Below are 71,868 nucleotides of genomic sequence, written 5' to 3'. Positions count from 1 at the left end.
GGAACAGACGTGAACTTTTCTCTGCATGTATGTGTCATCCTGCTCTACAGAAAGCGGAGGCGTGTCAGAACCAACGTGTGTGTTACTGCGTCAGTAAATCCACCTGGAACAGAAACATCTTCATCTCCTGAAAGGAAACCTTGTTATGTTCAGAGAAAAGCAGAAGACAGCAGCCCAGCTCCTCTGGGAACGAGCCAAGTCCTGCCTGATGAGGAAAGTTAGACGTTGTCCGGGTGTTACACAGGTAACGTCCCAGGAAGACGTCAGCTGATGATGATGAGGAACGACGCCTCTATTAACAGCCGGGATCAGGAGAATCCAGGGAAAGACTCCATATCCACCTTAGAAACACCACGAGGGTCCAGTAAGATGTGAAGTCCAGATAGTTTCTTGTTTCTGTCCCACAGAGACGAGACGGATGTCTTCCAGAGTTTCTGTCCCACAGAGACGAGACAGACGTCTTCCAGAGTTTCTGTCCCACAGAGACGAGACAGACGTCTTCCAGAGTTTCTGTCCCACAGAGACGAGACAGACGTCTTCCAGAGTTTCTGTCCCACAGAGACGAGACATTAAACTCATATTTTACATGTAAAAAAGTTTAACTTTTTTCTTGCAAACTGCGACGGACGTGATCGTTCCTGATCAGACTGATCATTTTTCTCCAACTGATGAAGACGAGTCGGACACAGACACACAAACCAAGCTGACTGCGATCAGTTTTATTATTGATAATCAAACATGTTTTCACTTCTGAGCCGACAGCTTCACTCCTCCTCTTCATCACTCTTCCTGCTCCGGGTCAGACCAGGCCGAGGGCAGAACCGAGCTCCTCCAGCAGGTCCACACTCAGGTAAACCCTGCAGAACGTCAGGAGAATGCCGACCGAGGAGAACCCGATCAGAACCCAGAGAAACTGGGCACTGAAGTAGAGCGGAGCCAGCCTGAAAGAGACGATGACCCGACATGTTAGACCAGAACTCAGAACCTCCGCAGTCATCAGAAAGTAGGTGTGATCCGGCACAATGACGATAAGCTGGATTAGACCCAAAATCTCCAAGAACAAACCCTGGTCCTTCTTCACAGACAAAGTTCTGATCTGACTGGAGTGAAAGCCGCCTCAGTTTTACACGTCATCACATTACAGAGGAGGAGGCTTAACACCTTCTATATTTACGCGTTGTCTATATGTGTGTATTAATATATTATATGTAATAAAACAAGTCTCATCTAACAACATGCTTTGGCATCACACCGACTGCAGGACTGGAAACGGACCAACCTTCAGACCACAAACCTAAACATTATTATATATAATTCTGTTTAAAAAGAGAAAATGATTAAACAATAAACTACAATTAAATATTAAATTAATATTAAATAAATCAATAAAAATATACACCAAAAAAATCACATGGAAATACATGAATAATAGTAAAAAAAAAAAACACAAAAAGAAAAATCGCCAATTAAAAATAAATGACCAGAAATAGTTTGTTGCAGCTTGTCGTCAGGATGTTAAAGCTGTTTCTGCTTCTGTTTGTTGGACCTGATTCAGTTTTAATCATATCTGACATTAATATTCCAATCAATCAAATGTAAAACCTAACAAACGTGAGACGCTGAAAGTCCAGACGTCTGCCAGTGTGTGGAGGGAACGTCAGCCGGGAATCTGATTATTTTAGAATAAATTTGGAAAAATGGAGACAGTCCAGCAGGAAGTAGTCTGGTTCCTGCAGAGGAAACGGGCCGGGTGGGTTCTGGTTCTGGTTCCTTACCGGCCGTGTGCACACGCTGCATATCCCCAGAAGTAACGCAGGCGTCCGTACAGGTACAGCAGTCCACAGATGGAGGACAAACCTGAAGCACACACACATTTTACTGAAACCTGAAGAGAACATGGTTTTGTGTGTGTGTGTGTGTGTGTGTGTGTGTGTTGACCTTGACTGAAGAAGACTCCGGATGTCCACAAAACAATGATGAAGATGGGGAAGTACTCTGAACAGTTTGCTCTGCACACACACAGGTACAGGTGTGTTAGAGTAGTGATGTCACACAGCGGCCACCAGGTGGCGCCAGAAACACTTAAACCCGTTCATACATCCGGGTTACTCAGAGGTCCTGAAACCACTGACCAGTGTTACCAGCTGGGGAACCAGCAGAAAACCACTGACCAGTGTTACCAGCTGGGGAACCAGCAGAAAACCACTGACCTGGGAGGAGAACCAGAGAAAAAGGCTGGGAGCATAAAGACCGGATTCTGGAGTAGGAAGAAGGTCATGTGGTCTGATGAGTCCAGACTGACCCTGTTCCAGAGTGATGGGGTGTCAGGGTAAGAAGAGAGGGATGCAGACACCATACCCCCTTTCTGCTGTATGAGCCAGGTCTGGGTTCAGGTCTAGGTTCAGGTCCAGGTTCAGGTCCAGGTCCAGGTCTAGGTTCACATGAATCGGCACTATAGAGTCCAGACCTGAACCCAGGGGAGGACATTTGGGGTCTTCGGTCTGAAGCCGACTGGCTGCATTATCATCGTATATATTTTATATATTCTTTCATTTTTAATCACAGTATATTCTTTTATTCATTATTATTAATCAGTGTATAATCAATATATTCTTTTATTCATTATTATTAATCAGTATAATCAATATATTCTTTTATTCATTATTATTAATCAGTGTATAATAAATATATTCTTTTATTCATTATTATTAATCAGTGTATAATCAATATATTCTTTTATTTATTATTATAAGTGTATAATCACTATATTCTTTTATCTATTATTATTAATCAATGTATAATCAATATATTCTTTCATTACGACCTGATGTGACTGTATAGCAGAAGTAAAACTGGAACACTGAGAAGAAGCAGAAACAGTTCCTGATGAGAAAAGTCAAGGACAGTGGCTGGACTGTCTTATCAACTGAAACCACACACACACACACACACGGCTCTAAGTTATCAGTAATTTTCACACAGACGAGCAGAAACTCCTTAAAAAGTGGACAATAGCAGATCTGTGGAGCCAAGAGAAAAGAACGGGGAGGAGGCAACTTTCACAGGAACTTCCCCTGCTGTAAACGCCAGAACCGACGAGGAGGAGGCCTCAGTCCTGCAGAAGGAGTGGCGCTCTCAACAGAAATACACACTCAAATGTATGTGCATGCACACACACACACAGTCACATGATTTGTCCAGTATAAAGAGGAGGGTTGACGTAGGACAGACGAGATCTTCAGGCTGAATCTGGAACCCTCACATTAGATGTATTAGTTTAGCAGCTAAAGGTATCAGCAAGACCTCCTCGCCATGTACAATCTTCTTTACCTTAACAAAGAATAGTCAATTCTAACTTGAATCCTCTGACTTGGTATTTTTTCTCATTTCAACCAGATCTGAACTCTGCAAACTTCTGATCAATGATTTAATGTGTTTCCATTTTTAGATTTTACAGATTGGAGAGAAAAGGACGACAACATTACACGCATGTAACCTGCAAGTCAAATCACTTTTCCATCACTCCATTATGGGCATCACCATAGCAACGCATTAATCAGCTGGTTCGGGTCAGCTGGTTCGGATCAGCTGGTTCAGGTCAGCTGGTTCGGATCAGCTGGTTCGGGTCGGCTGGTTCTGGTCAGCTGGTACGGATCAGCTGGTTCTGGTAAGCTGGTACGGATCAGCTGGTTCTGGTCAGCTGGTACGGATCAGCTGGTTCGGGTCAGCTGGTTCTGGTCAGCTGGTTCTGGTCCGCTGGTACGGATCAGCTGGTTCTGGTCAGCTGGTATGGATCAGCTGGTTTGGATCAGCTGGTTCTGGTCAGCTGGTACGGATCAGCTGGTTCTGGTCAGCTGGTTCGGGTCAGCTGGTACGGATCAGCTGGTTCTGGTCAGCTGGTTCTGGTCCGCTGGTACGGATCAGCTGGTTCTGGTCAGCTGGTTTGGATCAGCTGGTTCTGGTCCGCTGGTACGGATCAGCTGGTTCTGGTCAGCTGGTATGGATCAGCTGGTTTGGATCAGCTGGTTCTGGTCAGCTGGTACGGATCAGCTGGTTCGGGTCAGCTGGTTCTGGTCAGCTGGTTTGGATCAGCTGGTTCTGGTCAGCTGGTTCTGGTCAGCTGGTACGGATCAGCTGGTTCTGGTCAGCTGGTTCTGGTCAGCTGGTACGGATCAGCTGGTTCTGGTCAGCTGGTTCTGGTCAGCTGGTACGGATCAGCTGAAACGCCTCTCGCCGTAGTTTTTATACTTCAGCATATTTAACAAGTGTTGTAAAAAGAAAGTAATATTTGTAATAAAATGTTTCCTGTGGAATATGAGGACGTACACGGGTTTTATGTCGGACGCGGACTCCAGGACACCACGGCGTGTCAGAAGGTCGTTTTTTAAAATGAATCTAATATTTTATTTATTGATTTGTTAGGCTGCTTTAACTGAAAATAAAACGGAAACATCTCTGTTTATGTCAGAGCTGAAGATTTTTCATCTCTCATTTTAATCAGGGGAAAAAATGACGTCGCCCAGTTTTTCCTTTTCATCAAACATTTTTTAAACACTTTTAAAATTTTTCTTTACTTTATTGATAATTATAATTAAACCTGCAGCTTGTTTTCTTTACAAAACACACACAGACACAGTTACTGACTGAGCTCTGAAGATCCTCTCAAACTCCGGCGGTCCGCTGGTGTTGGGCGGAGAGACTGAATACTTCCTCCTGGCATAAATTACCTGAAGGGAGAAATAAGCTGGACACACACATAGAACACACACCATGATCCATCTTCAGATAAAAAACACACCTTGATATGATGGTGAAAGTTCAGACATGAAGATAAACTGGTGAAATTATCAATGAAGTTCAATCACCTGCAGAAATTGCAGAGAAGATGTAAAAACTACTGTGAAAATATCAAAATGATCTTATTTATGAGACATTTTTTAACAACAAGCTTATTTAAAAAAAAAAAAAAAAACATTAGAAGCAAGTCAGATTTTTGAAACTCCTGAACAACCAGTATCTGAATGAAGTTCTGGAGGATCCACCTGATTTCACAGTTTGTTTCTACCCATCTAGACGAGCTGAAGGCCTTCTGAGCACGTGCACAACCAACACATCCTCACTCCCGATGAGTCAACAGCCTGACGAATGGTCACAGTCCCTTGGCGTCAGATACCGACTCCTTAGGTACCCGTTTGGGAGTGAGGATGTGTTGGTCATGTCTGCGTGGCATGAATCCATACCTTCACATCCATGTTTCAACAGCTGGACCTACTTTTTGTTCTTATTCTTTTGTCTGTTGCACGTCAACGAAGTAATTTATACTGTTAAATGATTGAAACTTTATTTATTTATTGTAAGTTTGTTTGTTTTTATGCCTGTACCTGTTGAGACCGAACCAGTAGACTCATCCAAGCAAATACCAGAACCAAACTAACCTGTGGCGGTATTTCTATGTAAGATGTAGCCTACTTCTGATCAGAATCGGGTCATTTCCTGCTTGATGCTGCTTCTTGCTTCACAATGTGAAATAAATGTGGGAGGACATGTCGTTCTTGGTTGTTCTAACAGCAGCGGAAAACTTCAGCTGAGGAAACATGTTGAATACGAAGAACACAGACCTTTATCTCATGAAGACTGTCTGACACCTCCAGGTTTACATACGTTCAACAGAAATGGGTCGAGCAGATTAACATAAATTATTTTAATCTCAACAACAAAAACCCAGAAACTCTACACTAAACTCTGTGTTTCCATGTTACCACCCAGCTTAGTGGCAAAATAAGTCATGTTAGTCGTTGCTAATGGACAAAAAGACAAAGGCTGCTGAGAGAAAATTACTCATTTGGGAGCTATAAGGCTGCGGGGCCTAAGCTTCAGTTCGGTCCTGTAAATGTTAAATGTCTGAGTGTCGAACCTTGGACGAGCTGGCTTGAATTTCCCCTCGGGGATAAATGAAGAATCTTTGATTTGATATCGTGAAATGTGACAAAGCTGCCATGTAAGAAAAACCTTGTGGACTTTAGTTCTATCCTCAGGGCTGTGACGATATGCTTTTGTCCCAATTAGACTCGATTGAGATTCTCACAATTCTTCGATATTGCTGATTATTGTAGATTAAAAACAAAATAAATTACTAAAACTTTTTCATTTTTTCAAATTTCAAATAGGAAACAACAACAAAGTAGCCAGACCATCATCCTGCTGCTATAATGCCCAGGAAGACAAGTAAGAAGATTAATTAAAACAATAAAAATGACAAAAATTTTATAATGGATTATTTTTATTCATTAAAAAAAATACATTTTTAACAAAAAAAAAAAAAAAAAAAAAAAAAAAACTATTTTAAAATTGTGATGCAAAAAAATCCAATTACATCTTTGGTCAACTGAAGTCAAAATGTGCTTTATAAATGTGTTATATAAATTTATAAATTTGACTTGACTTGAAAAGTGAAAGACTAGCATCATGTGAAAAAGGAAGAGCCTCTTGTTGCCCTTTTCCACAAGATTTCAGCCCAACCCACTACAATCACCACCACACTACCTGGTTTTCATCGTTTCTATTACAATCGAGTGTGGACGGAGTCGCCGTAGCGTGGCCTCTCATATCGTGAAATAACTTTTTTACAACCCTCGCGGCACAACGGGGGACGTCGAGGTGATGCTTTACCTGCTTCTCATCAGCCAACAAGCCTAGGAAGGTCTTCCCTTCCTGGTTGGACGACTGTTGGTCGAAAAGCCATGAAGCCTGCTGATTCTACCCAAAGTTGTTATCCAAGGCAGCAGCTGGGTTTCAAGTCACTCTCATGACTCGTCCTGTGAAGTCAAACTGGCCCATAATGGACTGCAAACTGTACATGTCACATTTTCAGCCATATATCAGAACCAACAGAATCTCAACAGGGAAGTAGGTGCTAAGAATGTATTTACTCAGCCAGGAAAGATCCGGATGGAAACACAGACAAACCAGGGGGAGTGGTGTGCCTCAGGAGCTACTGGAAACGGCCATTAGAAAGCAGGAAGTGTCGTGGTACAGACCAGGTATACAGAGAGAGCTGGAACCTGGATTTAAATTACAAATGCATCTGATCTTTGTTGGGTCCTGGTCACGCTTACATAGTCACTAATCACTATTCATTCCTGATACTTCGCTACACATTTACAAACACGCTGATCCAGGTATTGTGTCGTCCAGTGGGTTCAATCACCGACTACAGTTCGTGTTGATGTTGTTGGGATTAACTGTTTTTCCACGTTCTTCTTCAGTTCATCTGTTCTTTAAGTCCCCCTGATGATTGTTGATTTCTTTTCTTGGAGATGTTACGGCGGCTCGATTATGACAAAAATTATAACCACGATTATTTTTACTGAGATTGAGATCTTGATTATTTAACACAATTATCCAGTATTTATAAACAACGCTGCGCGTCGCGGTGTTCTAGACTCCATGTCGTGCATTATAACCGTCTAATGCACGGCAACTTTTTAAATCCGTTTTTACTGCTTATATAGGAACTATTTTACGTTGGCCTGGATGTAAGTTTTATGCCAAACAACCTGCTGTCAGGCTGCAGCGCGTTTCTCTCATTCACCTGTTAAAAGACAGCTGATCTGAATCAGCTGATTAACGCGTTTCTATGGTAACGCCCCGTAATAGAGGGATATTACAGTGTTTAACTCGCTGAGTGTCTAACTTGTATGTAGCGGAATTTAATGCAGCCAGTTGTCACTGACAACGGTATAAACTATGTTTAGGTGAACTTCCACAACCTACTGCAGTTATTCTACATTGACCTGCAGCCGGAGCCGACTGAGACTGGCCGCCTGGGAGTGCTTTAGGACGGGAGAGACTCCCGCTGCTCCTTCCTTACAGTAACTGCAGAACAATATGTGCCTTCAAGTCAGTCGCCAAAACACCAGAAAAGTCTCTAATAACTCCAGTAAAAGTTGATAGATTTGTCGCTAGTCGCTTTTAACAACAAAAGTCTCCAGATTTAGCGAGAGAGTCGCCAAGTTGGCAACAGTGTCTGAATGAAAGCCCAGCCCTAGGAGATGTCGCAGGCATTGTTCTGTTAGGTTAAAGGTGTAGATTTAACATCTTATTCTGTTTATTTTTACCAGTTTACCTGGTGTCCCCTTGTTGTTCTGATTTTTTCTCTGTTTTCTTTTTACTTTCACGTTTATTTTCTCCTTTCTGTGTCGACCAACCTTCGTGTCCCGCATCATTATGTACACTTAGCAATAGTTAGATTTAAAAATACAGAATAATGCTGAAATTTTCAAGAAGAGCCTTACATCATAATGCTCATGTTGGCAAAGCAAATTTATTTGGTACGACACGGCAGCTAGATCAGCGCTCTGCATGCTATGACGCTGGGCAAGTTATGAAAAATAAAAATAAAAAATTGACCAATTTAAAGTGAAATAAGGTTAAAATATTCTCCTTCGTTTACTTGATTTGCTCAGTGTGTATGCGTGTTAAGTTTATTTAAAGTTTTGCTTAAAGTATTAAACAATTTTCTAATGGAAAAAATGAACAAAGAGACGGTTCTTACTATAAAAAATAAAATTGGTTACCAACAAACAAACCAGTCAGAATTGCTAAATGAGAGTAAAAAGGAATATCTAAACTCGTCTGGAACCGAGTCAAAAGAGACGAATCATTCAAAAGACCCAAACTTACTATCGCTACCCGACACACACACACACACACACACACACACACACACACACACACACACACACACACACACACACACACACACACACACACACACACACACACACACACACCAACAACCTGTAAAAATGACTGGATCAATACGAACAGGCTGGTGGCAGATGCTGATGTTGACTTCTTAAAGCTTGTCACACTCCACAAGAACAGACATTTTATTGTCCATCAGGACGGAGGAGGTGAAGAAAACAGTATTCACGTCTGCAAGCGCGTCCACGGGCAAAAAACGTCGTGCAGACACCACGATAAAGCTCCACCATCGACTCAACTTTACTTTGATTTACTCTTACAGGTAAATAAGTGTTGAGACCTCATAGTTATTTCTATATTTCTGTTAAGTCAGGCTGCAAGTCTGCAGAAACTGTGGAGATGGTGTCGATAGATGGATGGATGGATAGATGGATAGATATCCACACCGAATCAGCTTCCAGTCCGTCTCCTCCCAGACCTCCCAGCATGCCCACCTACCTTGTTCCAGGACCCCCAGCACGGTGACGGCGCCGAGGCCGACCGCGTCCTCCGCCATCCCTGCAGAGGTTCCGCGGCTCTGATCCACAGCTGGAAGGGGAACACGTCTCACCTGCTGGGGGGCGGGGCCAAAAACACACCTGCAGTCAGCGACCCTGCAGTTCCTGGTCAGAAAGCGAAGAGCTGAATGATGACATGGTGTGTGTGTGTGTGTGTGTGTGTGTGTTCAGCAGAAGCTCCTGAGATGCAGTGACAGAAAACACGTGCGTTGGAAAAGAAAAGAAAATTGATCACCTGGTCCTTATCAGGTTATAAAATGATATAAATCCAGAGTAAAGCTGTGTAAAGTTGGGTCCTTCTTCTGCAGCCTGCAGGTGTGTTTGGAAAAGTCACGCGCCCTTTAATCCATCTGACCTGTCAGCTCTCTCCAGCCAGCAGGAGACGATCTGATGATGACTTGTTGTGTTTATTTCTCTCTTCCTGCGTTTCAGCGACTTTAAAACAGCCAGCTCTTTATTTTACCGCCAAGTGAAACGTCGCTCCGGATGTTAAAGTTGCGGTTTTTCAGCTTCAGAAATGCACGAGATACAAATCAGTTCATCAGACAAGATACAGACATGGAGTTTTAAGGTCAGAAAGTTACATCATGCGTCTTTAAACAATAAGTCTATATCTACGCTATACTTGACAAGAGTGGATTTTTTAAATTTTTTTATTTATTTATGGATTTATTAGATGTTAGGAGACAAAGTTGCATCGGTTGCTAGCAGGGCCGGATTAAAAGTGCACAGGCTCCGGGGCCCAGAGTGTTCCAGGGGCCCCCCTTCCCCACTATAACATTGTGAAAATTGTGAATGATACTCTGAGAAATGACATTTGTAACATCTCTCAGCCAATTGTACCAATAGCAATACACTAGACAACGCCTCATAACAGATAAGAACAGAGATACATTAGGATCATAGGGGGGGTCGAGGGAAAAAGGTCATGTAACTCCGGGCCGCGCCACTAGATGATCCAAAGAGACAGAGAAAAAAAAAAACCTCAAACACTGAAGCACAACCTCAAAGAAGACACACAAAGTCCAGGGAGGCGGTGAGTCATGTGTTAAACTGTGTTTCAGTTTATTATTAAATATAACTGACTGTCTGACTTGAAGTTTCCATAGTTTCCACTGCTGAAGGGACAAACCTCTTGATCCTCTTTTTAATCTTCCGAAGGAAATAAACTCACCTGGAAACGGACTAAGAACAACAGATATCCGTCATTCCAATCAGCAGATAAAGTTGTAGAAGAGATGAACGAAGGAAAATGGGTTTTATGGCGTCTGTTTAGAAAAAGCGGTGTTAACATTCAGCTCTTGCTGCAGGAGCAGGATGGAGGAGCGGCTGCTGTTTCATGGTGAGGAAGGTGAAGTAAAAAACCAGGTTTGTTTCCAACGTGATCTAAACTTTATCAGTTTATGAGTCGATCAAGACAAAGACTGAAATCTTTTCACCTGGTCTGAACCAACAACTGGAAGAAGTGGGATGTTTCCATAGTTTAGATGTTTGTTTGCTTTGTTTCCAGTTTAATTGTTCAGGTTTAATTACAGGTTGGAAACTACCGTATTTTCTGGACTAAGTCGCATGTTTTTTTTTCCCCCATAGATTAGCTGTTCCTGCGAATTATACATTAAAAATATTTATAATTTCACAAACAAGAGGGCACTCTAGACTTACGCACAGATATCTCCTACTCCTTAATAAAAACTTAAACAGAAAACATTAGCTTAGAAAGACAACTGAGAACAGCTGAACACAAACACAAAGAAAATCATATTCTGCAGACGACAAGCAGCAAGCAGCGAAATTTGCAGCTGAAAACAGTAATCAAGCAGCAAAGAGAAAGTTTGTAGTAAGTGAGGACTTGTTAGGGACTGGCGTAAAGCGGAGACGACTCTTACTGTGATGAAGAAGACATGAAAAAAGTTGCGGGCTTAAAGCTCGATGGCCACAGCTAGAGCAACGAGTTTGCCAGTGGGAGCTGGAACAACGTGCTGCGAGGAGACGCTTGTCAGCGGTGGAGTTACGTCTCCACGCGGAGTTGGCAGAGTTGTTCAGAGGGGACAAAGAGTTCAGCAGATTTAGTAATGTGGAGTGAGATTGCATGTTTTTAATCCCAGTAAAGGTACATTTGTTTAGTTCTTTAGATTCTAGTTAAGTAAAACTGTTCTGTTACTGGAAACCTTTTCTGTTCATGTTTCTGTGGAGCTGAATAACCTTCGTTGTGTTAGCATATCACTTGCCTTCCAAGATCACGTAATGTCTGGTTCTGGTCAAGTAGTTCGCAAAATAAATCACACGGAAAAAATGCGACTAATTCTACAGTGCGACTGATAGTGCAGAAAAGACGGTATTTATTCTGCTTTCATTTCTAATATCAAAGAACCTGGAATTAATCGGGTGTGAATAGGTTTTATATCCACCGTAGACGACTGATGGGGTTCAGAGCAGGGGGACGAACCCCCCCGCCGCCCCCCTTCAACTTTATTTAACCTGGAGTTTAATAAAGCTGCTGACAAAGCACACAGACAACCATCTTGTTTCTAAAGAACTATATTTACATAATACTCTTGTTTTACAGAGAACCATATCAAAAGTATAAAATACTTACAAAAATCCGCTGCAATATATAAAAATAACTTCTATCTTCTCCAGATCATTTGGAAAGGCTTACATACAAAAAATATATTTATAGACATTTACAAACAGCCCCTTCACAACAGTCAGACCCAGAAAAGCCGCCAGGAAGTCTGCAGCGCCCCGTCTGACATCTGAGACGAAGGTTCGGAACGATCGGAGCATTTTGAGAATGGAGGCGGAGTCCTGACTGGACTGGTAGAACTGGGAACCATCAGGAAACAAGATGAAGTCGACATGAAAGTCGCCGCCTGATGTCAGCTTTATTTTCAGCAGAAGAAGAAGAAAAAGTGTTCAGATAAACCTTCTTCAGAATAACGTTGTTTATCATTTTATTGTGGTTGGACAAATGGAATCAGAACTCTGTCGGCGTTTTGGGTTTTTTCCAGCTGAAAAGGGAATTTAAGAACATAAACATCTGAACCGCTGGAACGTCAACATTTCAGAACAAATATAATTTATCAGCTGTTTTAATCTGCAGCCTGAACCATCAGAAGTAATCTGATTACAACAACCTTGCGCTTGAAGAGAAATTATGAAACGATTCCTGATGAGTAAAAATCTATCTTTCATTTTATTGTTATTTTATGTTCCAGGTTCGTTTTAAAGGTGAAATTAGAGGCAGTCTGCCTGACAGGCAGCGCTCGGGGCTTAACCGTCTCTTCTGCAGCAGGTTCTGTAAACCGGTTCTGGTTCCAGAGAACATCGAAGGAAAGGTCAGTTTAAGTTGTCATGACGACAAACAAACGTTTTCAGCATCAGCGTTTAGAAAACGACGACGTGTTTCGACAAACGACCAGACGTTGATGGGAAGTAAAGATCTTTGCTGTGAACATGAGAGGAAAGCAGCAGAGAGAAACTCTGCAGGGAGTCAGACGGGAAGAAAAAAAACACCGCCGCAGGGAGAAAAACTCATTTCCATAAACAAAACTAACTGTTGTGGATGTTAAAATGTTTGCAGCGTTTCCATAAATTTCCCTACGTAGGAAAATGAAGTGCAGGGAAACAGATAAGAGATCTGCTCCTGAACTCGACAGCGAGCTGGCTCCGCCCCCTTCACGTGTTCTGTGGACCGCTAAGCTGTTCGGGTGAGGCGTTTCGCCGGGCGGAGGCGTGCAGAGGGGCGCTGCCGGCCTCCAGGTGGCGCTGTGGGGCGGGTACAGTGGTTTAGCACTGAGCCATAGGTTCAGCAGTAGTCTTAGTGCGACTTCATCCATAAACACTGCAGTGTGTTAGATTATTTACTTACACACAGACTCTCTCTCTCTCTCTCTCTCACTCACACACACACACACACACACACACACACACACACACACACACACACACACACACACACACACACACACACACACATCATGTCAATCAGATCTACACTCCTGGTGGAAACACAGAAACTGGTTTCATTAATCTGGTATCATATCTGTTTAAACCTGAATCTGTTTCCATGTTTACAAGAAAGGTTCAAATGATCACCTGATCAACTGATCAGGTGACAAGGCCTCAGATCGATGGCGGACTGTGTCAGGCGTAGTTTCCACCGGGAGCGCAGCTCCACGCCGAGCAGGTCGCTGGAACACGGGCAGGTTTTGGTGACTTCACTCATCTGGACTGAACTGGTTTACAACCAGTCACGTGACCCAGTCAGTCCCAGCGAATCAGGAAGCAGCTTGTTTACAGATGTAAACAAACCTTCAGGACGCAGACGGCGCCTTGGCGACGACTTGAGCAGGAGGTGAGGACAGGTGGATCTACTGGTGGCTGGCGAGCAGCTCGTCCAGGTCCGCCATCCACTCCTGCGTGCTCTGCCCCTTCAGCAGCGAGTCCACCAGCTCGCTCTCCGCGGCGAAGCTCCCCGCCGCCACGTTGTAGCCGAACGACACCTGCTGCTGCTGGCTGGCAGTCCTGCTCACCTGGTATCCTTGGTTACACTGCATTCCCTGGCGACTGTTGCCTGGTGGCTGTCCGAACGCCGCCATGTCGGCGAGGACAGCCGGGTTCTGACCGACCTGCTGCTGCGGAGTCTGCTGCTGATTGGCCATTGGCTGGCCCAGGCTCTGAGGATTTGGCGCGACCCTCTGTTGGGTGGCGGCGATGTTAGTCTGCATGATCTGCTGCCCGGGGCTCAGACCCGCCATCGGGCGTCCACTGGGGTTGGCACCGAAGGGGGTGGAGCTAGAGGACATCTTGGGGATGCGCGCCTGCTGCAGGTGGAAGGCGTTGGCGGGGCTGCTGAAGGCATTGCTGGAAGGCGGCTGGTTGGCGAGCTGCTGCTGCCAGGCTGAGTTCTGGGCGCCCTGCATCGGGCCAGACAGGCCGCCGCCCATGCTGCTCTGCATGGCGACCGGCATGCGGGCAGCTGCCGCCAGCTGCTGCTGCTTCAACATGGCGGCGTTGGGCTGCTGCTTCAGGTGCTGCTGCTGCGCCAGCAGGTTCTGCCTGTAGGTGGCGCCCATAGCGCCCAGAGGCTGGCGCTGCAGACCCGCCTGCTGGGGGGCGTGGCCTGGGTGGTTGGGGTGAAGGTTCATGTTGTTGTAAAGGACATCCACGCCGGCTCCGCCCCCTCCACACGATGGCAGACTGATGTCAGCCTGACTCACAGCTGGCGGTGGTGCCACGCCACCTCCCGGTCCACCGCCCTGACCCAGGTTCATTCCCATCATGCCTTGGTTCTGAGGGAACATGCGGGACCCGGGGGCGGGGCCTCCCATGGAGCCGATGCTGCCCATTGGTTGAGAGGAAGCTGAGGAGAGACGAGCAGAGGTCAGACAACAAGAAAAACGCTCTGAAACACGACAACAGTTTTTATGGTCAACAATTAAACTGGAAACCAGTTTCCTGCCAGTTTCTGGTCTGTTTGTACATAAAACCACTTAAAGCAGAGTTAACATGCAGACGGGAGGTTTTCAGCCTCATGTTCTCAGATTCTCAGGTTCTCAGGCTGAAATGCAGCATAAAGAGCAACCAGATAACTTTTCTCATCTCGTTTGAAACACACAGCAGGAAATATTTACAGATTTATAATATTTCATCATTTACACTAATTTATGCTACTTTTTACCTTCTATCCTCACTAAACCAACTCTGCTCCATCAAAACTATCTAACTGACTTTATCCCAGTTAGGACTGGGCGATACGACCAGAATCTCATATCCCGACATCGCTCATCTTATATCCCCATAACAATATAAAACTGTGTGTAATGTTGTGTCAGTCATCAGCTATGAGTCTGTTGTCTTGGCAACGGCAGCAGAGATCTCCTTCCATCTGGGGGAACTATGGCCGTATCACGTTCCACGGGTAAATACCTGCTGCAGTGTCTGGTCTGGAGTTTATCATGAGCTTTCTCCTCCACTTGACACTGCTTTTGTTTGTTGACTCTATTCTTTATTCTGTATTCTTTATCCTGATTCCAGGAGATAAAATGAGTTGGTTGTGTCGGAGTCCGTTGTTGGGACTGTGAGCTAGTCTGTTGTCGGTTCCACGTCGGTCTTTTTATATCCAAACCGCATCCATGCGACAGAAATTTCTCCTCTTTTAGGAACAAGCTCATCAGTTTAGGTTGGCTGCTCATCTTTTAGTGAATTATCCTCTGAAACACGTCTGCTACCGTCTTCCTCCATGTTTGTTTAGATATTACAGCGTGCCGTAAAGCACATCTAGACGTAAAATCCTGCAGTAAAGCAGCTTATCGTGGCGTAAACAATAGAGCCTCATATGAAACGATAAACGTTTTCTATCATCCAAACGATAAATATCATTATATCGTCCAGCTCTAACAAGGGTCATTATTTGTCCTCTTGTCAGTTAAGTTTAAGCTCTCTGATTGGTGGAAAGTTTAACAGGAAGTGGCAACTTTTTCTGATGAACATTAAATAAATAACAGTATCATTAATCCCTCGTTGCTTTTTCCACGTAGTCTGAATAAACTCCACATTCTGTAGGTGGATCGTAACCCTCCTGGACAGGATATAAAAGCCTGAAAACGTCCGGAGATCACCTAAAGGCTAAACTATCCACCACTGTTCACCCCACAGTTACACTCCGCTGCTCCTGAGGCGACAAGCGTTGGGTTAAACTGGTGATGTGGAGCTTTAAGGGTTAAAACACTTTTATTTGTCACGGTTTCAGCTCTGATGTTAAAGTGAACGTTTTACTGCTCAGATTGTTAAACTATAAATGTAACTTTTGTCATGAAAATGAGAGAAACGACATCTGTGCAGGTTAAACCTTCACCTTCCAGCCTCCAGTACGCGCTCTGCAGACGGAGCCGTGAGGGATTCTGGTTTCAGATGGAAATGCAGATAAAGTTTGTTTTCAGAGGAAGTCTCAGCATCAGACAGCTGATCTGATGCAAACAGCTGCTTTCATTTCCCAGTCAAATCAGCGGCGAGCATCATTTCCACATCCAGAACATCAACTTCTGACGGCGCCAGGACGCGGCGCGTCCCCGCTATGCTGGAAAACCAGTTTTTATGATTTCCCAGCGAATGCGACCTGTGGAACACCGCTGGTCTCTCTTGAACACCCGGTCCTGAACATCTTTACTGCGACAGACTCTGGTTCCAGCTGCAGTGTTACTGGTAACAGATACGAGTTCCCAGTTCAACTCATTGGGAAATGTTTGAGGCTGAAGTTCTCTCTAAGAAAATAAATCTAATAAAAATAAAACCATTCAATGTTTTAATGAAAAACCAGTTTGGTTTTGTGAGTTTCGCTGGTCTGAGTTCATGAACGGCGACTGTGAACGCAGCTGAAACCCGGACTGGCCAACCAATCAGGAACGGTTTGGAGCGGAGATGGTTCGGATCTCTAACCGGGTCTGATGAGGTGTGTGTGTGTGTGTGTGTGAGAATGCGTCCTGTGGTCCCACCTGGAAATTGGCTGACTGGTTGCTGTGGAAACGGGTTCTGATTGGCAGGTGGTCCGGGCTGGTCCTGGTACTGCGGTGGTGGTCGGGTCAGATGTCGCTGCATCTGCTGGTCCTGCTGACGCTGCTTCTCCTGCACACAAACACACAGGAGATGACTGAGCACGGAGCAGGAACCCCAGCAGCAGACGGCGCGAGGAGGTCCGTCTGGACCTGGCAACGTGGACCCGGTCTAGTGGACCAGCTGGTTTCCAGGTCCAAAGTATAATACGGTATGAAAAAGTCGTGGTATGAAAACATTTATATTTTCCGTCATACTGCGATGCGGCGCCTGCAGAACCGTCCTATAAGTTAAAGGTGGAGCATGGGAGTCAGGTGTACCTGGCGTTATACGTAGAGGCGCTAGGAGCGTCCGGCCGACGCCTCAAGGTGCGAGTGGGTTGGACGGCGAAGGCGCTTTTTAACCAAAATAAGTTGATTTTTTAAGTCCAGACATTTTGCAAAACAACATTTAGGAGCGTTGTCATAACAACCCGGAGCTCCATGAAGCTGGTTGTCCGACCGTCTCGTATCAGCGGCGCCTGTTTAGACCCGGAGTCTGGAAACGCTTCAGACAATCTGATCATTTTTCAGGGAACCACCTGATGAAGAACACGACTGACGTCGAGGTGATTTGGGGTTCAGGAGGTCTGCAGAGGAGCCTGACGGATTGACTGAACTGAAACCGAACATTGTTCACACGCTTGTCGCTGGTCACTAAACTGTCACTTTTGTGTCCAACGCCCAAGACGCTCCTGTCCTGCTCGCTCCCGACAAGCGGCAAAGAGAGGGGGGGAAGGGCGGAGCTTTCCTTCTGGTCAGTTTGAATGATGGGGGATTCAGTAGAGAAAGCGGCGTGGATTCATTTAATAAATAAAGCGAGAGAACGCCATCGGAGGGCGTCTCAGCCCCGCATCGGAGGGCGTCTCAGCCCCGCATCGGAGGGCGTCTCAGCCCCGCATCGCAGGGCGTCTCAGCCCCGCATCGCAGGGCGTCTCAGCCCCGCATCGCAGGGCGTCTCAGCCCCGCATCGGAGGGCGTCTCAGCCCCGCATCGGAGGGCGTCTCAGCCCCGCATCGGAGGGCGTCTCAGCCCCGCATCGGAGGGCGTCTCAGCCCCGCATCGGAGGGCGTCTCAGCCCCGCATCGGAGGGCGTCTCAGCCCCGCATCGGAGGGCGTCTCAGCCCCGCATCGCAGGGCGTCTCAGCCCCGCATCGGAGGGCGTCTCAGCCCCGCATCGGAGGGCGTCTCAGCCCCGCATCGGAGGGCGTCTCAGCCCCGCATCACGTTAATCTGCAGATGAAACTCGTTTTTTTTTTCTCATTGTTTATACCTGAAGCACGTTTCTCTGTTAACGCTGTACAAACACATCCATGTATGCACTCCATGTTGAGCCAAACATGCAGCAGCAAACGTGAATTAAAGCGATTTTTCCTGAACTTCTGTCAGAGCTTCCTCTGCTCAAGTTCATCTGTAATGTTTGCTTTATGACTTTCACATTTAAACTTTGTGGTCTGCAAACAAACGCTGCGCCACAACAACAGCAGATTAAACAGTTTCTTTCTTTGTGATATTTTTAACCCTTTCTTTTTTTTTTTACTCAGTTAATTTGGGACTAAAGTTTAAGATGAAGGTCAAAACTTTTGGCTTTGATACAACAAATGCCTGCCTGATCAGATGGCTTATTGATCAGCGGTGTTAGATAGTGATGTAATGCGCCAGTTGTCTGTTTAGGTCACTTGATTCAGAACCTGAACGGAGACCTGAATCCTTCTGGACGTTATTTCTGCTCGGACAGCAGCGGCGAACACATTCCAGCTCAACACGGCTTGTTAATCAGCAGGTAAGATGGATGAGCAGCTCGAACTGAAATGTCGTTTTCTCTGAGCGAATGGCTCCATCTGGTGTGTGAGACCAGTACAGCGTCTCCTCGGCGACTGGAAACTGGTCTGACTGGTTTCTTCTACCAGAGGACGGGAGGAGGAAACACCTGCTGGAGTCGTACCTGTTCAGCCATGATCTGCTGCCTCTGCATGTACTGCTGCTGCTGCTTTTTCTGCTGCTCCAGGATCTGCTGCTGTTTCAGCGCCGCCGCCACCGCTGCCTGGTTGGTAAGATACGCGGCGTTGCCATGGTTACCCGCCATGACATTCGCCCCCGTCGGGGCCGCCATGGGATTGTTCCCAGGCCCGGATGTCATGGCGCTGGTGGGGCCGGGACCCTGTGGTGGAGCTGGGTAGGCGTTCTGGTCCTGCTGGGAGACAGAAATCAGAGGAAGTTTCCAGAAGGACGGACCGGTCCGGAGACAGTTCTGCAGACCTGCTGCACCAAGGTCTGACAGTTTTCATCTGAGCTAAGCCGAATCATTTTTCCTTTTCCAAGTTAACACCCAAAAACATCACAATGGAGCCGGATGGCATCTTCTCAGTCATGTTACAATGGTTCCCGCTGGTTCCCAGTCTCTCCCCCCGCCCTGTGCTGGTTTTATGTTTTCATTCGGTGCATTCTGGGCGACTCCTTTCCTCTGATAAAAACCGAAGAAGTTAAGCCCCATAAACCCTGACCTGCGGGAGGGTCAGGGTTTACGTGGCTCTTTATGCATGTTTTCACATCGCGGCATGTTTTATTTAATCACGTTTTTAGTTGTTTTAAACGGATCTTTTATGGTGTTGCTGTTATCTTGCAGGTAGTGCTGTTGTCTGATTGCCCCTGAATGCAACACACTGATCAACCCCTGCAGTATTTAGCAGATGAGCAACAGGTGCGGCGGGCAGGGAAGGAAGGTGAGGAAGACTCAGGAGAAGAAGAGGAAGGAGGACGGACAGAGAGCAGCCTGTAACGCGGCAGCTGATCCCCGCTTGGTGCGGAAACTCCAGGCTGGGTCGGTAGTTCGACATCCATCCAGGGAGATCACGAGTATTTTATCTTTGCGTGTGGCGGGTACTGGGAGACTGGCTGCGAGGCCTGGAAGGAGGGGCATCATGGACTAGTTGGTGTGTAGATACTGGTCTCTGTCTTCTCCAGAAGGACAGGAGCAGCAGAGGAGAAGGACGACAGGCGCTGCAAAAGGCAGGAAAGCGCGGCGGTGTTGGTGACGCTTGTGCCGAGGGACGAGGTCTGCGAGGACGGTACTTCTGGGACTCGCTGGACTATTTGAGGCATCCTCCGTTTTATAGGCAGTCCTCTGTTTACGAAGGAGTTCCGAACCTACCACTGCGACGCACGCAAATCAGATTTTTATCCTTAAATACTCTATCGCCTCCTTGATCACAAAATAAACTCTAAATATACATATTATACATCATATTAATAGAAAAACTGCAGGCAAGTAAAATACGTACTGAGCGTCATCTCTCAGCCACGTGTACGAAGTGCTTTATGGACCCTCGTAGCTTTGAAACTTGTATTTTTTGATTTACATTTATTTAATGAGCGTCGTATAATGTTGAATCATCACAACGAGAGAACTGCATGCACTTAATTTAAATAGATTTTATTGAAAATAAATTGTCAATGTTCATTTCTGCTAATGCAGGTTGGAAGAGCTCTACTAATCCACTAGGTGGCGCCAGTCTTTTAATCCATTTTCTATATCTGATTTACGTAGGTTTTTTATTGCCATGGCTTTTATCTAAAAATCACACTGGCCTCCAGGGGTTCCCGGTGCTTGTTGGATCTAAACAACCCAGGTTCAGATTAATCAAACATTTATTTCTCTTCCTAAGAAGTCGGGCATGGCAATGATTTCAAATGCCAGTTGTAGATGGACGGTGGCCATTAGAGTCCAAAATTCTTCCAGACAGACGTGTGAGTGGATTTAGTGGTTTCAGTGCAGCGATGACTGTGATACAGGTAACTACTTCAACATTATGTACATGTGCACCGTCGTCTTCTATGATTCTTTTAAAGAGTTACTTATCTCAAACGTTGCTCCAGCACCCGTCTAACAAAGTAAATACTGCTATTTTAAAGAGCAGAGGGTTGTTTGTCCATTCAGAGACACCGTAGTAAAAACAGTGGCATCAACATGTGAATCCACAGCAGGTAAAGGATAAAACCGTAACCATTTTAATTAAAGGAGTCATAACCTGGTCTTTTCATGTCCCCACTGTCCTCTAAGTGTTTTTAAATAATTGTTTAAAAACTTAAATGCTTCAGCTTTGTGGAAAGTTTTGCTGCGAACAAAGTGCCCAGACGGAAAAACTCAATCGTCTTTAAAAAGAAGGATGTTAACACTTCCGTCCAACGCCAATTCACACGTTTTAACCTGAAAAAGTGCAATTTCCTGGTGATGACAACTTTAAGGGATTAGCTGTCAATAAAAACAGTTTGACATATTAAGTAAGGGCTGGCCGATACGACCATAAATAAATGTCATGACTGATTCACCAGGTTCCCTCAACTGCGATTAATTTACATTTATGTCTTTAGCGTTTTATTTTCGCTCTCATTTTGTTGCAAATATCGTCAGAATTAAAGATAAAATAAAAATAAATGAAAGCAAACACACACAGTTTAAATATATATATATATATATATATATATATATATATATATATATATATATATATATATATATATTTGTCATTAAATTAATATTTTTCATACATTTTAGAGTAATTTAAATTTTCAAACAAGTAATTGATACGAGCAAAATTACATTGTTGGTTCTGAATGTCAGTTTTGGTCATTTTTTCTCAGACTACCCGGCAGGATGTGAAATTTTTCTGTGTCTGACTTCAACTAAATGCGAAATACTTTGATCTGAGCCGATGAAGTGCTTCCAGAAGATTTCAGTGAAATAAAAACAAGAGCATTAAATCCAGATTCAGTGAACAACAAGAAGTGTTTTGTTTTGGCTAAAAGAAGCTAAAATCGTCCAGTTTGTGTTTGTTTTAATAACTCATGTGTGTTACATGTGTGTGTTTATGTTACGTGTGTGTTTATGTTACGTGTGTGTTTACCTGTGTGTGTGTGTGTGTGTGTTTACCTGTGTGTGCGGTATGTGCTGCCTGAAGTTCATGCTGTTTTTCTGCTGCTGCTGCTGCTGTTGGCGAAGGAGGGACAGGAGGGCCACCTTGTTCTGGTTCTGTGTGTTGGGGGGCCGTGGGGGGGGTCCGGGACCTGCCTCAAAGTGTGACAGAGGTTTGGTGTTGTTGTAGTTCAGGATGGTTGCCGGGGCCTGGGCCCCCGCTGCCGGCAGGTGACCCAGTAGATTAGAGTGTCCAGCTGGGCCCTGCATGTAGTTGCCGGCCCCCGCCTTTGGGGAGCCCTTGTTGGGTTGGGTGGGCATCAACAGCTGCTTCTGGGTGTTGTCCATACCAAACGGGCCCCCCAGCTGGCTCTGGGAGGCGTTGGCCATCTGGGGCCACTGGGAGGGGTGAGTGTGGGGGCCTCTGGCTGACGGCGGCGGCTTCTGGACTCTGAGTTTCTGGACTCTCTGCTGTTGGGCCGCCAGCTGCTGCAGCTGCTGGGCGGGGGACAGGTCTTTGGGCCCTGGGGGTCCTGGAGGCAGAAGGTGGTTGGGGGGAGGCTGGAGCTGCCTCGGGTGAGGAGCTGGCTGGGATGGCGGGAGAGCTGGGGAAGAGGCGGAGGAGGAGGCAATGGGGGAGCTGGTGGGGTGGGGAGGGGGTCCGGTAGAGGCGGAGCTGGGGTGTGAATCCTGCTCGAAGACCGCCGCGGCCGGGGAAAACTCCGCTTTCACTGTGGCCAAATCAGGCGGGAGCAAGCCCTGAGAGGACTGGCCTCCTCCGCCGACTCCTCCTCCCGCTCCTCCCCCCACCGCCCCACCCCCAACTGGAGTCGGAACCAGCTCCAGAAGATCTTTGCGGTCCTCAAATCCCTCACTGAGGATGTCCTGGATGTCCTCGATGGCGACGGAGCAGTTCAGTTCCTCCATCAGCTCCTTCCACTCCTGCTCGTTCAGGTTCAGGTCGGGGAACAGGCTGTTGTTGCCGCCTCCCGACGGCGGCATGATGGGCAGGATGTCCTCCGGCTCCTGCTTCATCTCCTTCCGATGGAAGTCTGACCCTGCCTCGCCGCCGTCCACCAGCTCGCCGGCTGCTCCGTGGGTCCCGTTGGAGTTGAGCGAGTCGCTGATCCCCAGCTTGGAGTCCAGTGGGGAGCCGTTGGTCGTCCCGTTGTCCAGACAGGCCTTCTTGTTGGGGGGGAAGCCATCGCCGTAGCCGTTGACCTGATCTCTGCTCAGCGGAGAACCGGCACTCTCCAGCTTCCTCTTCACAGTTTCCTGCAACTGCAGCAACAAACACAGTAAACAACCAAACCAATCATCTCATTTTCACACAAACAATTCAACTTCCTGACTCGTCTAAACATCGTTTCAACCAGATTCTTCTCACCAAACGGAAACAGAGAATACCGTTAACTAACCGCTAAATATTTTAGTCATGACTGACTTCCTCCTGAGTTAACGCCAAGCCTTCCTCCAGAGGAGCAGAGCAACGTGGATGTGACAGTATTCTGCTGGAGCATGCAGAGGAGGATTTCCGGCTGCAGGAGGTGCTGTTGTGGAGCAGACATGAACCCCATAGCTGCAGACAGGCTAACATAATCCGAACAGTCAGCAGATCCGACCGGTCCGATATGCAGACGGGAAACCCGACTCATCAGCCGATCCTCACAAGCTTCCACCTCCATAACCTCTAAACACCTGCAGACAGGTGGCATCCTACTGCCTCACAGAGACGGAAAAACCTTTTAGATCCAAAACTTCTTCTCGCCATTAGAGCGCCAAGCCAGTCTGAGCCATCGTAGGTCTGTCTGCTGCTTGTTTTAAAAGAATAAATTTATTTATGATGGGAATGAATGACCAGTCCAGGATGCACCGGCCTCCCACCTGATCATTGCTGGAAAAGGGTCCAGCTTCCCCCCCGAACTGGATCGGACCAAGGAGTACAGAAAATGGATGAATGAATGGAAATGTATGTAAAAGCTCAACTCTTATATCCACAGCCAACATCCAGACTTTTAATTTTTTTTTTTTTTTTTTTTGGACAAATCGTTGGTGGAAAAAGCTGCAAATAAAAAAAGTCTTGGATCACGCAAGGAGAAAAACCAGAGGGGGAGGAGCCAAGACAGGGCGCCACTTTCACATCCTGCTAGCTCCCGACGTTACCTACCCCGGCTTTAATGGAAACAGCACAATCGGGTTTTGTCTGAATTTTAGGAACATCGCAGCTCATGACGAAGACTTCTCATCTGCATGTCATTCTCTCCAGTTTTGGCCTTCAGACAAAAATGATTGGCTTTGAAAGAAAAACGCAACAGGAACTATTTACATATTTATTTTTTCTCTTGTTTTTGCCATTTGTGCCTTTTACCTGATAGAACCAAGTCCAACTCAGCCACTATTTCACATGAAAAAACATCTTCTTGTCTTTATTCCAGCCATAAAGAACCTTTATTTTTCTTCTTTTCAGACACACACACACAACTTTCTGCTCACTTGCTGATCTTTGCTACTCCTGATGGGACATTAATCTCAAGTCCAAGACAGCGTTCACAAAGCAGAAAGAACTTCAGGGTAAAGTGACTTTTCCTTCGTTTGTTCTGAGCATTAAATCAGAAAACAAAACCAGATTTTTTATTTCAACTGTGGAGAAAGTGACAGAAACAAACTGGACCATTAGCCATCAGAGCCCATACGTGAACCCAAATGAACTTTCCATCATAAGCGCATCATCTTGGAGGAAAACTAAAGCAACTCTGGATGCCACTGCATGAGCTGGTCCCAACGGTGCGATGGCGAATGTATGCCTTCACTAAAACTAAATGCGGTCAGACTAAGTGTGAGTTGCAGAGTAGGTCTCAGAATATTTCCATTAAGTCACAATAAAAGATTTATTGCTTACTAAAGTTATTAGGTTATAAATTTGTCGTCATCATAATGTTCATGTCCGTAAATTTCAGAACGAATGTGCTGCAAAAACAACTTGTGAATCAAAGCGAAACTTTCGCATTGTGTTGTCATGCTGCGCTGAGTCCAGACTGAGATGATGCAGATGCTAACTCATGCAGAACAACCACCTGAGAGCTGTGTCGCTAAACATTTTCAGGGGAACTTAACTCTGATCTATGAAATAATCATTGAAAAAAAACAAAAGGCTCCCAACTCAGGAGTGTGTTGTGTAAACACTCAACAGACAACTTAAGAACCAGAATAAACTGGATCTTTAGGCCCTTTGTTACCAGCAGCCTGTCATGAAGACACATTATTTGTTCCCATTTCTTTATTTTCATCTCTGAAAAGCAGCAAAGCAAAGTTTGACTGAAAACAACATTTTTAGACACAATGTGATTCCCAAACCTCTACAGATCTCAACGCTGACCCAGTGTGGGATCACGTGTGGGAGAAAGGAACCGTCTGGGACGTAACACATGAGCTGGTCGGCATTTCTCACTCAGATCAACATAATATTGACAAAACCGTGAAAATATTAAATTTTCCAGGTATAAATTTGAAACCGTGACTTGGTGACAGGAATATACACAGTAGTGGCCTTTATGGAGACGGTGTGTATGTGGGGTGGCAAACACTGAAACAGGAAAAAGGGAAACTTTCATGACTCACTGAACTCTTTCAACCAGAAACACTTGCGCAACTCCTCCTGGTTGCCATGGTTACACATCGCAGGAGGACGGGTCTTGTTGCTCGGTCCAGGGATTTTGGGCGTTTTGAGTGATACGGTGCTAACACACGTAGTAAACAGACCATCCTGCAGCACACTCCCATGAAACACACGTCGTGAAGCAGCTCCTGAAACAACACGACGCGGCGACAGGTGGGAATTTCACCAGTCGTCCAAGGTGAGGCTTTGTTCTGGCTGCAGCGCTCACACCCGACACGCTGGCCAGCAGGCAGATAGATGAGCCTTCACACTGACTCATCCTGGAATCTCTGGCTCTCGCTGAGCCACAAAAATCCAAACTATCTGCTGTGTTTATGCCGGCCTGTTTTTAGCTCTAGATTCTTACTTTGCGCCGGTGGAATTTCAGACATGTTTTCTGCTGTTTTCTTTGTTTTGTCTACTGTAAGCACTTCTCGAACCACAGCAGCATGTCAGCAGTCTGATACCAGCTATCTGCACGCATGCCAGTGAAATTAGCCTGTCCGTCACTCTGTCCATCAAAAGGTCAGCATCTCGACAGGCAGCTGCAGTTCTGAAATCTTCTTCTTCACTGACAACATGGGAAACAAACGAATGACATTAATCAATAAATCGGTGGCTAAAAAGCCGGGCAGGAATGTTGGCTTTTACCTGGTTAATGCAGATACTTTTCCCTCTCATAAAAACTTTTTCCCGCAGCAGCTGCGATGTTTTGGACATATTTACATTCCAGTGTTTAATACTTCATGACTTCTCATGTAAACGCCACAGAAACACATTTAATGGCTTCAGCTAAAGAAAACATTCTGTTAGATTTACAGTAACTGGTGAACATCAAGTCCGCGAAAAAATAAAGCACCATACCTGCTTTGTTTTACAGTCAAACTTCAGGTTATTAAATGTTTAACTTGCAGGTTTCCACAGAGATTAGCAGATAAACAGCAGAACTTCAGCTGCAGTTTTACATTTTTAACTCTGAGTTGTCAACATCACTGAGAAAAGTTTAATCAGATGATGATGATTCACAGACCTTAATGTCTCGTGACATTATAGTAGGTCATTGTTGACATGCACGCACGAGGAGAGGGCTTCTACTCCACCAGGCAGGGTGACAGTGAGTTAAGGTTTAATGGAAGCGATGTAAAGGGCGGCGAGTCAATTGTCGGGTTTCTGTCCACACTGAGTCACCAGTCATGGCTCTGGTCCTTTAGTTTCTGCTGCTGTCAGATACATGAGACCACATCAACATCACTCCACCTTCTGAGCACCTCATCAATGGTTGAAAATAAAAAAAAATCATGCTCTTCTGAATGGATTAGAGGGATCATGTCAATGTTTAACAACCACAATAAGGACTGAAAACTTAGAGGGCTTGGATTGTGGGACCCCCGTAAGCCCACAGTCTCCACAGAACCTTTTCCAAGGGCTTAAAAACTGCTTGGTAACCTCCAAATAGTTATAAAAGAACCACAGAGGTTAAAAAGGAGATGGCAGGTGTGCTGCAGGTATCCCTCCAACCACTGGTGTTCATGGAAGGGTTTGCATAAGCATGAAGGGAAACTAACTCAAGAAAAATGGAAAATATCCAGGTCCAGGCACCACTTTGAATGCCTGGACCTGAATATTTTCAATTTTTTGGGTTCAGTCCTCCCTTCATACCACAGAGGTTACTTTAGAGCCATCTCAGAAACCTCTAAAAACCACCAGAACAACATTAGAGATAACTAAATGAAATGTCATGGATGTGTGAGGAAATAGTTTCTTTATTACTTTAAAAACATTTTTTTCATGAAAATGTTGCAACATGGACATTATTTATTATATATGGATGGCATTCCAACTAACTTACCACTGATTTAAAACATGAGTTGTTTTTTTTTTTAAAATATAAAATTAAACATAAATAAATGAATGTCGTAGAGAGCATCTCGAAAGCAAAGGAGGGCAGAAGCTTTTCAATCATATGTAAAAAGATTAATTCTTCAACACCAAACTGCAGAGGCCATGCAGCTGGAGGCGTCTCCGTATGTACGGACAGGGCTGAACACCTATAATCGGTCCCCTGTGGTGTTTGAGCTCTCAGACATCACTAATGGGTCCAGGAATACTTTCAGAAACCAGTGTTAACCCAACCAAACATGCAAAACGGAAACCATAGTTCAACACTATGTGGTCTATAGTCAGACCATCCATGTTTGCCATCTTGTGAGTAATAATGGATGATATATAGATGGTGCATATGGTACAGGCAGCATACCTGCATGTAGTTCTGTAGACAATGCTGAAATGCACGCTAAAGCTATTCCAACAGCGTGGCTTCACAGGGGAAGAGCTGAATTATCCTGCCTGCAGTCCAATTCTTTTACCTTTAGAGAACATTTGCTGCATCATTTAATGAAAACTACTTCATTTAAGTAGTTTTCATTGTCTTCGGCTTCTGGAAACCTTGTCAGAAAACAATGGGACCCAATTCCAACACAACTCAGGAGCTCATAACCTCGATGCCAGTCGTCTCCAACCTGAGATGAGATGCTACACTGCCCTGTACCATCACGTTTCAAATTAGCCTATTTCTGCATTAAATGATCAAAGGTCTTGGTTCAGACATTTGTTATGTAAGTTGAATAAAATATTGAATCATGTTTTCATCATTTTGTTGAAATTTAAAGAACATTCCACCTTTTCTGTTGTTGTTGTCTCTATTTTTTCCAGTGTAATGTACTTTTCCCATCATCTGAACATGTGCTCTGTATGGTATTTCCATGTAAAGTGTTTCTGTTTGGGACTGCTGGTGGAAATTATATTCTCCTCCATAAGTAACGCTGCTCCACATGGTCATTTCTGCTTCTGTCCTCTACAACAGGTTTAAACTTTGTCCTTTTAGTTTAAAAAAATGAAATAAAAAATTTGAGATTATTCGTCATGCACGCTTGCAGACACGTGCACAGGTAAGCTTTTCCACTAGCAGACAAGAGATCACACGTTGGAAAACAACCACATGAAAGTCAGGTATAAGCAGGTTTTTTAACGCTCTCAGGGAGGAGAAGATGGATACGCACAGAGTGTTTCATGTCCAACGTGGAAATGTTCACTGTGGAACAAGCTGAGTCTACTGGTTATTGTGGTGATTTCTGAAGTGTAGCACTGGTTTAGATCTGGTTTGAATTGTAGGTTTCAATAAAGTTGACACTTTATCCAAGAGCTGAGTTTTAACAATATTTAAAGTAGGGGAGGGAAATAATAATTTAAAAAATAAATAAATAAAAATAAAAAAAAAATAAAAAAAATAAAATACCAGGATTTTTTGGCTCAAAATTTTAAAATAACTTTTTTGTTTAAAAAAAAAAAAAATTAATTGTTTTTCAAATACAAAAAATTCATTATAAATTTGTCATTTTTATTGTTTTTATTGATCTTTTTACTTGTCTTTGTGGGGATTATAGCACCAGAATGATGGCCTGGCTACTGAGTTTTTTTTTTTTATTGAACTGAAAACAAGAAAAATGTCGAGCAAAATAAGTTTTGTACACTTTTGTTGGTTGTTAGTCTACAAAAATCAGCAATATCAAAGAATCGTGAGAATTACAATTTAAATCATATCGGCACCTAAAAAAATTGGAATCGAATTGAAATAAAAACATATCATCACAGCCCTAATTTAAAGCAACTCCACCAAGTAAAATGGTCTTTATTCACTTTATTGGGATATTTCAAGCTGGACTGCTTTCTGTTGTTTGAGTTTTGTCTCAGTATTTCAGTCATTTATGGGAAATTAGTCCATGACGACGTTTGAAAATGTGACTTTACAGCTGAGTGCAGCTGTCACATGACGTTTAAACGATTTGGTCATTATCACATCTGTCAGGCAGGGTAATGCTGTAACGTACAGGTGATCTGTTACAGCTACAGAATTCATGATTCAGCCGATTTTTAAAGTTCCTGAAATTTAAATAATGTTTATTAAAGCAAAAATGAATAATGAGGAGTCTTAACAGTGCAGTTACGATGTAAAACTATTTTACTGTGTCTGTATTTCAGCATGAGGAGGAGGATTCTCCTGTATGATCTCCCCACCAGGCCTTTACGTGTTAATGACGCAACCCCCTGGACCCGCCTCCTCAAGCTGCAAACCAGAGGAACACCGTCTGCAGCGAGTATCTGAATGTTTAAAGTTAAGTTAAACGTTCAGGATAAAGAGATTCGAGACTAACTCAGTGTGGTGTCAGGAACAGGTCTGAGGACTAACGTGTGTTTTCTACATTAACGTGAGCGAGCAGAAGAGAAGCGACGAGATCTGACTGAAACAAAGGAAACATCACCTCATGCTCCTCTAAACTGGATTTGAGTAAAAAAAGATAGAAAACGATGTCGTAATACAGCCATTATCATTTTTAGTCTTTATTAGGGGTGGGGCTAGCTTAAAAAAATGATCTAATTACAGGTTTTGTAATTAATCGCATGACAAAATTTGCCCCAAAAAAGCAACATTTGTTTTCATTTCAATGGATTTTAAGGGATTATTAAATTAAATAATAGGACAAGTGATAAATATATTAACATCTGACAGTAAACCAGGACAGGACCACTTGGTGGCAACTTCAGTCTGATCATGCAGAAGAGGTGATCACCTCCTGCTCCTACTGCAGCGTGGAGCTGCAGGACGACCGAGCTATGTGTGTGTTCTTTTGGACGGGGGAAGGGAGGCGTTACTAAAACTACACGTTCTTTAAATGTTATGAACCAGAAGTTCTTCACACCACCAGACAAAGACCTGCTGATTTTTGCTTTGTCTCCGGGTTCTGCCGGAGGTTTTCTCCCTGGTAAAGGGGAGTTTTTTCCTTCCCACTGTCACCTCGTGCGGCTCAGGATGGGAGATTGGATCGATGCATTCAATTGATTTCTATTATGGGATATGTATGAACTGGCTTCAAAGTATGTGTATGTAAAGTGCCCTCTGACAACATTGTTGTGAAGTGGCAGAAAAAGAATCACTGAAGGGCCTGAAACAGCGCTAAATGTAGCACCAATGTTGCTACGTAGCGGAGGTACCGTGTGCATCAGTGTAATCGGCGTACCAGGAAATCGTGACCTGCTTAAAGTTCCGCAATTAAACGTATTATTTTTTTAACGCTCATTTTTCAGTAATTAATCAACCGTATTTAACGCATTAAAGCCCTGCACCTAGTTTTTTATATTAGTTTTTGAACATGTATAAAAACATCAGGCATAAACGGGTTTACCAACATATCTGTAAAATTCATTAAAATTTTATTAAACAGACCGAAGTGAATAAAAACAAACCTCTATATATGATTTACATTTGGTCATTTAACACTTTAAACCACAGAAGTTTGACTCAAGTTTAGCCATCAAACACTTTGGATTTGGTCTTTATCAACACACACGCACAAAAAAAAATTGTATTTACATTTTTTTTAGCACAACTTCTGTATAAACTGTATATATTTTTTACATTTTTATTTTAGAGGAAAGAAATCTTCAACTTTTAATCCTCCAGTCTAAATACCAATAAATATCATCAGAAGTGTGTCAGCTGTCCCGATCGCTTTGGTTTCTGCAGCTGGAATCATCCTGAGACTGCGGGAACAGATAAAAGCTGCAGTGTACTACGAGTCCACAACACACTGTGACCGGGTGCATCTGCTGAGCTGGGATTTATGTTTCACACACACTCCTACACTTGGTTCTTCTGGATTGTCTGGATAACTGCAACACACCGATTTTTTTAGTCATTTCCTGCTACAAATCTGAAAGGATGTGTTTTTATGGTTGACATATTTGTTTTCTGTCAGTCTGGAGAATCTGTCAAACTATATTTACACCGCCGCTCACTTGAATTATGTTTTTGCACAGATCCCATCGTGACTTTTTCTGTGTGTGGTTGTTCACATTGTAAGTCTAAATCAGACTGTAGTATGAACAGCCTACGGCAAGTGTTCACCTGCGTGTGAAGAAGATGACGTCACGTCACGCCCATGTTTACGGAGATAAATATGGATGACACATGGTAGAGTGTAAGTGTAGATTGTAAAATTGCTGAAATTGGAGCTGATAAATTGAATACATTGATTTAATAACCAAAGGAGAATTAAAGAAAAGTTGGATGAAATGTAATAGGGGTGGGAAAATCTAATCGAAACATCAGGATTTTTTGTTTTCAATTAAATGAAATTAATCCACTATAAAAATGATTCATTTTTATTGTTTTTATTGGTCTTTTCACTGGTTTCTTCAGCATTATAGCAGCAGAATGATGATCTGGCTTATTGTGTTTTTTCTCCTCGCTGAAATCAAGAAAAATTACTTGCAAAAAAAAAAAAAAAAAAAAAAAAGTTTTTGCTTTTAATCTACAAAAATTCGCAATATCAAAAAATTTTCAGAATCGCAATTTAAATTGAATCGGCACCCAAAAAAAATCAGAATTAAATCGGGACAATAAGCATATCGTCACAGCCCTAAAATGTAATATAGTTGTATTTATGTATGTATCTTTTCGAACATATAGATTGTTTCCTTGTATATTATATTCTTTTTTGCATCACATGTGTGACCTCTTAATTTTGTTTGCTTTGTTGTTTTACATTCATGTTTTAGTTATAATCTAATTACTGTTCAAAATAAACAATAACAAATAAATATTTAATCATTTTAATAATTTATTAATGTAGTATTTATCCTATCAAATCATGTTTAAAGCTAAGTAGTTTCATTAAACATGGGATATGTATCTTGTTTGAGATCACACATGAGTGAGCTCTGGATTGGAGGTTTTTTTCCTATTCAGAATGTAAAACAATAGATGTCAAGCGGTGTGGTTAAAAAAAAAAAAGTCAGATTTGGTGAATTCAGTGATGAGGCTTGAGCTGCATGTTGCACTTGCCATTTTGTCCGTTAAAACAGAAAAGTTAATAAAAATCTGATTCACAGCGACTGAATGTTAAAATGAAAGCTGGAAAAGCTGGGGTCAGGTCGCTGTTGTGGAAAAGCTCAGTTTACCTCCTACACACTGTGCAGAATGTTTTGGAAAAAGGTTTGCTTGGGTGGAGCTTGAACTGATGGAGCTTCTGCAGCGTTCAGGTCTAAAACTGAAGCTCAATCTCTGCAACTCATCTGCTGATCAATGAAACCATTCAGGTGCAGTTCCTATGCATGTGAGCGACACAAAGTGACATGGCGTTGTTTCCTAGTCACGTGACCTCAGCGTTTCCCCCTCAGTCTGGTTGTGGTTGCTTGACAAACACAATGTGTCAGTTCAAAGAGCTGCCCTAAGAGCTGCTCCAGTGTCCTTGAGCAACATGTCAGATTGCAACCAGCTCCAGACACCGACCTTGAGCTCCTCTCTGAGGCAGAAACAGGTTTACTGTTGAGCTTTGTTTTCTGCTGACTGTCAAACTGCACCGAATCCACTTTTCAGCACCGACAACTCAGTAAAGGTCAAATAATCTGATCTAGTATAAAAACTATCAAATGCTTTAATTTCAATTTGAAAAAGAGAAACTTTATCAATGTTTGACTTGCAACATATGGAAAAATAGCATGAAATTATTCATAAGCACTGCAACTTGTTACAGATTGTGGGAAATTTAAGGCTTTAAAGTCCTTCAACCCTGACAAAACCATCCTCAGAATCAGGCATGCAGGTGGAACCAGACGCTTCTGTGGTTTTTTCAGGGAACTTACGGTTAATGACGCCATGAATATACTCAATCAACATCAGGCAGCTTACAGAGAAAGGTGACCTTGGGCAACACTGCATATTTTGTAAGAATGACCAAAACACAGCAGAAGAAATGGTTAGCCGGTAAAAATACCAATGTTTGGACTTTGAGCTGACAGAAACGCTGTAAAGGGAGCTGAGCACCATCCTTGTAAACGTTTCTGCTGGACCAACTTCAGTCTGATGGATGAAATATTAGTCTATGTAAAAAGTAGTGACAGATTAGGTGGTTTGAAACACTTTTTTTGTAAATATACTTTACCAAATCCTGATTAAAGTTAATATAAATTATTTGTTAAATCCAAACCTTTAACTGATAAAACATACAAGTCGACCCACAGAACATCTGTGTCCTCTGCACTTGGCAGTGATAAGAAACAACAGACCAACACACGACGTGTTTGAAACCATCTCGAACAGTCACCTGACTGAAATCACCTCCCTCAGCAGGTCTGTGGTCGGTTCCCACAACTTCTCCAGACCCTATCAGGAAAACCTGAAGCCCACGCGCGAAACATCCTGTTCAGCTGTCAGTTCGTGCAATTCAGTGAGAACTCACCGCGATCAGGGTGCTGTTCCGGCTCTGCTCCGTTGTCGTCCCTCCGGTTTCCGGGTGCTCCGTGCCGCCCCCGCCGCCCGGGGCTCTCTGTCCGGCCTGGTCACCGCTTGGCTGGGGCGGCCGGTGCTTGCTGGTCCGCTTGGCTTTGGTCTGCAGGCAGCGCTGGTGCAGGGCGAGGGTCTGCTGCCTCTCCGGCTCCAGCCGCTCCAGCATCGCATTCTCGTAGCGGCTCTCGCAGCTGTTGTGATGCTGCCGGATGAGCTCGATCCTCCGGCGGAGCCTCTCCATCACCACGCTGTGTCGCGGTGTAACAAAATCCGCCATCATCAATAAAGACTTGCAGTAAACTCCCGACTCAGGTTTCGTCCATAAAATGCTGAATTTGGCTCTTTTTTCCTGCACTCTGGGCGTCTATACACCCCCCCTCGCCCTTTACAAAGACTCCTGTGCTGGCTCCATGGAGGCGACCTTTGTTTCGCTAATGGCCTTCAGTCACAGCGGCACTCACTGCCGGAGAGGAAAATGAAGGTTTTTGGGTGTAACACCATCCAGCCTCCTGATTACATCCTAGTAAAGTGTTATCTGTGAACCTGTTTCTATACATCAGCTCATTTAACTGGCTGTGTAGCACAGAGATAATGGAGCCACATTCATTCCGCCCGAGTTTAGGTCAAATCACGCCTGACTTTACTCTAAAATAAACCTACTTTCTACTCAAAGCCCTCAGATCAATTCAGTGCATTCCACTCAATGAATCTGTTTTCCTTCTTGCTATCAGAAAAGTCCCGTTTAGCTCATTGGAGTTAACACATTCCTCCACTCAAAAGCAAAGTTAGATCGCTGAAAATTCACTTAAAAACAAAAGGATCGAGAACCAGAGCTTGGTGAAGAACCAGCCGGTAGCACCTCCAGTTTTCACCTCGGTTTTTGCGCGTTTACCGTGATGTTTTGCCCGGTGGGAGCGACACAACAGCTCCTCAACTTGTCTGAAACTTTTATTTTGCTCCGTGTTGGGAGTTAGCTCGGTTAGCGATGGAAGCTAGCTGGCTAACAACTTGGCAGCAAATCTTAAACTGATAAAAACATTTTGTTTCCTCAAATAAGTAATGTTATCGCGCTAGAAATGAAAGAACGCGCTTTCCCTGATATTTGACATTAAATTAACGTTTAAATTCACTTACTGTGAGTGTGTAGCTGTCCGCTCTTCCTACAGCATCTGTCCAGCGAACAGCTGATCCTCCGCCTCCTTGTAGCCGTTAGCCGCTAGCGCTGTGTTTTGGGCTGAAAGGCTAATGATAGTAGCCGTTAGCCTTTAGCCGCTAGCGCTGAAAGGCTAATGAGAGTAGCCGTTAGCAGCTGCTAGCATACGGCGCTGAAAAGCTAATGAGAGTAGCCGCTAGTCGTTAGCCGCTAGCGCTGTCTTTTGGGCTGAGAGGCTAATGAGTAACCGTTAGCAGCTAGCCGTTAGCGCTGAAAGGCTAATGAGTAGCCGCTAGCCGTTAGCAGCTAACCGTTAGTCGCTAGCGCTGAAAGGCTAACGAGAGTTCGACTAGCCTGAAACATTTAAATGAATCCACATACTTTAATTACATTTATCCCGAATCAACGCCGCTGATATCCCTACCCCTCTCCGAGCCCGAGTCGGGTGTCTGCGCCTTACAGCGGATTCCTTCGCCAGCACAGGCTAACTCCTTCTCTCTGCAGTTTCTATTGTTTTCCAGCGAACAGGCAGGTCTGTACCGCCATCTTGGAAACTTTCTCTTTTTTTCCATGAACGACGGGAGGAATGTTCCTGTTCCCGCCTCCTAGGTGACTGACAGCAAAAAATACCCACTAGAAAACAAGAAACGTTAGCATATTTGATTGACAGCGACGAGAGCCAATCAGAGGCCAGATTCTGCCCAGTTGTAGTATAAGGTGGACCTAAAAGACGACACAATGTTTTCGTTGTTGCTATGAATGAATAACATAATGATCTAATATATAAACATATTATTGCATCGTGAGATTAAACCAAAATATAATTACTTTTTTTTTTTAGAAGATCATACCTTGTGTAAACAGTTTACTATTGTCAGATGTGATTAGCACTGTTTTAACCTCAAATTAGTCAATTTAGAGAAAACCACAGAAATCATTACTATTCATGCTGTACAATAAGAAGAAACAAACCGAGGGTTGTGGATGCTTTTCATTTATAGAGGACATTAAAGATATTATATTCACAAAATGCATACATTCTTACTTTTCAAATCTTGGGGGGGGGGGGGGGGGGGGGGGAAGCAGCTGTGATTCCTATTTACACTTTTTCCCCCACTGCAGACAGTTTAAACTCAACAAATTTCACTGTTTGATTAAAAAAATCACAATCAGCTTAATTTAATTTAGTAATTTCCTTCATTTTCATATCAGATCTGAAACATTCCAGAAAACATCAGTTCAGTGAACCTTTTCCCACTCCCAGCACTAAAAGATGCTATACTATTGAAGATATCAAGTGAAGAAGAGTTTCAGGTTTTTTTAATGACCAGTTGTTCCTGCAAACACGTCTTCAGTTGTCCAGGTTTATGACTGTTTCAGTCAGGACTGCAGTCCAGTTCTCCACCCTCTTCCTCAGCCATGCTGCTGTAAAACCATCACCGACCCACTCCTTGTAGTTCCACTCCAGAGCTAACAGGTCAGTAGACAATGCTGTCAACGTGGCTCATTTCATCAACAAAATGCTTTTTGTGCAGCACATGCACGACTATCCGCTGTGTGAAATATAGAACAGGAGTTGATTTTAACTATTACCCTTATGCAGATTAACAGTCAACACCAGCCGAGCTTGTGATTATTGATCATCAGCTTTTCTACGTGTCGACTCTGGATGTTTAAAGTTTCCTCTCTGCCAGATCCGGTTTCAGGTTTTTATACAAAAAAAAAACAAAAAAACAAAAAAAAAAACTGAGCAGAGTTTTGTTTTCGACATCAGGAGACTGGACTGGACTGAAACCTGTTTAAAAGTTTCCAGACACACAGTCAGCAATGGAAGTGGTAGTAATCCACCATTAAGATCCGGGTCACGCCACCAGTCAGTGACCAGTAACCTGCGTCTTGTACATCACATTTAATTCTACTTATTTGTTTACTTTAAATCTATTCAACGATTTATTTGCCTTCTTCCTGACTGATGTTTGCAAAGGACCATTTTCTCTGGACAGACTTCTGACAGGTTGGGTCAGACTTCCAGCATCGGTTGCCATGGCGACGAACCACAGCTTCCATATCCGGCTGTAAGAACCACAAACGTCCAAACACAGAATGAAAACACGGGAGCCTCAGCTTGGTTTCCTTTTGGCCTTTTTTTTTTTTTTATTCATCAAAACAAAATGTTGACTGCGCGGCCGCACACATGCAGAGACACACACACACACACACACACACACCGGGCTCCATCATCACAGTATTTCTATTCAAAGCTGGACCTTCGTGTGGTGTCGGTCAGAAACAGGCCGGGCCGACTGTTAGTTCACACACAGAGGCGACAAAATAAAAAGCAGAGAGTTACAGAGTGGGAAGGTTTCTCCAGTAGAGACCGTGTTCAGGCTACAGTCTGTCAGCGAGGTGGCCGGAGCCGAACCCATCAGAACACAGGGTGGAGAGGAAGAGCGAGGCTCGGCGTGGCTGTCGCTCTGCCCGTCGGAAGACGGCGCGTAGCAGAGAAACAGCCACCATTTTCACCTCTAGGGTCACCTGACACAGGGAGCCAATCACAGGACAGCTTCCCAGCCAATCGCGAGCAGAAGACGGACACAAAGACACGAGACGGACACGGGACAGGAACCAGTTCAGTGTTTACGGCGGCGTCCACTGCACAGCTGTCTTCAGAAACTGTGAGGACACGAGGACAACAGGAAGGACATCGTAGTTTAATCCCGTTTTCATTTTCAGCTTTTTAAAGGAAAAAAAACCCAGAAAGACCCCGACATCTGATGATGATGATAATGGAGGGAAGCTCTGGATTTAAATTAAAGTTCTGATCAGTGGATTTTCTGTAACAGCAACTTCTCACATGAACACGAATCATTTCTCATCTGTCAGATTTACGGTTTGATGAATAAACGAGGAAACCCAGAAGACGACCGGTTTAAACTCAGAGTCGACGTCCTCCTCAAACGTCCCGATTTGTTCAAGAAAAGCGTCAGAAAAATCCAACATGACCGATTCATCATCACATCTTCTCAGAGCTGATGTGTCAGAAATATTTCTGCTTTTATGTCGTTTCACACGGATCGTTGTCCGGTTGGACTTTCCCGATGATGCCGCGTTCGAACGGTCAGAAGATCCACGCAGGGAGTGAAAGAGGCTGGACGGAGCGAAGCAGCTGGAAAACAGCTGTTTCTGAGCCAGATGTTCAGATCATGTGACCAGCAGCAGCAGCAACAGATGACGATGCTTATGGAGCTTCCAGCCACGTCTCGGATCCCCCATGATCCTCAGCAGAGACGCTGAGACCTTTCCACATCTCCATGGAGACCCTGAGATGTGGCTGGAGGATCAAGGACGTTGTGAGGTTTTATTTCACATCTGAAGAATCTGGACGTCGTTTCAGCGCCTGAAACAACCCGAACCATCCGCCGTCGGTCTGCTGAGGACAGGAGGAGCACATCTGCTGCTGCGGACTCCACATCTGGTCTGAGGTTTTTTTCTTTTTAAATGTCTGGGACTGTTCTGACCTCTGAGCGGAGCTAACTGGAGGCTAAACAGGAAAAAAAGACGACACGGAAGAAGAAGTCGGAGTGTTCCCAGTTAATCACTTCTCATGTAGACAGCTAGTGGACTAATTCACCTTCTATCATCTGTTAGTCGTTAGTTGTTTATCAGTACGTTGTTTACGAGCAGCTGGCGTTTAACGGCCGTTTTTCTGCTTTTATTCACCTCGCTGCAGGAGCGCGCTCAGGACAAATCCGACTGCTGATTGGTGGAACCAGCTCTGACGGACAGGAAGCCGCCTCGACGGTGGCGTTTAGGAATGATGCAGGAAGTTTTAGTGAATCTCAGTTAATCTCTTACAAAAACAAAACAAAAAAACTCATCCGTTCAATCTGGAATTATCTTCATCAGGAGGAGGAGGAGTTGGTTTCCATGATTAATTTCCTGTCGGCTTCGCTGCTTCCACTGTTTCTATTCAGGCTTCATCGCCTCAGAGCAGAGGAGAGGAAGAGGAGGAGGAGGAAGGTGGGGTGGGGGGGTTTCAGGTCAGGGCTGTGGATTCAGAGATATCAGTCCCTTCTGACCTTCCTGCTCCTGGGAGATCTCCGCAGAACGTCGTCCTCCTTCTGCAGAGGAAGAGGAGGAGAAAGTTAGATTTTTAACTCATTCTGGTAAAAACTTTCAGTAATTCATGACGGAGAGACCAGTGGACACGCTGGGAGAACTGGAAGTGGAGGCAGCTCTAAAATAAACTCTCACTGATGGTTCGGACCTAAAAAGGTACAAAATCTTTCGTTTCCACCACATTCCAGGACTTTGTGCTGGTTTGTCTGGTCTCATATGAACAAAACACATGTAGATCAGAGGTTCTGTTCAGATCCGGTCGAATCAACCCTTCCTGCAAAAACCACCATGTAAGATGTATCCACACACACAAATCTAGCGACTTTTACTGGAGTTATTAGAGACTTTTCTGGTGTTTTGGCGACTGACTTGAAGGCACATATTGTTCTGCAGTTACTGTAAGGAAGGAGCAGCGGGAGTCTCTCCCGTCCTAAAGCACTCCCAGGCGGCCAGTCTCAGTCGGCTCCGGCTGCAGGTCAATGTAGAATAACTGCAGTAGGTTGTGGAAGTTCACCTAAACATAGTTTATACCATTGTCAGTGACAACTGGCTGCATTATTTTCCTATACGTCGTTCGGTGAGTTAAACACTGTAATATCCCTCTATTACGGGGCGTTACCATAGCAACGCGTTAACCAGCTGGTTCAGATCAGCCGTCTTTTAACAGGTGAATGAGAGAAACGTGCTGCAGCCTGACAGCGGTTGTTTGGCATAAAACATACATCGAGGCCAACGTAAAATAGTTCCTACATAAGCGGTAAAAGCGGATTAAACAACTCGCCGTGCATTAGACGGTTATAATGCACGACACGGAGTCTAGAACACCGCGACGCGCAGCGTTGTTTATAAATACTGGATAATTGTGTTAAATAATCAAGATCTCAATCTCAGTAAAAATAATCGTGATTATAATCGAGCAGCCGTAACACACACCAACAACAAGATGCAGCTCACCTCTTCTGCTGTGGCGTCCTTCTCTTCCTCTTCCTCCTCCTCTGCAGGAGCCTCCTCTTCATCACCCTTCTCCTCGGCAGCTGGTAGAAAAACATTCATCGTTTACAAACTGCAGAAAGAAGCAACACAAACAACAGAATCTGCTCTGATGTCAGACCTGGACTGCTCTTCTCTGCTTCCTCGGCCTTCTCCTCCTCCTCCTCTTCCTCCTCTTCCTCCTCCTTCACATCTGGCTGAGGTTCGTCCGTCTTCTTGTACTCGGCCGGTGACGCCGGGCTCTTCTTCTGCAGAACAAACAGGACCGATCCGTTCAACATCTCCAGACAAGTCTAGTTTTCTGACGAGAAACTTGGAGGATTTTCTTCTTCTGGGTTTTTTTAATCATCATCTTCATCAGAAACCAGATGCTGGAAACTGAACCATCTGTGATGGCGGCAACAGTAAAAGCTGGGAATTTACAGGTGAAGAGCCAGCAGCCACTGGAGGAACCGGAACCAGAACCAGGACATCTGTTCAGTTTGCTGCCTCACCTTGGAGACCGACACGTCACGACGGTGATCGTCATCTTCCACCAGATTAAAGGAGTTTTTCTTTTCTTCTTTGGTTCTTAGTTTTGTTCTGATCTGAATTTGGGGACGTAGTTCGGTGGGGAAGTGTTTGAGGGGGACCCTTTTCACTGCTGCACCACTAAACACGCCGAGTGGCTGCGTTAGCAGCGATGTCGAGCAGAAAGAAAAGATGATGTCAGGATGAAAGCCGTTTGGTTTTTCATCAAACACCTTCAGGTCGACCTGAACAGGCTGGAAGAGGTGGAGAGACCAAACAAAGTCCTGGTTCTGATGAGCTCCGTGGAGTCGGGCTAAAGATCGAGACTCTTCTCTAAACTTCCAGACTGAAGGAAACTTTCTGAAGAGGTCAGAGGTCACTTACTTTAAACCAGCGCGTAGTTTTTCCTTGGACTGGAAACAAAGAACTTGTTTTAAATTTGGATCAGAACTGGAACCAGTCGGGTGGAAAAGTGTGACCTCTGACCACGTACACAAACACTCCACTAAGCACCTGATCCCAGCAGTCAGTAGCCATAAGTACATGCACAGCACTTCCTCAGCCGGGTTACAGTGACGGTCCGAACCGTACGGTGACTCTGATCGCCGTGTGTGTTTACACACATCGCGTGTTTCACCAGAACTCTTCCTGGGTCCGACTCTCTGGAAACGGCTGTGGAAGGAGGAACTGGAACTTCTGATGTAAGGAAAACACCTTTCTGTGGATTTTACACCAGATTACCAGTCAGTTTCTCCCACAACAATCATTTTAAGCTCTTAAAATCTCAAGCAGTCTGCGTGTGTCACATACGGGTCAGCTCTGCTTCGGCTCGGCCCGGTTTCCCGCGAGTAGAGCGAACCGCGCAAATCAAACTGTAAAGTGTGGGATGACACTTCACTGACGGACAGCTGATGTGCAGCTGGTAGGGCTGTGATGATGTACTGTTGTCCAGATTCGAGTGATTTTTTTTAAGTCATTGATTTGATTCTTTGATATTGTTGATTTTTGTAGATGAAAAACTAAAAGAATGTAGAACTTTTTTTGTAAATCATTTTTCTTAATTTCAGTGAGAAAAAAAAAAAACAAAGTAGCCAGACCATCATTCTGCTGCTATAATGCCCAAGAAGACAAGTAAAAAAAAAAAAAAAAAAAAGAATAATAAAAAAAAGACAAATTTATAATTTTTTTTTTTAAAAAAAAAGGAAAAAAAAAAAAAGAAAAGATTTTTTTAACAAAAAAAAAATTTACTTTAAAATGACAGATTTTTTTAATTAGATTTTCGCGCCCCCATCAGTACGGACGACGTCTCATTTAGAATATATGTTTTCATGCTGATCAGAACAACAATGAGCATAAAACACCGTGTTGGAGCGTGATCGTATCAGAATCTAAGCATGTAGACATGGCTAGTGGCACAGAATCAAACAGAAGCACCACAGAGACAGCAGCAGAAACAGAACCACAGTGACGGACGTGGAGCTACTCTAACGAAAGCAGCGTTATTCACCGGGCCGGAGGAGTCGGGGCGGTCCGGACATCCGGCTTCCTCAAACTCTTCCTGCAAGTTGGTGAGACTCAGCTGACCCTGAGCTGATCCTGATGACCTCTGTGGACCACCACAACGTTAACTGGCTGCTACTTTAACAGGACAACAATCCAGGAGGTTCTCCTGGCGGAGGGTCCAGATGCGAGAACTTTATGCGTTACGTCGGTTTAAATGAGCCAATCGCTCACACTGATCGATCGGTAGCAGAAGTCAGAGTATGGGAGGAACATCCAGCTGTAAACAGCTGAGAAATCTGACAAACTTGTTTTAAAAAGGAGAGAGTTGGGTTTAATGGGGAGAAGCAGCGGTGGTGAAACAGCGGCCTGGTGGCTGCGTGTGCACGTTACCTTGCCGGTGCAGCAGAAGACGAAGATGAGGATGAGCGGCAGCGCCACGGTGAGGACGTAGACCACCCAGAGCCACGGACGCTCCTCTGCAGCGTTCAGCATCTGCGCCGCCAGACCCGGCTGCAACAGGAAGACGAGGAAAACTGATAAATATTAGGAAAAAACTATCAATCACTTCCAATTAGAGCCAGGCATGATGGTCAATAACTATAATATATGCTTGTTTTATCACAACTTCCAGATGAAATGTACAGAAACTGGAAAACTTTCACGCTACACTGATGTTATAAATGTAGGACGTTGAAGCAGAATAACGTGGAAGTTTTCAAACATATTGAAACAAAGCGAACAGCGGTGTTTAAACCCCAACATGAAATATCTGCGTCTCGATTCCTTGCCATGCGTTAGGCATGGTGATGATGTTTCACTGTAAACACGATGATGAAGAGCACCGTTTAGACACAAAATGTCTGATCCAGCACCTCCAGCGCCGCTTTCAGAACAGCACCTTCTCTAGTCGGATAAAAAGTCGTACACGCGCATTTAAACGCTGAAAGTCGGTGCGAACTTCGCATCCATCACAGGGACAAACACAGCGGGACAATCAGAATTTCATCACGCCAATTTCTGAGGCGAATCACGTCTGAAAAAGGACGCCGAAAACTTCCGCTTGCATCTCGTAACGTTTGTAGCGTGATGAGCTTCCGTCAGCTGCGAGGGAAGCCATCATTTATGTTTTATTAACTATCAAATAATATTAAAATTTCTATTTGTAAAATGGTCCCATCTGTCCTTTGGCAAACAAAAGAAATTGTCAAAATAAAACATAAAAAGTTCTTTTCCTTGCTTTTTTTTTTTTTTTAAATTTGTATTTTAAAATTTGTATTTTAATTTATTAATTTGGAATTTATCTAAAAAAAAAGGTAAAAACAGATTTAAAAAAGCAATAAAATTACTATTTAATCAAGACTTTTTGTGAGATTTCTTAAATAAAATTAAAATGTATCCAATTACTTCTGATTAAAATACAATTTTAAATTTTAAATTTGTCTTTTTGCAGTAAATTTAATTTTCCTGTAATTCAGTGAAATTCAGCTTTATTTATATAGAACCAACCCTGAATAAAATCCCCTCTACACACTTTACAGACTGTCCGAGTATTTGTTACATAAAGGATCCATGTGGACGGAGGAAACGTTTTAGAAGCACTGCGATGTGAATGATTCAGATTTGATGCACGAATATTAAAAATAAAAAAGACGAAACAAAAAAAACATTAATTCACAATATTGAGGAGTATTAAAGGCTGAATCCAAAACAGCCGGATAATCTGACCCTGCACAAAGCAGACATGGTGGCTGAGCATCTGATGGAACCGTCTACATCAGGGGTGCCCAAGTCCAGAGATCTACCATCCTGCTGTTTTTAGGTGCAACCCTTCTCCAACACACCTGAATCAATTAAGTGGCTCGTTAGCAGGCCTCTGCAGAGCTGAATGACATGCAGAAGAAGAATTCAGCTATTTGACTCAGCTGTTCTGGACAGGGGTTGCATCTAAAGGCTGCAGGGTGGTAGATCTCGAGGACTGGACTTGGGCACCCCTGGTCTAGGGAGGTTTCCATGTGGAGTCGTCTTGTAGTAGCAAGACAAATAGGATGAATAAAGTGTTTCACCGTATCGTCGCCATCTGAGGATTTGTTACAAAAGATAATCAATGACAGTTTAATTTTTTCTAACAACCATCTTTCTTAAAGCGGTTCATAAAATAATAGCACACAACCATCTGGGGCCGGGACGAGATGCTTTTCTCTGCATTTGATTTCTAACCATTTTTTTGGTGCCGATTTGATTTAAATTGTGATTTCTCAGTATTCCCGATTTTTATTTTGCTTTTTAAACAGCAGACGATGTGAAAAAGTTGCATAATGACCAAGTTTACAAACTATATCACGTGCCAAATTTCCCAAATATATTTTAAAAAAAAAAAAAAAAAAAAAAAAAAAAATCAACTATGTGTCAGTTTTACAGATTTATTCAGCAGCAATATATCTGAACCAGCTGTTTGAACTTCTTGTTTCAGAAGCTGGAGCTGCATATAACACTGCTGGTTTGAGTGTCTGTTGTCTACCTGCTGCGCTACGTTTGGCTGTTAGCTCTGCATTTACTACTAGACAGTAGAAGAGAAACATTTCGCCTCCTGCTGGAGAAAAGCTGTAACTTCTTCTCCATCTGGCATCTAAACATAGACACATTTAAAATTGAAAGAAAAATCTATTTTGACCAAACAAAAAATTGAAAAAAAAATCTATTCAAAAATTGTAAAACAAAAAACACGATTTTTATGTGAATTAATTATTTCTCCCACCTCTACAACACCATCAGATCTGCCCTCTGATTAAATATTTCATCCTGAGCTGCACAAGGTCACAGCTGGGAGGAAAACCTCCACCAGAACCAGAACCACAGATGAAAACTGGGTTTTTGTCTGAGTTTACATTTTTCTTATAAAAAAAAACAGAACTTTTACAAAGCTGAACTGCTGTAGTTGTAAATATTCAGCTCTGACTACGCAGAAGAACCGAACTATCGGTGCCGTTTCTGTTTTATATGAAAATATTTTGTTTTCTGTTGGAACTTTCTGTGCTGGAACGGGACAAGAACAACAACAGGAGACCCGCGGACCCCGCAGCCGGTCCCGCGGACTCTTCACCTTCAACCTGAACCCACCTCAGCGGCGCCTTCTGCTGCCTTCTTCAGCCCCCAGCCATCGTTGGCCCAGCGGTCGGCAGTGTTGCGATCGTTGGTGATGAAGAAGTTGTCGAAGAAGATGTCAGAGGTCATGGACCAGAGCTCGAGCCCGACGGCCGCGAACGGTGTCATCCTGAACGGGTGCAGGTCCTCGAAGTAGGCCGGGTTGGGGATCTTCCTCGGCTTCCAGATACCCTGAAACCCCAACGAGTCGGAGATCAGGACCGTCTCCAGGACGCTACCTCGTCCACGTCTCCTCCGGGGACACACTCACCTGGTAGTTGGGGTTGTCGATCATGGGGGGCTTCCATTTGCCCTTGTAGTTGGGGTTGTCGACCATCGGCCGTTTCCAGGCGCCGCAGCCAGGGGCGGTCTCGCAGGTGGGGTTCGGGATCTGAGGTGCCTCCCACTCGCCGTCCATGTCCTCATCCCTGATGGGAGAGAGCGCATCATCACATGAAACGGGCAAGCGGGTGATGAGGTCAACACTCTGCGTTGCCACGGTAACCTACCAGTCTTCAGGCTTCACAGCATCGGGGTCTCCAATGTACTCGGGCTCGTCGTCCAGCCAGCCGTCGGGTTTCACCGCGTCTTCATCTGGAACCTGAGCTGGAGCGTCTTCATCCCTGAAGAACACCACAACGTACCGCGATCAATCACAGGTCGGACTGCACCAATCACACCACTACTGTAGCCATGGTAACCACACATAACACATAAAAGTCGAGTCGAACATGGTTCTTACCAGTCTTCAGGCTTAACGGCATCTGGGTCCTGGATCTTGGGCCTCTCGTCCCAGTCCTCCGGTTTGTGGTCGTCTGGGTCTTCGATCTCAGCGGGGGGGTTCACGGGGGGGGTCATGTCTGTCAGCAAGTTTCCACTGTTGACCACCGTCTGATCCACCAGAACCTCAAAGCTGTTGTCAGGATTCACCACTGAGCAGGAGAAAGTAACAAAATAAAGTTGTTGTGTTTACCGGGAACAAACTGGTCATGTTTTATACCAGGCGGTGAAACCAGGATGGATCCACCAGCGGCAGCTTCACATCAATTCTACTTTATTTATATAGCATCAAATCACGGCAATGCCATCTCAAGACAGGAAAAAGAAAACCAATGAAAGCCAATTCATAATAGTGTGTGTGTTAGACTGAGCATGTGAAAATATAGCAAATTTATTTTAATAATCATTTGATAGTATTCCTGTGTGATTGTTTGGAGTTTGGGTCGTTTTTACACAACCCTAGCGCGTGTGTGTGTGTCTTACCCAGCGTGTACAGGTGGGTCTTCTTGTCCGTGTAGTATGTTCGCAGGTCAGCGTCAGGTTTCTTTGCGTGCTTCTCTTCATACTCGCCAGTTTTGGGGTTTTTGTGTCTGAAGATGAAGTGCAGCTTGTAATCTTCACCACACTTGTCGGGTCCAAACATGATGGTGTACGGAGTTTTATCCACAAACTGGTCCTGTACACACACACACACACACACACACAGCTTTTAATCTGGGGGACTCCTTCACAACAGCTTCAAAGATCCTGAAACTTCTCAGGACTTTGTGCCAAATGCTGCTGAACGCCGTTAGTTTATTCTATGAAGTGGAACAGAGATCAGTTCTACCTGGACCGTCTTTTAATGAATGAGACACGCTTCAAAGCAAAGAAAATAAACATCTAAAAACAGCAGCCAGAAAATAAACATCTAAAAACAGCAGCCAGCTGACTTGCAGTCAAGTTATCTGAATATCTCAAAGAGGTTCCCAAAACCAGTCCTCTGGATCTCCTATCTGCAACTTTTAGATGCAATCTTCCAACGAAAGACTCAAATAAACGACTCGTCACCAGGCCTGACTGACATGGATGAGGAGATTCAGCTATTTAATTCATGTGCGATGGAGAAGGGATGCATCTAAACTCCTCCATCCTACAGGGTGTTAACATGAGAACACACATTTCCATTTCACACTTCCTGGTTTGTACATCCCAACTGGAAACACAAAGTTAGATGCTGTGGAAAACCTAATTGAACACAATTCAATGATTTAGAACACACTACTTCAGCAAAAAAATAAGAAAAATAAAACATTTGTCTTGAGTCCACGTTAGTTTGTTTTTAATATGTGTTGTATTTTATCTCATCATAAGGTGTCCGGTTATTTACAAAAATCTTACATAGCTTATTTTTCTTTTTGCATGCTCTGGTTAATCCTTTTGTAAACCACGGTTTTTTTTTGTTGGTTTTTTTTGTTTTTTTTACACAATTTAAAGGGAAACCTTTTATTGTAAAGAGATTTGTAAACGTCCACACAGATTGATCGGCTTCATTCACATCAGTCTGGTTTTAAAAGTTCATTTCTAGATTCATTGATTGTTTCTTCTGTTATGTATCAGAAGCATGTCGGCTGATTTAAACTAATTTTTTTTTGGCTGCAGATCAGAAATAGTAAAAACAGGCAAATGATCCCTGATGTCATTTATCAACAAGCCACTGTGGACAATATGTTCGGGATCATTTGTAATTATATTTTTGATTAAGGTGGCAGAAGAAGTAGTAAATCTGCTGGGATGTAAAATTAATGGTAAAAGGGAATGTTTCCGGACAGATGTTAGAAGAAGAGGAGATGCTAACGATGCTAAACATCATCCTGGAATGACTTTACAGAGCGGCAGACTCTCAATCAGCTCAAATATTTTCCATAAAACGATAAAAGGTCTCAATTTTAAGATCTGATATGTTGTTTATCTTTTACTGGGAATTAAATGTGTTGTTTTTTTTGTTTTTTTTTTTAGATTGACACATCCCTGCCGTAAACTGATTGATTTATGGAGCTGGGATTAATTATTTCTGTTGGTGTTTCAGGTCTGGATGACTCCGACTAGTTTCTTCTTCTCTGGTTTTAGATGTTTTTGGGTTATTCCAGTGTGTCCCACTGACCAGGTCAAGATCAGGCGTCTGAGTCAGCAGCTTGACGTAGGCACCGCCACAGTCGATACCGGACTGGAAGTTCACCTCGTACCTGAACACAAAGACGCAGACATCAGAACATTCGTGTTTTTTCTTCTTCTACTCTTGTTCAGGCTTGACGTATGAAGATGTGAGGCAAAGTTATGCAAACTGTTCTTACTGGATGATGAGCGGTTGAGTGTCGAAGGTGAAAGGTCGCAGCATTTGGGCAGAGATGGCGTGATGTTTAGCACGAGACTTCAGAACCAGGCCTTTATCACCAGGAAGCTTACTGTCCTTCATCTCCTCTACAGCCCATTTACCTGCACAGACACTCATCATCATCTTCAGTCACCGCTTCATGCAGAAACATCGGCGGAAAGATGAAGCACATCTGTACTCACCGTCGTACTTTGCAATCTCCTCGTCAGCATCATCCTTCTTGGCGCTGGACAGAACCCACCTGGAACCAACACAGACAATGACCTTTAATTCAGGGAACCAGACTAACTTTTGGACTGGTTGCACTGGTGCTGCAAACGTTAGTGTGTGTGTACCAGTAATACACAGACATAGCCAGTCTTCCCAGCTCAGTTTACTACAGGTGGTCCTCAAGTTACGTGCTTCTCGACTTACAGCGTTTTGACTTTACGACAATCATTGAAAAATGTAAATTAAAAAGAAAAAATACAGCAATTTCTTAAGTTGGAAGTTTCCGTATAAGCGCTTACAACGTGCGACGCGGAGGCGGAGACCAAGCCCTTTGTGCATCGATATTTATTTTATTTTAACTGAAATGTCCATTTACAAACCAAACTGTTTTCCCATTAACATGATGTATAATAGTGTATTTAGATATTTATTAAGTGAATAAGGGGGTATTTAAGGGTAAAAATAAAGTATATAAAAAGATGGGCGGAGCCTCCATGATGTCACTCATAGGTTTCTGAAGATCTGAATTGAAGCTCGGTGGGCGGTTCCTACCATCGCCATCTTGGCAGAGGCATGCGTGTCGTCTAACCCAAAAAATACAAATATGCTTAAAGAGGTGGAGCTGAGAGGGGGGCTGTGAGCGTCATGGTGGATGATTGACATCGAGCGAACGCCGAGCTTTCTGTAGCTAAAAGCTAACCGAGCTAACCTGGAGATAACAGGAGCTAACCAGCTAACGGAGGTAAGCGGGCTAAAGCTAAGTCACGCTGTTAACAGGCTAAAAACCGCGGTTGTTCTATGTTCTTCTGACTTGAAGCGGGAGATCGGTACCTGTCAATCAAAAGGACACGCCCCTAAATATGACAAACTTCGAGAATAAATTACTTTTAAACGGGCAAGTTAGAAAAAAATTCACTCCCCCCCACAGTTGCCATGACGGTAAACCTGACCTATTAAACCGAAAATGGATTTTTGTACCAGGCTGCAAACATGTTTATTTCTGCTGTAAACATGTTTATTTCTGCTGTGAAGTTGGTCTTTTTAACATGGGAGTCTATGGGGATTTGCTCTGTTTTGGAGCCCCTAGTGGATGAAGGGGGAACTGCAGTTTTATGCATCTTACTTTTAACCACTGGAAGTTGCTGCTTGGTAATTTTGGGTTACGCCATGGCACAGAAACAGAACTTGTTTGTAAACAGAGGACCGCCTGTACTACGTTTGGCTGTTTAGATTATTGTGATGATTTCTTCTTTTGGTAAAAGGTTTATTCAAAAGAAAAAAAGACAAAAGTTAAATTTTTCCACAGATCTCCTTCAGGAAGGCGTTAGGGTTCCAGCTGCAGTGCGCCTGATGCAGGCCGCTGCAGTCAGCATTTTCTACGGCTGAAGTTTCACCAGAAACAGATGCAGCTTTTATTTTCTCTGGAGCTGAAAAATCTAATCGTGATTTTTTTTTTCCGCCCTGTAGTGCAATTCAACCTTTTTAAATTCCAGCTTCTGTTCAGCGTTCATGCAGAATGTAATTTTTATATGAGATAACTGATTATTACATGACATCAGAATAAAAACGGCTCTGTTGTCCAACAAGGACACAAAGTTGAGACATGAACGGCTTCATTTACAACTGCAGGATGCAACATGTGGACAAAACAGTGAACCCTGAAGGTTACATATCCTCCAGAGCAGGTTTATACTTTGACCTTGTAAAAACTAAACAGTCTGATGTTATTCATCTTATTTACACCACAGCGTGTCATTTCTGTCGTCATGATTTCTGGACTGCAGATACGTGCGTGCACGTGCGCACGCTGCAACCAGCAGAACAAGCTGAATTTGCCGTAAATGTTGTAATTTCTGTGACGTATTACGGCTTAAAAATGATCCAATATTTAGTAACATCAACACGTCATCTGAACTGTGAAAAGTTAGAGCGACTCCGCTCAGTAAAACCATCTTTATTCACTTCATCAGGACATTTCACATGTTTTGTGTTGTGTTTTATGTCTCAGTGTTTCAGTCATTCATGGAAAAACAGTCCGTGAGCCGACTGTAGCAGTCATGTGATGCTTAATTTAAACACGTTGCTACGTCGTCTTCTTATGCTGAACCAATGGTGGGACAGTTACAGCCAGTTACGCTGTCCTCTTGCTGCTGTCTGCCTCTTGCCTGCTTTCTATCAGCGTAAGAGGGAATCTGATGTAAAACGTATCTGAAGAGCTACTTTTGAGTGGATTTGTAGAACCGTAGACGCTGCAGGACCCGGTGCCGTGTAAGCTTCTAAATTAGTCCCAACATTTCAAACGTGATTTTAATTTAAAAACAATTAATTGTTCCGTCATAGATCAGAGCTAATCGGAGATAAAGAGCCATCACTTCTCTGCCTTTAACAGACTTTTCATTACGGTGTGTTTCTTCCCGAGCCCTCCTGAGGAGGGAGCAGGACTCAACACACAGACAAACATTTTACACCTACAGCTCAGAAACAATCGATGCATCTGATAAATATGCCTCATCCTCAGTAGTGTGACGCGTCACTGCTGTAACTGAAACCGGTGATTTTTGTTCAGATTTAACCCTGTTTAACCAAATCCAACCGAGTTCAGGACTAAAGAGCTGGACTGGAACAAAAGAACCAGATGGAAACAGTCTGTTGAGACCATGGCTACGGTTACATGATGTTTTTTAATTCAGAATTAATAATTTGTAATTAAATAATAAGGAATTAATGTATTCTCTTACGAGGTGACATGAGGATAATAATTCCGAATGAAGGTTTATATGAAACACGTCCTTAATTCCTCTTCAGAGCGGCGGGTTGGGAAGGGTTCTGATTGGACAGAGGGTGCACGTGACGTATGACGTATACCAGAAATAAACAAAGTTGGCTCCCTGCTTCTCGTCCTTTCAGTCATAACTTGTAAAAACTACACAATAAGTTCCAGTTTCGCCGCTATTTTTATTATAAATGTGAAGTAGCAGCTCAACACCAGCATACTACTTCACTTTCTGCAGCAACTGAGAAGGAGAAGAAAGATAGACCACCAAACACGGGAGGCAAAACAAGGCGCGTCATCGGGACAGGACGAGGTAACGAGCATGCTCAGAACGACCGGAGTTAACTTAAAGCGGAATGAAAGTTTACATGACAGAGGAATTAAATAGTTCAGAATTAAAATGCGAATAAACCAGCCACTTACATCAGAATTCAATTTAATTTGCATTAGGAATGAAGTGTTTACATGGTCGTTTTTCCATCAGTTTAAAGCAGATTTAACTTTTATTTGGAATTAAACAGGAATTAAAACTCCCATGTAAACGCACAGAATGTGAATGAACTTACAATGCTTTGCATTTTTATTTGTAGTAATTAAATAATGTATATTTTTATTATAATACCAAAGTTTTCATTTTCCTGTTGTTGCTGTTATTAAACTTCACTGTTAAAATAGTTTATTTGTTGTGATGCAGGAAACCCAGATAGTTCCCATAAAACTGTTTTTTTTCCCTTCTTATTGAGAATCAATAACCAGTTATAGAACCATCAGAACCATCAGGATGATGTTTGGGTTCTACAATCATCTCCACACATCAGGATGGTCCAGCAGAACAAATCTAACCAAAGAGCATGAAGCTGATTTAACTTCCAGTTCTGGTGAATTTGTGGTTTCTTTATCCAGTCTGAGGCACGTTAAAGCTCAGTTTTTACATCAGAGTAAGACGGGACGATTCTGATCATTGGGTTCTGGTTTCTTCAAAGACTACAGACTAAAGAGGAGAACATTTATCTCTGTTAGAACCACACTGACGTTAGAACGTCTGATTAGAGCGGGTGGGTCGGCATGGTGCTCGTAATCCGTTTAAAACCAGAAATGCATCTCTGGTATGCGCTCACTCACCCGTCCAGTGTCCCTCGGTCAAAAGACTCTGCAAAGAAGTGTTCCCCCATCGGTTCTGGAGCTTTGTAGGTCACCTGGAAACAAGCATACATGTCCGTTACCATAGAAACAACAAGTTTGTTCCTCCTTCTGCTCTGACAGACTGAACCTGGAGCTGGGTTCGAGACCGTCACAGTGAATCACATCAAACTGTTTTTAGAGAAGTTTGAAGCTCAGAGAGACTGAGGCTGTTGGAGCCCCTAGTGGATGAGGGGGGAACTGCAGTTTTTGCATAGGGTTTGCTTTTAACCGCCAGAGGTTGCTGCTTGGTTTTAGTTAATTGTTGGCATTAATGTCAGCAACTAACTAGCCGGTTTGCTTAGAGAGACATCTGTGCCCGTTTGTCAGAAACAATCAGCCATTTCGTGCTTTTAAAGAGGATCGTGCATCACCGTTGTGCTGCCATGCATGGCAGGTTACACATTAGCATTGCACTCTCTTGATTTTTATAAAATGCTTCCAAACTCTCGAGTGCGGCGCTGCCAGCTCGCCATCATACTGCCGTTTAGGCTTAAATTTTCCAGTGACGTCGCATTTAACCCCAATTACCACGACTGAGCGTGTGCATCAAGGACAGGAAGCCAGGCGAGCCAGCCAGAGCTGGAGTACAGAAAGAAAAATAAAACTAAAACAAAATAAAAACAAGAAGTGATGAGATCAATCATTATATTAGTTGGCAGCTTTATTAGTCGATGTTATCGTGACTAAACGACTCATCTTGGCAGCCCTAATTCTGATGTGAATGCAGGTCAGTAGATCAGACACACTGCTTTTATCAGCCTGGCTTCCTGATTCGACCGGTTAATGGGTTACAGACGCTTCATGGGAAAAGCATTTCAACGCTTCACATGACAGCAAACAGGAAGAAATGGGAGCATTTCTTAACTTTTCTTATCCACAACCTGAAAGTTTCCCCTTCCTCGTTTACAGGAACTGGCTCTGGCTAACCTTTGGTGTTGGAGGTGTTTTAGGAGCAAGAGGAGCTTCATCCTGAAATTCTCCTTCCAGCTCCTCTTCATCTTCACCTCCAGCCAAACCCAGATCCAGCTCGTCCTCCACGTCCACGTCGTCACCCAGATCGTCCTCAACCAGGTCCTCGGCCTGACAGACGGGAGCCAAACTGAAGCAGAGGAGGCCGACCCCCAGAAGAACGAACACCACCCTCTGATGCATTGTCTGCAAAGAAGAGATTCACTTATCCAATCAATACATAATGCAAATGTTAATCGAAAATAAATATTTTAATTAAATGCATTATTATATTACCGTATTATTCACAGTATTCTGATTAGATTATACAGCTTATCAAATTATATACTTACTAGGGGTGGGAAAATTGGATGTCTGGATTTTTTGCATCACAATTTTAAAATCAATTTTGTTAAAAAAAATCTTTTTTAAATCATAAAACTAATCCATTATAAAATTTGTCACTTATTGTTTTTATTTATCTTTTACTCATCTTCTTGGACATTATAGCAGCAGAATGATTGAAATCAAGAAAAATGACAAGAAAAAAAGTTTAACATTTTTTTTGTTTTTAGTCTACAAAAATCAGCAATATCGTAAAATTGTGAGAATCGCAATTTAAAATGAAATCGGCACAAAAATAAATAAATAAAAGTAATTGAATCGGGACAAAAGCATGTCGTCACAGCCCGAATATTTACATACATTTAAAAACAGTCACTAATAAAAACGCATATATTCTAATATAAATATCTACTCATACTATTATAAAATAATTTCACTCAATTTTACAGATAAACTGATAAAAATCTGGATCTGAAGAACAAATTAAACCGTATTAAATCCACCAGAGATGCATCACAAGGTGTGTTAATGAACCGCACTCAGACGCTTCATCTTTTCATACAGCAACGTTAAACCCATCCGCTCGTCACCATGGTAACCAACCAGCACCCACAGGACAGGCCGCCTCAACTCCTCTAACCTTAATGAGATTACGCCACATGGGATTATTGCAGGCAGCGCCCCACAGATCATTTGTTTCACATAAACACAGAAGTTAACCATTACCCCAAGACACACATTTACAGAGTAGCAGGGCTGCAACACACACACACACACACACGCACCTGCCTGTCCAGTAATTTACTCTCCACTATGCTAAAAATACACACTGTTTTTGCATGGAGCTGCACACACGGATAAAACAAACAAACATCTGAGCTGGAGGTGTTTAACAGCCCAACCTGTAGGGATTAGGGATGCGACTTAAACGTGTTAAACTGATCATCTGCAGAAAGAAAGATCAATTTTTAATTACTCAATATTTTTGTAAGAATTGAGTATTTCTACACAAGTATAAATGTATAAAAACAACGTGTATTGCAAGATGAACAACTTATGGACGTTAAATGGGATCCGTTCAATGGACACACTGGAAATGATGCGCTCACACAACTTCAGCATCTTTCTAAATATGCGTTAGTTTGATTGATTAAAAAACTTAATATCATTGATTAAATTCTTAACGGTCGATTAACCGTGCCCACCACTAGTAGGAGTGTAAGAATAAACTGATGCACTGAAATAAGACATTATGCGCAGCGATATTTTCATATTAAAAAAGCTGCGTCGATATTTTGTAAACAATTTACTGTGTATGTAAACAGTAAGTGGTGGTTTGTTTATGTTGCACTTTTACTTTAAGATTTCCAAGAACTTAAATTTCTTCTTTATAATGACCTAAGTGTTTAAAAAAAATTAAATTTTGCAAAAAAAATTTCTCTTAATACTTTTTTTTTAATTTTTATTAAAAAGCCATTTCAGATCTTTACTGACTTGACCTCCATGTAGGACGACTGAGGTGCTTCAAAAAGGTCAGATATGCACCTGATTTGGTGGCACATATGAAAGCGGCCTGCATAAGATTTGTGCAGATCAGACTGAAATAAAAGAAAAAAGAAAAGAAAAAAAACATCACACAGGGGCAAAAAAAGTCGGGTTTGTTGCGCCACTTTTGTGTAAAACGTAAAAGGTTCGTGAATCTGGAATGAACTTTGGGTCAGTGTCTTTAAAGACTACAAGCCTTCCCAACAAGCTGAATGAATAATATCCAAGTTACTCTCACACACAGATGTCAAACTCCAGTCCTCGAGGGCCGGTATCCTGCAGGGTTTTGTTATTTCCATGCTCCAACTCACCTGATCAAAATCCTAAATAGGTTGACAAGAAGCTGCTGGATCCATTTGATTGTAATCAGCTGTGTTGGTGGAGAGAAACAACAAAAACATGCCGGATGCCGGACCTCCAGGACTGGAGTTTGACACCCCTGCATAGTATGACCAAAACAATGACTAGTTTACAGTTTTAACTAGTTCTGGACTATTTATCCTGATAAAATGTACATTTTAAACTAGGGGTGGGGGGAAAAAAAACAAAACTGATTCATACATAAATCAGAATTTTTTGTTTTACAATTTTTAAATTGCTTTTTTTTGGTCAAAAATCTACTTTTTTTTATTTTAAATATTTCTATGTTTAGATGCCAGATGGAGAAGAATTTACAGCTTTTCTCCAGCAGGGGGCAAAATGTTTCTCTTGACTGACAGTAACGCAACGTTATATCCAGAAAACACGTAAACAGAAGACGGAGACTGACAACAACCTGCAGAAATGCAGAGATAAATCCTCCATCACATTTTAAGTCTAAAGTTTGGACACATTTCGGATTGTTTGTTTTGAAGCGAAAAGCAGAGCTGGACATGTGGAAAGCTGTTTGTAAACTCTGTAATCCACGTGTCGTACTGCCCACCTAGCGAGACGCCATCCTGAGGTAAATGCAGAGCTAACAGCCAAATGTAGCGCAGCAGCAACACACTCAAACTAGCACTTTTATATGCAGCTCAAGCTTCTGAAACAAGATGTTCAAACAGCTGGTTCAGATATATTGCTGCTGAATAAATCTGCAAAACTGACACACAGCTGATTTTTTGTCTTTTGGGAAATTTGGCTTGTGATACAGTCTGTAAACTTGGTCATTATGCAACTTTTTCATATAGTTTGGTGTTTAAAAGCAAACTAATAATCAGTATTACTGAGAAATCGCAGTTTAAATCAAATCGACTCCTAAGATATCATTAAAAATCTAATTGAGAGAAAAGCATCTCGTCCCGGCTCTATTTGAAACAATGACAGGTTATCTGTTGCACAACGCGGACACACATCATTAGCTTTGGTTTAAAGCATGAGCTTCCCTGCTGGATAAAATATCAAGTTGATTCATCCTGCAAGCTTCACTGTCTTCTTGTTAATCAGCTCTCAGCATTTCTAGCACTGCACACATTCAGGCTAAGCAGATTAACCTGCTGCAAGATTAGCATGCTCGGCTAACAGCAGCGATGAGTTAGGCCATCAGAGCTAGCTGTTAGCTTAGCTTGAGTCCACGTGGTTGATGTAGGAATTTGGTGCAGCAGAAACTTTCAGTAGGTTCAGAAAGATAAAGATCCTTAAGAGATTCAGCTTGACTTGTTCAGATCATGTTACCGTCATTCTCTATCCGCACCTACAGGGTTTACAGCTGCAGACAGGTCTCAGGTCCCTTTGTGCATCATTAAGCATTAAAAGAAAAGCAGCGAGGATGGAGGATAAGCACCGACAGACCGTGCTCAGTGGATAAAAGGCTGGAAGGTCAGGAGTTTCAGCCTCAGGTACTGAATCATCCACCGCCTCCCATGTTTTTCATCATGTAACCAGTTTATTTTTCCTGACTGCACCATCAAAACCTGTAAAACTGAGACTGAACTGCTGGTTATGTTACAGAGGAAACTCCTGTCTTGTCTCTACATGTTTTTTAGCTTCCGAGTCTCAATGGCGGTTGCAATGGGCAGTAAACAAGTGTTGCAAGTGGAAATGTGTGTGTGGTATCAGGTCTCTGTGATGGCTGATTGTACAAAGTAAAAACCTGAAACTGCTGGAGATCCTGGACATGGATTAAAAACTTTAACACTGCACGCAAAAGGACAGATGTTGGAGGGTTTTAAACCAGTGTAATCAGGATTTAGATGTAGAAAATGTTTTAATTTGTCAAACGTGAACGACACTGAAGCGTGCGTTTTAAAACGAAGTGTCACATCGGTCAGCCTGCAGCGGTAATAAGCTTTCAGGCAGCCTCTGATTGGCTGATAAAACAGTTTAATCTTAATCAGTTCAGTGACACCGGCTGAAGTTGCTTTTCTCCACCCAGACTGATGGCTCCACGAGGCCTGGAGTTACTGTTAATCTGATATTAGAGCAAGTTCAGCCTGCAGGACATCTGCTGCTCCTCAGATCTCCGTCTAACTGCTTTCTAACAGAGTTCAGGAGGAAATACTGAGCTTTCTGACAGCTAAAAGTCTGCAGCATAAAACTACACCGCATTAGAAAGCTAAAGCCGACACGACAGGTTGTCTTCTTAACCATCTGAATATTATCACATTTATCAATAACTATTAGAAATAAAGACACTAATCTAGCAGAAGAACAGAGATGCTGAAAAAATGCAAAATGGTCAACATAACTTACATAGTAAAGCATGATAGTTGAAGCCCAAATATTTCCATTATTTTAAAAAAAAAAAAAAAAAAAGGGTCTAATTGTTGCCAATAAATGATCTAGCTGTTAGAGTATAAATTAGATCTTTAGCACATAATCCAGCTTGAGTTTCTTTCTGTAAAGTGTCCTGAGTGCTGCTGCAGGTCTGAAGCATCGTCAGCCGGTTAACTCATCACCAAACAGGCCAGACAGGTTACCATTTAACAGAAATAAAACATCTCTGCTACAAAGTGGAATCCACAGCCGCTCCATTTACTGTTCATTGCAAACTTCTACATTAAATTATCGCTACAAATCTGCAGCAAACTGATTCTTTTAGTTTATCATATTTAATTTGTTCTGTAGAGAAAATCTGACCCACATTGGTCACAGATTCTTCAGTAAACGCTAATTTTTACCACAAATTGACTGGTCCTCTTAAATTGTCCATCTCCTCTCCATCACTTTTACAGTCAGCAAATGTTCCCCTGATAAAAAGAAGCTCAAAAACATACAAGAATCCCACTTTATAATCTCTAAACTTTCTGCAGGACCAGGGAGGTCGACCCAGGAGGAAACCCAACTCCTTTCAGCAGCAGGTTTCTGGAAGGTGTCCAGTCCTGCAGGGAGAGGACCGGACCTCAGTTCTCTGGAGAAGGTCTGGTGTTGTTTGCTTCATTGGCTTAATATAAACTAGATTAGAGGCAGAATCAACCAAGATGAGAGTCTTCCCCTCCAAATACGAGGCTGCATGGGCCGGTACAGGCTTGGGATGGTTAAGTATCTCTAAGACTCTTGTGGAGGAACAGATGGTCTGTCATGACGAAAGGTGAAGCTGCTCATTTTCTGGGTAGTCTGTGTTCCAAACATGTGAATGATCAAAACAACCAGAACAGAGATAAGAGCCTGAAATTAATTGTGTCAGGACAAAAAAACTCTGCAGATTTATCATTAACAGGAGAACATTTTTCTGGATTCAGCTTTAAACTTTAAGGATGCTCTTCGGCACATCATCCCGCCTGGAAGCAGATAAACGTGGTGATAAGCCAGGTTCAGGCAAGGCCTGGCAGAAAGCGTTTGGCATTTAGTTCTCTCATACTTTAATTCATTTGATCTGCATTCATCCATAACAAATAGAGCATGATTTTCCAGATTCCTGAGTATCTACAGGATGGGAACCACATGCCTCATATCCAAAGGCCTTCAGAGCATGTGGTGACCCAACTTCTGCGGGTTTTCTTTAGAAACTATGGTCCCAGCATGAAAAAATATCTAACAAAAACCCAAGTTGATTCACAAGTTAAACCCTTTTTTAATGATTTAAAAAACTAAATGAATGAAAGATGAAATAAATACTTTCATTGAAATATTATTTAAATATAATCTGAATCCAACACCTCCCATTAAAGCAAACTAAAAGATTTTTTAACCTCGTGCAACCTCATGCTACCAATTTCTAACTTTTTAACCTCGTTCAACCTCATGCGAATGATTTCTAACTTTTTTACCTCATCCAACCGCATGTTACCGGTTTCTAACCTCGTCCAACCTCATGCTACCAGTTTCTAACTTTTTTACCTCATCCAACCGCATGTTACCGGTTTCTAACCTCGTCCAACCTCATGCTACCAGTTTCTAACTTTTTAACCTCGTCCAACCTCATGCTACCAATTTCTAACTTTTTAACCTCGTTCAACCTCATGCGAATGGTTTCTAACTTTTTAACCTCATCCAACCTCATGCTACTGATTTCTAACTATTTAACCTCGTCCAACCTCATGCTACCGGTTTCTGACTTTTTAACCTCATCCAACCTCATGCTACTGATTTCTAACTATTTAACCTTGTTCAACCTCATGCTACTGATTTCTAACTTTTTAACCTCGTCCAACCTTCATGGGACTGGTTTCTAACTTTTTAACCCCGTCCAACCTCATGCTACCGGTTTCTAACTTTTTAACCTCGTCCAACCTCATGGGACTGGTTTCTAACTTTTTAACATTGTCCAACTGCTTGCTACTGGTTTCTAAATTTTTTACCTCGTCCAACCTCATGCGAATGGTTTCTAACATTTTACCCTCGTCGAACCTCATGGGACTGGTTTCTAAATTTTTAACATTGTCCAACCTCATGCTACCAGTTTCTAACTTTTTAACCTCGTCCAACCTCATGCTACCGGTTTCTAACTTTTTACCCTCATCGAACCTCATGCTACCGGTTTCTAACTTTTTAACCTTCTCCAACCTCATGCTACTGGTTTCTACAAATGGAGGCTGTGGTCTTCAGAACTGCTGCAGCTGTCTGATGTCGTGAATATTGTTTTCCTGCTTGCCAAATATCACATACACTTCTGTAAATGGAGAAACTCTGCTTTGATGACTTTCTAAATGAGTTCAGACTTTATTATTCCTGACCAAGGCTGCTTAAATCTAAGTGTGCTCCAAGCACAGCTTCAACTTCATATCCAATTTCCTTACGTTTTAACTATCTGCTCCATTTTTTATTTTTGCCTTACACTGCTGGGTTGTTTTTGTTTGGGTTTTTTTGTTTGTTTGTTTTTGGTTTTTTTTTGGCTTGTTTGTATTTATTTAGCCACATGTACATAATGTTACTTTTCTTATTATTACTTAAGTTCATACTACATTGTACCTCTACAAAGCTTTATACTCAATTTGTTCAATTAAAAACAGAGAAATGCTGCATCTAGCATGCTCACCGACCCCGACAACCTCAATCACTGGATTTTAAACACCTGCTTTCGCATTTTAATCACATCTTGTGATTCTCATCAGCTTAAACTCCTCTAAGAGTCCAGCCTGAACTGGAAACCAGTCCAGCTACATGCTGGTGTCTGTTAGCTCAGCGGCTAGCGGAGCAGCTCCTCCAGTCCCGTTGCTGCAACCCAAGATTAACTGTGATTCAGTAAAAGCTTTTCAGTGACTCAAAATGAATAAAGACAGCTTAAATAAGTTATTAGTTTACCGTGTAGGATAATAATGATGATTTTTAAAAAAAGGCCATCGCTGAAAGCTAGCAGGCTAGCTGGCTTCACCTGTGGTTAATTAGCCTCAGTTAGCCGCTGAGTCCAGTTCTGACAGCATGCTCACACACCTCACTTTTAATCACTAAAACCCCACCTCTAGTATTTCATTATATTATAAGAAGCATAAATTAGTCGTTTTTTCTCTAGAACTTCTTAAACCCCACAATAGTGTCGCGTAAAATAGTAATTTATCTCTCTTTCTTAACTCACCTCCGGCTCTTCGATGTGACCGCCTGGGAACTACTGGGGAGGATCACGTGGGTTATTGCACGCATGGACCGCCTAATTCTAACGCCCATTGGTCAAAAGGAGCGACGGTTTGACGTTTCCTGTCAACTGTCAGTAGCTGATTGGTTAACAGGAAATCTCAGCCTGACCTCCCCACTAAGCTGCACCTCGTGGACAGCGATGATTGGTCGAGGTCTAACGGGAAGTCTGCTCTGATTGGCTGTAGTAAGCCTAATAAAAAGTAACGCTGACTGAGATTTTAACAGATTTAATCAAATTAGTCTATTTATTCTGGGAGTCGATGTCCTGTTTTGTAATATGGTTAAATATAGTCTTTATTTTACTTCTAAGTATTTTATCCGCAGTTGTTTTCTATTTACTCTTTCACAATAACAGATTGATGGCCTGAGTTATACAGCCAGGGACAAAATGTGTTTTTTTTATTCACCCCCAATTCCCCACAAAGTAATCTCAAAGCACTTTTACGATCATACACATTGCAGTTCAAATTGCTGAGACAAATTCTTCATAAGACCCACATCTGTCCAATTTAAGATAACTGTCTGCATATAATCCAGTTTATTAAAAATAATTACTTAGCTAAAGAAAATAACAAATTGCATCTAAATTCTCTTGGGTTCAATCCTACATCCTGACCTGCACCAGGAGACAGTGGAGGGGAAAAACTCCCGTTTAACAGAAAGGAAATCCTCCGACAGAACCAGAACCAGAACCAGGAAGGACAAAAATCTTCCTGAACCTGTTGGTGGTGGTGAGGACAGGAAAGAGGGGACAACAAGCAGCATGTATCTCTGCACAAGGGATTCCTGCAAAAGCAGAAGAGATACACAAATGATGAACAATAACAATGTTATAAATGCTTATAGTCTTCATGTGCAGGAGTCTGTTTAACAAAGAGTTTATCTTAGCAAAGTCTGACGAACTGAACCGTCTCCAAGACGTCTCACTCGTGGACCAGTTCTGTTCACATCTGCAGAGATTTTAAGCAGAAACATTTTCTGCTGGCGTACACAAGCAATAGCAGTATTTTTTATTTCAGCCACACCTACTAAAGTGCCCCAAAGTATAGCAACTACATATATTTATTTCACACACACTTTTATATAAAGCAGCTTAAATGTGATAAATTATTCAGAGCATGCATGTCATGTGGGTCGGAGGAAGCTGGAGTACCCGGAGAGAACCAGCACATACACACACACACACACATGCAAGGAGAACATGCAAACTCCACACAGAAATATTCAACCTCCCAACCAGCCAAGGCTCAAATCAGCAACTTTCTTACCGTGAGACTTCAGTGTTGACCATTACTCCACCGTGCTGCTCATTTATAAACTCTGGATTTCATCGGACATATGTTGGGTTCTTTCTTCTTCTCATCATTATTATTTCGTGATAGTAAATGGACTGTACTTTTATAACCAATGATGTCGACCACTCAAAGTGCTTTTCACTACATGTCACAGTCATCAATTCACACACACACACACACACACAGTCATACCCCGACAGGCACATCGGGGGGCAATGCAGGGGTCAGTGTCTTTTCCGAGGATGTTTAGGCATGTTATCAGAGGAAGCCTGGAATTGATGCGCCAAACCTCCAGTTGGAAGATGACTGTCCTTTCATTCATTCATTATCCTAACTGCTTGGTTCAATTTAGGGTCGTGGGGAAGCTCACACTCAGTCCTATGGGCAATCTAGAGTAACCAATTAACCTAACATGCATGTCTTTAGATGGTGGGAGGAAGCCGGAGTACCCGGAGAGAACCCACGCATACATGGGGAGAACATGCACTGCTGTCCAAACCTCGCCCCATTGATTTTGGATACATGGATATATTTATGTGTATATATACTGTATGTATATATATATATATATATATATATATATATATATATATATATATATATATATATATATATATATATATATATATATATACATACAGTATATATATATATATATATATATATATATATATATATATATATATATATATATATATATATATATATATATATATACATACAGTATATATATATATATACATACAGTATATATATATATATATATGGTATTTTCTTTTTGTCCACCATCCATCCATCCATCCATCCAACGATTCATCCATCCATCCATCCATTCATCCACCCATCCATCCATCCATCCATCCATCATCCATCCATCCATCCATCCATCCAACGATTCATCCATCCATCCATCCATCCATCAATCCATCCATCCATCCATCATCCTTCCATCCATCCATCCATCCATCCATCCATCCATCCATCCATCCATCCAACGATTCATCCATCCATCCATCCATTCATCCACCCATCCATCCATCCATCCATCCATCATCCATCCATCCATCCATCCATCCATCCATCCAACGATTCATCCATCCATCCATCCATCCATCCATCCATCAATCCATCCATCCATCCATCATCCTTCCATCCACCCATCCATCCATCATCCATCCATCCATCCATCCATCCATCCATCCATCCATCCATCCAACGATTCATCCATCCATCCATCCATTCTTCCACCCATCCATCCATCCATCATCCATCCCTCCATCCATCCATCCATCCATCATCCATCCATCCAACGATTCATCCATCCATCCATCCCTCCATCCATCCATCCATCCATCCATTCATCCATCCAACGATTCATCCATCCATCCATCTATCCATCATCCATCCATCCATCCACCCATCCATCATCCATCCATCCATCCATCCATCATCCATCCATCCACCCATCCATCCATCCATCCATCCATCCATCCATCCAACAATTCATCCATCCATCCATCCATCCATCCATCCAACGATTCATCCATCCATCCATCCATCCATCTATCCATCCATCCATCCATCCATCCATCCATCCATCCATCCATGAAGCTGCATCCTATCCCAGTAATCACTGGGCGAGAGGCCGGTACACCGGGACAGGTCACCAGTCCATCACAGCCTGAAAAACCACATGTCTTTAGAACCTTAACGTCTGTGTCCACTGCTCGGTTTCTGAAGTCAAAGATATAAGAAAACAGAAAAGTCTCTTCAGCACATTTTTTGAAGGATGAGCTCACTGATGATTTTTGTTCGTTTGTGAAGCTTTTTATAAGTTTTCATCTCAGTTCTCAGCAGAGAGAAATCATTCAAACTATCAAGAATATGACTGATCCTTATCATCGTGACAAATAAAACTGCACTGAGGAGCAGTTTGTGTTTTTAAATATCTGGTCCTCAAACTATTTTTACTTTCAGGAGAAAGAGAATCCATAATAACTCTGGTTTTACTGTAAAATAAAATGTTCTGATTCTTGTCTGTGACCTCGAACCAGAACTGTGACAATCATGTGACTCAGTTTTCATCAGACAAACAAAAGGCTGCTGTAATTCCCCCCACGATGAACTGGAAAGCTGTTTTCAGCCCCAGTTTAACCTGAAACGTTCAGTTAAACAGTTTTTATCTGTAGAAATGATTCAGCTGTTTGTAACTAAAAGCCGTTACGGTGAAACAAAGGTCACACTCCTACGTCTTGACTCCCTCAAATTCTTCAGGCAGAAGAAGAAATAAACTCACCTTCAAATTTCTGCTCTTATATTTAAATATACAAAACCCACTTCAACAGTCTCTTTGATGAGTTACTTCTGAGTAGAAAAAAGTGGAGGATGTTATTTCATCATACTCTGATGAAACCTTATGATGCTTCCAGTGAACTCTTCACCACCTCCACCTTCCCGTGAAAATGCTGGTTGAAGATTATGAAAACTCTGTTTAGCCGTTAAAAGGATGAAAACAGGTCGGACAGCTTTACATCACACCTGTGTTTCAGATGAGCTTTTACATGCTGAGCTCAGCAGTGTCCTTTTTCACCACGTCTCACCCTGAATTCCTCATGCTGATCAGTGAAACATGTTGCTGTCAGTCTCGTAGCTTTCTGAAGCAACAGGAAAGCTAGGCTGGATTCTGTCGTCTTGTTCTCAACTAGTTTGAATCTCACTTGAAGGACAGGAACTGCTTTTGTGTTATTTGGTAACTTTAGATCAATAGAAACAACGATGACAAAGATGACCGTCTGTCTGTGCACCAAAAAATTGCTTTTAAAGTGCTGCTGCTGGTATGAAATGTTCTGGTCAAAATTATAAATCTGACATGTTAATGAGCCACCAAGTCTTCGAAGACCACCTGGGTAAAACCAGTCTTTCAGCCTTTTCCTGTAACGCTTTAGAGACGGAATTTCATGAGCATTAGTTTGGTTTTGTAGGTAATTTGATGTTTGTTTTCCATCAGGGTGGGGGTCATACAAGACGAGAGGCCGCAAAGTCTTCAGGCGTCTACATCAAGTCCACAAACTTATAACACCAACATTTGTGGGACTAAGGATCTCCCAATAAGTTCAACACTGCCTTTATTTTACAGCTTTTCACATAAAATTTCAACAAACTAGGATTGTCATTTGGAGGTGTTTCCATTGAATGTGTTTAGGAAAAAGGTTGCAGTTATCTTACATTGTCGTCTGGCTAACCAGACTCTACAAAAGGGAAAGCTTATGCAAAATAGCTACCAAGCAGCAACCTCTAGTGGTTAAAAAGTGAAGCCTGTGCTGAAGTGCATAAAACGGCAGTTCCCCCTTCATCCACTAGGGGCTGCAAAACAGAGCAAATCCCCATAGACTCCCATGTCAAAAAGACATGTTATATATATATATATATATATATATATATATATATATATATATATATATATATATATATATATATATATATATATATATATATATATATATATACACATACATATATATAAAACTTGAACTGTGCTATTGGTGATTCCTGCTTTGGGTTTAACAGGAAAAATTGTCATATTGTTTTATACTGTAAAAAATTACAACCAACCACAGATCATTTAAATTTCTGTCTTTATTACAATCCACAGATTGAATGAAAGTTTAAGCTCATTTAAATAGTTTATCTAAAAGATACAAAAGACTGAAACAAGAAGACAGCAGTGCATTCCAGTGCATCTTCAAAAAAAGAAAAAAAACCTCAAATCTCAAATTAAAGCTGTGTATGTAGTCGAGTGTCACTAATCACCTCACGGACCTTCAGTTCACTTCACATATGAAAACCTGAACTCTGTTTTCGGTTCAGACTTCCTGTGAGTGAATCCAGATCAAAAGACGGAGCTGGAACAGGATCAGGAGGAAACGCTTGAATAAACTGTTCCCATTTTTAGCGTGTTCCCTTTGATGAAATAATTGCACACATGGATCTCTGAGAGCAGATTTGTTCGTAACAAGAAAAAGAGAGAGCAATAGTGGAAGTTACAAAAAATTGATGCTTGAACTACTTATATGACCAAACATACATGAAAAATTCATATGCAAGGGTTAGAAATATAAAAATACAAACCACATGATTCAGTATCAACAAATAGATGTTAAAATGATGTTTATTAACTAAATATGAAATGCTTTCACTCACAGAATGGACATCTGAAATATTTAAAATATGCTCCCAACATCTGTTCCAGGCAGAGATTTTCCACCCATAAAGCAGACAATCATTAAAGCTGTGAATGTACTTGTTATTAATGACGTTTGTGTGTATTCATCATCGCTGCCTGTACTTGTATTTGTTTGAAATGCTGCTAGTGTGCATCCTCAGAAATTAACGTTATGCATGTGCACGCTGTAACCAGAAGTAACCAGAAGGGGCAGTGTAACGACCAGTTTGACTGGATGCAAGGTCACAGGGTCAGAATATGAGCAATGAGACTGAGGACAGAGCTAGTCGTCTTTCAAAATACATGTTCTCAGTTTAACAGTGAGGAAACACAGCTGCAGAAAGAAACCCAAACTATAGATGCTGGTATTTTCAGATCTACTTAAACAAAAATGATATGTGGAGTTCCCCAAGGCTCCATTTTGGGCCTCCTATTGTTCATCATCTACATACTCTCACTAGCTCAGATCAAGAAAACAGATTTAAAAAATCTGATCATAGATATGCATAATTTTTTATTTTATTTTCAGTTCCAGAAGAAAATCTAAACATCATTGATTAAAATGTTTTAAAATTACCCCCACCTAAAAACAAAAACTTTAAAAAAATGTTAGTATTTTGACACATATAGTTAAAGATCTTAACTAAATTGTTATTTGTGGTATCTCTGAATTATACCAGTCAAGTCTACTTGACTTGGTGTGACTATTCAATGATTTAAGTTCATCATTAAAGTTATATAAAGTTAAATTCAGTTATCTTAAATTAGTTTTACAAACACAGTCCAGTCCATTGCAATCCAATTAAAAGAAATCCATTATATGATCCACATTAGTCCAATTCTGCAGAAACGGAGTTCACTTGAACCAAATCAAAGGAAATAATTTCCTTGCTGAGGTTACCAACACTTTGCTTTAAATCTTCTCCCGGATTCAACCCTCCATCCTGAGCTGCACAAGTTGAGAGTGGAGTGAAAAACCTCCATAAGAACCCAGACCAGTAAGACCAGTTACCTGCCTGTTTCAGATTAGCTCAACTGGGACAACTGAAGGTTCAATCTCAGTTCTACTTCTGATCCTGGTCCGAGGGTTAAAGCAGCAAAGTATCAGTTATATAAGTCATCACTAATCTGAGAAGGTTCTCTCTCTGGAAGAGAACATGTTTGTGGTTTACTGGTAGACGCAGGTGAAACAGGTAAATAATATTCATGACGATGTTTCTGATTTAACTGGGAGCTGCTGCTGTTATCTGGAAAGCTCCCAGTGATCTGGTTTCAGATCTGGTCACGGTTCTGCTGGACAGTTGTCAGAAATGATCTCATTAGCATCTTAGACCAGGGATCCCCAACCCTGGTCCTCCAGGACCAGTCTCCTGCGGGTTTTCCAAGCGTTCCTGCTGGAACACACCTGACTCAGAGACAGACAAGCTAAATACACATGAATTTGAATCAGTTGTATTGCAGCAGGGACACTTGGAAAACCTGCAGGACCTCATGGACCTGGACTGGGGATCCCTGTCTTAGACAGAGAGCAGCATTGTGCGGCCTTCTGAAGTCTGTTTTTTTTTTTTATGGTGGACCATGAACATTTGTTGAACAAACTAAGAGGTGCTTGTTTCATCATAAATCCTGCTAAATTGATTAGAAATTATCCTACAGATCAATCATAATGTTTATTTTATTTGAGCAGATTGAAGGTCTTCATACACACCAGGACTGATGAAATGCCATGAAATTGTGATATTTTGCTGGTAAAATATGTGACAAAACAAAATTTAGAATAAATGATGAAGAAATATTCAAAGTAGCAAAAACAAACATGGATTCCACAAAAAATGAAAAGGATTTCATGCTGATAATGCAAAAGAAAAGAATAATGAGAGCAAAGAGGTGGAGCAGTGGTTTAGTGCAGGAGCTGAAGCTGGACCAGATCGACTGCAGGATGTCCATGGGACGATTAAAGACCTCCTACAGCCGCTACATACAAGACTCATTTCTTTTTTCTGTCTTGTCCAGCATTTAAGCAGCAGAATGATGGTCTGGATGCTGTGCTCTGCTGAGCAAATTTACTTTGCCAAGAGGAGCTTCACAGATATAATGTTCCCGTCAATATTCTGGATTAATAATTTAGTTCTCTATTTATTTTGTATTACAGAGTTTGTACTGCTGGACCAGACCGGAGAGGATAAGAAAACCGAAAAAGAAGAGAAAACATCTCACAGAGATAGAGAAAAACATACATACATACGTACATATATACGCATACACACACATACACACGCACAGATATATGCACGTACATGCACAGATACATACATAAACACATACAAGTCAACTGCAGATTCCTGGACCCCCTGCGGGAGGACAAAGCCACATCTTCATAATTCAGCTTGTTCGTCGCACGTCGTCTTTGTAATCCCTGTCACTGATTTTTTTTTCTCGCTTCTCAGTGTGCTCAGAGTGCTGTTACACACACACACACACACACACACACACACACACACACACACACACACACACACACACACACACACACACACACACACACACAGTACGAAGCGCGCTCATGGTGACGCAAAGTTTAAATGAAGCAGAAGCGACAAAGTGACACTTCTATCTTTTCTCACAACCAGCTTTTCTGTCAACACACCCGCTTTAAAAGGTCGATCGTAGATCTGTCGGATGCAAACATTAAAATCTACCACAGAACGAAAAAAAAAAAACGTTGCAAAGTCGCTGGATGGAATTTCAATACTGATGTGAAGGTTCCCATTGATTTCCCATTGATTCAATATAAAGTATATTGCTTTGGAAATTGTTCGGATGAAAAATGAGGTGTAATGGGCTTAACCGTCCCAGGATGGACTGGCGACCTGCAGGGTGGACCCAGCGTCTCAGTGACTGCCGAGATAGGCTCCAGCTTCCCTGTGACCCCTAATAGGACAAGGCAGCTAAAAAAATTCATGCTTGATTGATTAATTGATTGAATGCATGAATGAATGAACGAACAAACGAATGAATGGATGGTCTTAACAGGTAACTGGTGAGGGTGTCAGGGGTGGGTATAAAAGCAGAATCCACCAGCTGGACAATGTCGGAACTCGTTCTGAATGACTTCCAGCGGACAACGGCAACAGGGGACGGTAGAGCAACAGGGGACGGTAGAGCAGCAGGAATCTGGGATTCAGCAGGAATGGACGCAGATTCCTCTGGAAAACTGGAACCATCAGGATCTTCAGTTCATTAAAAAGTCTCATTAACAGGAAGCCGATGGAACACAGTAGAAACACGCCTCTATCCAACGTCTACTGCAGCAGGTTCGACATCTTTTCTTTACTTACTTTTCTGAATATAATGTTCAGAGAAGAAAAATTTCTATGGATGTTAAATAAATTAAACTGTTTATCATTTAATTTCATAGATATTTAAACTAACAAATGACAGAGCTCATTTTTCATTGTGCTTCTCCTTCTCGCTCACACGCCGGAGATAAGTTTTGTGAATGAGAAACACATAAATAGTCAAAAGTAAAGCGGCCTTGATCACCAAAGAAACAAACTATTGTGGATATTTATAGACTTTTAAAAATTCTGTTTTCTGGTGAGTTTGTGTTTTATTTAAAGCAGCTAACTCTCTTTATCTGTTTTATTTGTTCATCTTCTGTTCACACAAACAATCAAAACAAGTAAAAAAAAGTCACGAGAATGTAAATACAAAGTGCTGTTCCATCAGAGTTAAAAAAAAAAGATGCTCAAAGTCATCTCGACTCGTCTCTGGCACCGTGCAGATCTTGATCAGGTCTGCTGTTTTATCAGCTCCTTGCAGGCGTTAGAAAAGGTTTTGGTAAAACACAAAGAACGAAATAAAGAAAAGAAAGTCAGCATGATTTGAAGGCACCTACTCTTCATCTGAGGGAACAGAATTACATTAAAATATTAAAATAAAGGGAACAATTTATGAGAAACGTTCCTCCTGTTAGACGGGAAGCAGCACGAGTCTCCCTGCAGGACGAGGTCCTGACATGACGACGTCTCTGCAGGAAATACGGACAAAAAGAAGAAGAACAAAGCAGTTTTGTTGCTCCGGACTGGAAAACGACGGCACAGTACAGCAGGACGGAGCACAGCGGAGGATCATGTGGAGGAGGACTCAACAAGGCCTCACTGATCTGAAAAGATTTCACCGAAGAAGAAGAAAAACAGCTGTCTTCATCAGTAGTTTCAAGCTGCAGCAAAGGATTCTGGGTACGCTTGGATGCTACATGTTTCTGTGTAACCATGATCTGCTTCTTCGTTAAGGCAACTACCGCGCGACGTGGGGGAAACATGGGGACCCCAAGCAGCGGTGCGTTCAGGGAACAGCGTGTACGTTTCTGTTTGTGTGGGAGCGGTGGGGGGGTTGGTAAAAAATATCTGTTTCTGAGCGTCTCCAAACAGGAAGAGTCTGGAAGCAGCAGGTAGTTCCCCAGAGGCAGCCTCTGTGATTCCCAGTGTGATAACATTTAGCTTACTGTATGTACACATAAATACAGAATCATCAGGAGAGATTTCAGCTTCTCCTTCACGCCGTCCTGCTGGGAAAACCCAGGAGACCAGTTCCCCTTCATCTCTCTGTGGTTTCTGTGGGTTTTAGTCCGACCCTTTCAGCCCTGCAGCGGTGAGGACCGGCCACACGGTGGCGCTGTGGCATCACGGTGAGGTCTGCTGAGAGGGACTGGAGACAGGACAGCAGCTGACGGGCCTGCGGTCAGCCGGGCTGAGGTCGCTGAGCGGGCGCAGGAGCATCACTCGACTTTCTTTATGAAGATCTGAAGGGAGGAGAGATGAGAGGTGAGGAAAACCATGTCACACTGTGACCTCATCTGTGAGCCACTTGCAAGGAAACATGGTCATTTCAGGAGGAAAAACACAAATACTTTACAGTAAGTAGAAGAGAATATTACATAACTGGTAATAGGAAATTATCCCACACAAATAAACACAAAGACCAGTTATAAAAGCACCAGTAAAAACAGGAAACGTGGG

General features: G+C 42.7%; 4 protein-coding genes across 7 annotated transcripts in view; all 4 read right to left on the bottom strand.

Annotated features, from left to right (window-relative positions):
• Positions 1–799: 799 nt before the first annotated feature.
• ltc4s (leukotriene C4 synthase) lies at positions 800–9,262 on the bottom strand (the record flags this gene model as incomplete). Its single annotated transcript, XM_079249734.1, has 5 exons — positions 800–941; positions 1,776–1,857; positions 1,939–2,009; positions 4,645–4,744; positions 9,205–9,262. The coding sequence occupies 5 exons, from the start codon at positions 9,260–9,262 to the stop codon at positions 800–802; spliced, it is 453 nt and encodes a 150-aa protein (XP_079105860.1).
• A 3,858-nt stretch (positions 9,263–13,120) lies between these two features.
• On the bottom strand, positions 13,121–35,046 carry maml1 (mastermind-like transcriptional coactivator 1). 3 transcript variants are annotated; one of them, XM_079249755.1, is made up of 6 exons: positions 34,901–35,046; positions 33,720–34,226; positions 21,786–23,048; positions 18,801–19,046; positions 16,760–16,889; positions 13,121–14,628 (listed from the first exon to the last, which is right to left on the bottom strand). In XM_079249755.1, exons 2-6 carry the CDS (start codon positions 34,044–34,046, stop codon positions 13,637–13,639), a joined length of 2,958 nt encoding a protein of 985 aa, XP_079105881.1. In that variant the 5' UTR covers positions 34,047–34,226; positions 34,901–35,046; the 3' UTR covers positions 13,121–13,636. The 3 variants fall into 3 exon arrangements, with proteins under 3 accessions (XP_079105881.1, XP_079105882.1, XP_079105880.1); XM_079249756.1 differs by having other exon boundaries at positions 33,720–34,014; XM_079249754.1 differs by lacking the exon at positions 34,901–35,046 and having other exon boundaries at positions 33,720–34,528.
• A 2,060-nt stretch (positions 35,047–37,106) lies between these two features.
• canx (calnexin) lies at positions 37,107–61,296 on the bottom strand. Its single transcript, XM_079250289.1, has 15 exons — positions 61,272–61,296; positions 53,429–53,656; positions 52,442–52,515; positions 48,519–48,577; positions 48,296–48,437; positions 48,106–48,187; positions 46,446–46,638; positions 45,925–46,114; positions 45,692–45,805; positions 45,454–45,610; positions 45,159–45,374; positions 42,432–42,551; positions 40,150–40,276; positions 39,993–40,072; positions 37,107–39,040 (listed from the first exon to the last, which is right to left on the bottom strand). The coding sequence occupies exons 2-15, from the start codon at positions 53,651–53,653 to the stop codon at positions 38,984–38,986; spliced, it is 1,836 nt and encodes a 611-aa protein (XP_079106415.1). The 5' UTR covers positions 53,654–53,656; positions 61,272–61,296; the 3' UTR covers positions 37,107–38,983.
• Positions 61,297–70,586: 9,290 nt separating this feature from the next.
• The window catches only part of mgat4b (alpha-1,3-mannosyl-glycoprotein 4-beta-N-acetylglucosaminyltransferase B), a 177,117-nt gene continuing 175,835 nt past the window's right edge, over positions 70,587–71,868 (bottom strand). For both annotated transcript variants that reach the window (XM_079249740.1, XM_079249741.1), the window contains exon 15: positions 70,587–71,651. In XM_079249740.1, the coding sequence (XP_079105866.1) occupies positions 71,628–71,651 (24 nt within the window). In that variant the 3' untranslated portion in view covers positions 70,587–71,627. The remainder of the gene's footprint in view (positions 71,652–71,868) is intronic.

The sequence above is a fragment of the Telmatherina bonti genome, assembly GCF_933228915.1.
Source record: "Telmatherina bonti genome assembly, chromosome: 12".
NCBI classification, from domain to species: domain Eukaryota; kingdom Metazoa; phylum Chordata; class Actinopteri; order Atheriniformes; family Telmatherinidae; genus Telmatherina; species Telmatherina bonti.
Note: the sequence above shows the minus strand (reverse complement) of the source record. Positions and strands in the feature narration are given on the sequence as shown.

Excerpts from the sequence above, each read along its gene's own strand:
- maml1 (XM_079249755.1), bottom strand. The coding sequence starts at position 34,046 with ATGATGGCGGATTTTGTTACACCGCGACACAGCGTGGTGATGGAGAGG. Across the intron at positions 23,049-33,719 it reads GGAACAGCACCCTGATCGCG|TTGCAGGAAACTGTGAAGAG; the intron begins GTGAGTTCTCAC and ends TTGTTGCTGCAG. Across the intron at positions 19,047-21,785 it reads AGCACATACCGCACACACAG|GACCAGAACGCCTACCCAGC; the intron begins GTAAACACACAC and ends GTCTCCCAGCAG.
- canx (XM_079250289.1), bottom strand. The coding sequence starts at position 53,653 with ATGCATCAGAGGGTGGTGTTCGTTCTTCTGGGGGTCGGCCTCCTCTGC. Across the intron at positions 45,611-45,691 it reads GCTGTGAAGCCTGAAGACTG|GGATGAGGACATGGACGGCG; the intron begins GTAGGTTACCGT and ends CTCTCCCATCAG. Across the intron at positions 39,041-39,992 it reads AGGACGCCACAGCAGAAGAG|AAGGAGGACGACGTTCTGCG; the intron begins GTGAGCTGCATC and ends CTTCCTCTGCAG.